This window comes from Corylus avellana, chromosome 10 (assembly GCF_965113065.1).
Source record: "Corylus avellana chromosome 10, dhCorAvel1.hap1.2, whole genome shotgun sequence".
Taxonomy (NCBI): domain Eukaryota; kingdom Viridiplantae; phylum Streptophyta; class Magnoliopsida; order Fagales; family Betulaceae; genus Corylus; species Corylus avellana.
In genome coordinates this window covers 18,338,681-18,410,769 of record NC_142499.1, presented here as the reverse complement: position 1 = coordinate 18,410,769, position 72,089 = coordinate 18,338,681, and the positions used below count along the sequence as shown (strand labels likewise).

General features: G+C 34.5%; 2 protein-coding genes and 2 pseudogenes across 7 annotated transcripts; 2 read left to right on the top strand and 2 right to left on the bottom strand.

Annotated features, from left to right (window-relative positions):
- Positions 1–17,657: 17,657 nt before the first annotated feature.
- LOC148583442 (uncharacterized) lies at positions 17,658–23,450 on the bottom strand (annotated as a pseudogene). The gene is made up of 8 exons (XR_015909346.1): positions 23,278–23,450; positions 23,075–23,161; positions 22,553–22,697; positions 21,956–22,091; positions 20,998–21,819; positions 20,734–20,788; positions 19,692–19,746; positions 17,658–18,276 (listed from the first exon to the last, which is right to left on the bottom strand). The product of XR_015909346.1 is annotated as an uncharacterized LOC148583442 (transcript).
- A 1,844-nt stretch (positions 23,451–25,294) lies between these two features.
- On the top strand, positions 25,295–27,779 carry LOC148583441 (organelle RRM domain-containing protein 2, mitochondrial-like). The gene is made up of 4 exons (XM_088511274.1): positions 25,295–25,440; positions 26,184–26,252; positions 27,267–27,373; positions 27,615–27,779. The coding sequence occupies exons 1-4, from the start codon at positions 25,299–25,301 to the stop codon at positions 27,705–27,707; spliced, it is 411 nt and encodes a 136-aa protein (XP_088367400.1). The 5' UTR covers positions 25,295–25,298; the 3' UTR covers positions 27,708–27,779.
- A 5,714-nt stretch (positions 27,780–33,493) lies between these two features.
- On the bottom strand, positions 33,494–37,827 carry LOC148583440 (uncharacterized; annotated as a pseudogene).
- A 13,118-nt stretch (positions 37,828–50,945) lies between these two features.
- On the top strand, positions 50,946–54,767 carry LOC148583439 (uncharacterized). Of its 5 annotated transcripts, none has more exons than XR_015909316.1 (6): positions 50,946–51,132; positions 51,223–51,277; positions 51,812–51,994; positions 52,375–52,534; positions 53,144–53,310; positions 53,880–54,767. XR_015909316.1 is itself a non-coding variant. In XM_088510955.1 (6 exons), exons 4-6 carry the CDS (start codon positions 52,497–52,499, stop codon positions 54,027–54,029), a joined length of 360 nt encoding a protein of 119 aa, XP_088367081.1. In that variant the 5' UTR covers positions 50,946–51,109; positions 51,223–51,277; positions 51,812–51,994; positions 52,375–52,496; the 3' UTR covers positions 54,030–54,767. The 5 variants fall into 5 exon arrangements, 3 of the variants coding, with proteins under 3 accessions (XP_088367081.1, XP_088367082.1, XP_088367079.1); XR_015909317.1 differs by having other exon boundaries at positions 53,139–53,310; positions 53,885–54,767; XM_088510955.1 differs by having other exon boundaries at positions 50,946–51,109; positions 53,139–53,310.
- The last annotated feature ends 17,322 nt before the right edge of the window (positions 54,768–72,089 follow it).

Sequence of the window (72,089 nt, the reverse complement as noted above, 5' to 3'; positions counted from 1 at the left end):
CTGTCGAGGCCCAGTATGATGGGACCCCTTCGGGTTCGTTTGTTCGCAATGCTCTTCATTCTGGACAGTAGTGTGATGGCTGGTTTGAACCGAACTTGCATCATCTTCGTGATCTTGGTTCTGGTTTTGGACCTGCTTTCCTCTGTGGATCTTATTGCGTATCTCCTTTTCACGCCTATCTTCACTCTTTTTGGCTCTCCTTTCCTCCCGCTCTTGATCCCTTCGGCTATTACGGCCTTCGGCGATCATGAGCGTTGTGACGAGATCTTCATTCTGCTTGTTCAATGCATTCATGGACTCAGTCATTTGTTTCATAAAATCGGCTAGATTGGGAGCCGCTCCCAACGCGCTGGGTGCGCCAGCTTGATTCACCAGTTGAGGATGAGAACGTGTAGTCACCATATCCGATTAATAGATGGTAAAAACTAATGAAAATCGAAGTTCCCACAGACAACGCCAAACTGTTGATGCACAATTTCTGATGAGTGACATGGCACACCTACGGAGTCCGGGTCAGGGGTCAAGAAAGAATTTTGCCTACACAAAAAGAAGAACAAAGGGATCAAAGAGACTGGGGGTGGGCCTGCAGGGACACTCCGATGCCTAAGTTAGTATTTGAAAGAGAAAGTATAAGCAACAAAAAAGCTCAAGATAAAGAGTTGTTATTACCTCAATGTGACGAAGTGACTTGTCTTTTATAGGCATGAAGCAGTAGAAGTCCCCTAACCATTGACTTACTCTTCCCTGAGTTTTTGCTACGCAGTTGCTAACAAGGGATTTGAGTAGTTATCTTTTCCGAGATCTTAGGAGACTAAGATCATAGGATTTAGTAGTTATAGATATCACAGAATTTAAACATTTGTATGTGATCTACGGATACCTTATTTGATTCGTATTTTGAATAGATTTGATAACCCTTTGAATGTATAGATAAGATCACTTATCTATTTGGAATATATTAACATCTGTATTTGCGAAGTGTCCAAGTTGTCCTTGGTACCGAGACCAATGTGTCTCAAGTTATTAGTCTAGGATTTAAAGGTCTCGGATCCATAGGTCTTGGATGTTGAGGGTCTTAGGCCTGACTATTTGAGTCCTCTCTAGGCTTTGATCTTTCCATGCTTAGATTGGACTTGAGGCCTGCCGAGCCTCTTAAGAGGTTGATTCATGACCCAACAGGTGGCATTACCATTGTTGCTACCATTGAAAAGCCCAAGGTACTGGCTTGGGAGAGCTCTTGGGAGCCCTCTTGTGGGAGGCAACCACAAAAGCAATGCCATGGCCACTCAAAGTGGGATATTCAGAAACGATAGCAAATACAAAGGTAATAGAGAAGGAGGAAGCGGTGCCATTCAAGGATTTCTTGAAGCTGACCTGATTGGGGTAGAAAGCATGACCCTCTTGCTGTCTGGTGTCATTGGTGAGCCTCAAAAGGCCATTAGGGGTGATTTCAGCTATGCCGTCTAGGCTTAGATTTCCCGATCTAAACCCATTGAAGAGAAAGCTGGTAACTTCAGAGGCTACAAAGCTCAAGAGGAGAGGCAGCAGGATTGCAAGCTTGGGAAACATGGGATGGCAAATTTTTTTTTGTATAAATTGCTTTTTCTCACGACTTCCAGGTTTCACATTCTTCAAGTCTAGGAATTAGGAAATGCGGCCTTGGTTTACATATATCAAAGAAAATAGGTCCACTTTTGTCAGCATCCCAAATTCGATGCGTTTCTGAGCCCCCACGAAGCCTCCTATAAACTGCGTATAAACTACAAAGAGAGATTGACGTTGGAAGAAAATTAAATTCGATTGGTCAACCACCAAGTCCTCTCAACTTGCCCATTATGCGTTTCTATTAGCCCCACAAAGCCTCCTATAAACTGCGTATAAACTACTAAGAGAGATTAACGTTGGAAGAAAATTAGTTCTCAGTTGTCGAGTGATGGACGACGATTTTTAAGTAGTAGCCACATGGCATGATCATCCCAAAGTCAGCTTTTCCCTTTGGAGACATATAATTAGGTTTAGTAAAAACTATGTTGTCTCGGGTGATAAATATTTTCATCAAAATTATATATATATATATTAAAAAAAGTGAATTTTCAAAATATATTTTTAGTCCGTTCCTTCTTATCATGTCATTTCCGGTGGAGACATAATTATGGTAAAAATTATATTTTCAAATACAAAATTTAAAACCATAAACTATTTTTCAAAACAAAAGAATTATTTTATTTAAACCTAAAATATTTTCGGTCACATCAAAGACTCTGGAAAATACAAAAAAAAAAAAAAAAAAAAACATTTTTCAAAAAACATTTTAAGCAAAAACAAAGTCTAAATTACATTAGTAATACAATTTAGTACACGGTCATATAGATATTGTACAATTTTATGATATAACAGTCAAAATCAACTATTAAACTAACACTTACAAATAAAAATAAAAAATCAATAACTAATTTTTATTATCACATTATTATAATCATATGACAAACATATAATAATATAATTAATAATAGGAGAAACTTTACTTTGCTCCTCCTGAACTACCACCATTTTTGACTTACCCCCCGAACTTCAAACTCTTTCACTTTGTCCCCTGAATTTTCAATTTCTCTCACTTTACCTTCTCTCTGTTAGTATTCATCTTTAAAATCAAATTCGTTTGGCTCCCTAAACTTCCACCCGGTTTTACAAATCCTTTGAACTTTCAAATCTCTCACTTTGGGCTCCTGAACTTTGAATTTCTCTCAATGTGGATCGCTCTGTCAGATTTTAAACTTACATAACGTTTATACCCCTGACTTTTGTATAAAATTTCAACTTCCAAAACGTTTTTTTATTTTAAAAAAAAATGAAAATCAATGATATTTTGGTCTTTTTTTTTTGTAATTTTAACGGCTAAAATTGACGAAAATGTTTTAATTGAGAGCAATTTAAAGTTCAAGGGTCTAAAATGAGAGATTTGAAAGTTCAAGGGAATTTGTAAAATTGGATAAAAGTTCAGGAGGTCAAAGTAAAGTTTCCCCATTTTTATGCCCATTATACCCTCACCCCAAAACTACACCGTTTTGGACTCTAAATACATTCATCTAGCCCAAAACGACGTCATTTTGAGCATTATAATTTTTTTTTAAAAAAAAGACCAAAATCGAGGTGGCTTCATGGCCGGTATGGGGTTGGAGGAACCACCCTTATGGCCAAGGGTTTGGTCCGGCCAACCCAAAAGGCCAAAAAAGAAAAAAAAAAAAATTGGCCACCTCAAAAAGGCCAAGATGTATCCATCAATGGCGGCTTAGTCGCTTCTCTCTTATCTGTCTTTTGCCTCTTTTAGTTCATCTTCAGCATATATATCTCCCAAACCCCACCATCACTATCCTTCCTCACCCTTCTTCTCCAAACACCCAACCTCAGATCTGATCAAGACCCTCAATTCCCTCGCCTCCGCTTCTCTAACCAGAGCCCACCACCTCAAGCGCCCCAAACCCAGGTCTTCTCTCACAGCTATGGAAACTACTCTATCTCCCTCAGCTTCGGCACACCCCACAAACCATACCTTTCCTTTTGGACACTGGCAGTAGCCTCATCTAGTTCCCCTGCACCTCTCGCTCTCTCTGCTCCAATTGCCTCATCTTTTTTTTTTTTGGCCTTTTGGGGGTGGCCGGACCACCCCCTTATCCATGGGGGTGGAGGAACCACCCCATACCGGCCCCCCCTTGGCCAAAAATGGGGTGGCGTGGCCAACCCATTTTGGCCAAACCAATTTTGGTCTTCTTTTTTTCATTTTTCATTTTTTATTTTTAAAAAAATTATAATGCTCAAAACAACGTAATTTTGAACTAGGTGGGTGTTGTAGATTTAGAGTTTAAAACGGTGTAGTTTTGAAGTGAAAGTATAATGGGTATAAAAATCAAACAAATTTGATTTTAACGGTAAAAACTAGCATAGGAGGTAAAGCGAGAGAAATTAAAAGTTCAGTAGAGAAAAGTAAAAGAGTTTGAAATTCGATGGGGGTAAGTAAAAAAAAAAGTAATAATTCATTGGGCAAAATAAAGTTTCTCCCTAATAATATTACTAAAATCATATGATTCTTCATATTATAATTTATAATGATACAAGTTGCAACGTCTATGGTCCATACTCGATAGTGGGCGGATGATGGAATTGGAGGGTAGCTTGCGGCCACAACAGCCGCCATTCGAGAAGAAACGTGGTAGCATGTGCAAAATAAAAAACGAGTTAATTTTTGTTACTGGCCAATGTTGTCATGTCGCTCGTCACAAATCCACGCAGATAATTCGGATCACTCGTGTTCATTTGTCAATCCCCCAAAAAAATCCGGTGATCCGTATTGATTTGTGGCCCAATGACAGTCCACCTAAGATACACCGCTCGTCTGCCTTCTTTTTATTTTTGTTTTTTTCTTTTTCCGTGCACATGATATAAAAATAAATAAAAATAAAAATAATTATATTTTTATTTTTCAAAACGTGGTCGTTTAATGACGTCATTTTAGGCTACCGCAGGGTAGACAGTTTGTCACTACCGCACCTAAGCCTCTCCCATATGCAATGTCGGGTTCCAGAGGGCTCGTGGATTTATATAGCGATAAGGTCTGTGTTTCCTGTCTGAACGCTAGTGGATTTTGTAACCGTTGGATTTATGAGTTATCGACGGTTGAAATGGCGATCAGCGTCATTTGCCGTAGTGTTGTTTAAACTGTCGATAGTGTTTCAATCGACGGCTGAGTGTTGTCAGAGGTTCTTTTTGCGGATTGTTGTTTCTCTCGCATCACTGATGTGGAGCCTGGAGCGTCTTTAATGATTGCTTCTGAAGGGGTTTGGTTGGTTTATGTGTTTCTCGACCTTTAATACGGAAGACTAGAACTGTGAACCGTTGGATTAAGGTGTTATCGACGGCAGAGGGTGTCGATCCATGTGTACTGGTTTAGTTGGCGTTTACCGTCGATAGCGTTGGAATCGAGGGATGAGATTTCCCAGTGTGTGTCTCATGCGTATGTGCTTTTTATTGCATCGCTGATATGGTTAGGACTGTAAATGAGTCAAGCCGAGTCGAGCTTTGCCAATGCTGAGTCGGCTCATTACAGAGGGAAAATAATCAAGCCGGTCTCGAACTCGAGCCGAGCTAGAAAATCATTGCCCGAACTTGGCTCATTGGAAAATACATTGGCTCAGGATCGAGCTTGGGCTCACTAGAATGAGAAATTCGAGCTGAGTCGAGTACTCGAGTGGCTCGACTCGGCTCAAGCTCGAAAATGAGGAGCCAATTTCTTTCCAGCTTTTTGAGTCCGAGCCCGATTAACGGGCCACACGAGCCTTAAAAGATGTGACTCGACCCGTATAAGGCTCGTTTAATGGTTTAAAAGAATTGAAGATTAAAATCACTAAAAAATTCAAATTCAGTGAAGAAAAACACAATTTATCATAAAAATTTAATATAATTGTATGATTGTATCAACCTCAGCAAACAGCCATGTGACAAACTACAAACAAATTGGAAATGAACATATAAACATAATAGAGATTACAAAGTAAATTCTAAAATCTAAATGAACATTTAATAGAGATTACAAGCTGATTGAAAACGAACCTATAAAAGATATTACAAGCAAATTGAAAATAAACCAGAAACAAGGATTACAAGCAAACACAAAATGAACATATAATAGAGATTACAAGCAAACTCAAAATGAACCTACAATAGAGATTACAAGGAAAAAAAAAAAAGAACCTATAATAGAGATTTCAAGCAAACTCAAAATAAACCTATAATAAAGATTACAAGCAAACTCAAAATGAACCTACAATAGAGATTACAAGCAAAAAAAAAAAAAAAAAAAAGAATCTATAATAGAGATTACAAGCAAATTCAAAATGAACCTATAATAGAGATTATAAGCAAACTCAAAATGAACTTATAATAAATATTACAGGCAAATTCAAAGTGAACATAAACATCAAGATTACTAAAACAAAATACATCAATTTTGGTTCCCAGTTGCAGACTTGCAGTTGCCACAAACTGGCTCTCTGAGTCTCTGCATTCAATGATTTAAAGTTAGTTACATGAACAAGTTAATATAATCAAATTCAGAAAGAGATAAAAGATTAGACCAATAAGAAAAATACAACTAAATTACACAGCCCTAATTGCCACAGGCCCACAGAGTCACTGCATTCAATGAAAAAAAAAAATTGTTAGATATTTTTAACTCCCTTGCAAGTTGTCAAGGGAGAATTATCACTTAAGATTATGCAAATGAACATTTTAATGATTGTTCAAAATTCAAAAACCATATCTGCAAAAACAATGGGAGGGCAGAAAAGGTATAACAATTAAAACAGATTGTCCAAATGTCCAATATTCCAAGTTCCAACAAAGCCAGAAAATGTATAACAAATTAAAACAGATTGTCCAAATGTCCAATATTTCAAGTTCTAACAAAGCTAGTAAAGGTATAACAATTAAAACAGGTTATCCAAAATCCAAATGTCCAATATTCCAAGTTCCACCAAAGCTAGCAAAGATATAGCAATTATTACTGAATCATAACCTCACAGAAATGAGAAAATAGCATTCACGGCAAATTTGGCAATTCCACTTCCACCATTTTCGACAAACACAAACAGAAAGTTAATGAGGTGAAATTATAAGTAAAAAAGAGCTTGAAAAATGGAAATAAATAAAATAACAAATCATAAAGTAACTTACAGGTATTTGAGATTTTTTCTAAATACCATGAAGTGCTCTAACCCAATCTGCACCACATAGGAGCATCTGAACAGTATCAATTGATAATTATGCTCTATGGGGTTCAATAACTCTGCCACCCGCACTGAAAGATGATTCTGAAGCAACTGTACTGATTGGAACAGCCAATACATCCCGTGCCATCTTAGATAAGATGTGGTACTTTAAGGCATTGGATTTTCACCATTCCAAAACGTCAAAGTTTGCATCACTATCTTCACCATTCTCACTATCAGAAATGAATACATCTTCTTCAAGATAAACATCCAAATCAGTTTTTATGGGCCGGATAATGTCATTGCTTCTAACATGTTGCCTAAACCGTGATCTGCCACCAGAAACTACCTCCGTAACAGAGGCAATTGTAGTAGTAGCGGCACTGACTTCAGCAGCTGCTTGTTGTTGAATGATAGATGCATTATGGGCAGCACATAAACCTCAAACAACTCTTTCAAAGTACTCAACATAGCCTCTATGTTATCACCACGAATATCAAGTGGATAAATGAAAGGAAAACAGAACCTAATCAACTTCATTTTGTATCTAGGATCCAACACAGCAGCTAAGGCCATCAACATATTAGATTCACCCCAATACCTATCAAATTTATCACTCATCTTAGCTGACATTAATCTCATATATTCATTCCTATCCGTAGCCTTAATATCCACAATTTCTTTCATTCTCCACACCTCTGGTAGAAACAGATTGGATGTAGGGTAGTCACTTCCAGAGACAACATTGGTCACATCATTGAAAACAGCTAAAACTTTGTTCACATTCTCAACCTTATCCTACTGTTCAGGACTTACCACCCACAGAAAAGTCTGATATACTCTATGGTATCTAGGAAACACTTCCTTGAACCTAATTGCAGTCTTTAACATCAAGTAGGTGCTATTCCATCGGGTAGGAACATCTAAAATAAGTTTATTACAACCCAAGTCCAAACGCTTTACTATATCACTAAATGCATTCAACCGCCTCTCAGAAGCCACTATATTCTTAATCCCCTGCCTAACAAAATCTATTATGTCCCCTATTTCTGAAAGCCCTGCTTGCACCAACAAATTGGTAATATGAGCACAGCACCTAACATGAAACATAAGCCCCCCCCAATAGGCAAGCTACCCCTCAACTCAAAATCATCTTTCAAAATGTCAATGGCAGCAGCATTAGCACTTGCATTATCAACAGTTATTGTAAGTACTTTATCCAAAATGTCTCATTCAATAAAACTGTTTCTTAAGGCTTCAACAATAACAACACCCGAATGTGGAGGATGTACATTACAAAAATTTAAAATCCTCTTTTGGAGTATCCAATTAGAATCCACAAAATGGCAAGTAACCTCCATATATGAAACCCTTTGGGAGGAGGTCCACATATCAGTAGTTATGTTTACCCTATCAATCCCACTTAGAAGTGTTTTCAACTTTTTCTTTTCAATGTTATAAGTGGCAATGCAATCACTTTTTACAGTGGCATGGCTAATTTTTTTCCAGTATGGTGTGCAAGCCCTCATGAATTTGTTAAAAAGTTCATGCTCCATCATATTAAAGGAATATTCATGTAGAAGTACCATATGGGCAGCAAGTTCTCTAACTTTCTTCTCATTGAAAGTAAAATTTGTCAAAGTCCCTAAACCATCATTGTCATCACTAAGTTCAAAAGACAAAGTCTTTTGCTTCTTAAGGCTATTCAACTCCACTAACTTCACACAAGCAGTTAGATGCCTACTAAGGGTGGATGTAGTACTAAATTTCCCTACAGAAAACAACCTCTTACACCAATTACACTAGAATTTTTTTACACCATTTATTTCAATAGAAGAAAAGTCATTCCAGACTTTGGAAGTTCTTTGACTTTCCTTCCTTTGGAAGGCAACTGACCCACCTTCACCTGCAGCCCGAGCCCCAGCCCCATCCCTAGATTCAACAACAGCAAGAGAAACCAGATTAACATGTTCATCTGGTGTGCATTCAGTGCTAGCAGACACACCAAATCTAGGAGTAGGGTCGGCAGTGGGTGAATCATCACCCAAATCAACATCATTGAGTTGAAATGTATTGTCTATGATAACTGTTAATAATTTGTAAAATTAAAAAACTCGATAAATAAATAACATAATACATTAATGGAAAATAAAAAATCAATTAACAAAAACTACATTAACAGAATACATTATACATAACAGAATAATTTATGTTTTTGCTTTAACATAGGCAGTGTGCATAACTTAACAGAACTTAATCAAAGGCTCAAAGCATAGCTTAATAGCCTTAATTAGACACATTAATGCATTATACTTGTACATAACAGAATATAACAAACATTTACATCATTAATCAGAGAGCAAAAATCAAAGCATAAATTTTTAAGATCATGAATTAATGAGATGGGCAAAAATTCTTCACATTGAGAATAAATGCATAACTTAACAGAACTTAATCAAAGGCTCAAAGCATAGCTTAATTAGGTACATTAATGCATTATACTTATACATAACAAAATATAACAAACATACATTACTACTCGGGGATAAAAAAACGTAGCATAACTTAATTACGGTTTCCTATTAATTTAGCATAAGTTGTTAAAAACATGAGCCTCCGACAAACAACTGAATATGTTGTAATAGGGTTTGTACTTTGCAAATACAAGTATACAACCCACCAATTCAAGGAGGCAGTGTGCATAACTTCCTCTCTGAAATGATAAAAACACACAACATTATAATTAGAAATTAACTAAACAAGTCACAACCAAATAAGAAAATAATTTAAGAGACCAAATAAGGTATGATTCAGGAAGTTAGGATAAACATAACTTAGAGAGTTAGAGTGACAGAGTCTGCCAGCTTCATTCTTCAAAAGAATGAACAAGTTTGTTTTCTCGAATCAATAATAAAGGAAAGAGCAAACAAAGTTGCAGAGCATGTATAAAAAGGGGATGGGAATGAATAAAAAACAAAGCAAGAGACTGGAACTGGAAGCCCAATACTCAAGTGCCATATCCATCAGGACCATCACTGTCAAATCAATAGCCATCGGAATGGTATATGCTACACCTAGGGGCTAGGGTTTGGAGAAGAGAAACCCGCCACACCACAGCACACAGGGCACACGGCCCACATTAAAACCACATGTTAACAAAAAAAAAAAAAATCAGAAATCAATTAAATAACTCAAATAACTTAAATAAGCAAAAAAAAAAAAAAAAGGGGGGGGGGGGGGGATTTGGCGGCGAGATTGGACTGCATAACCGCATAGGTGATTCGGTGAACAACTGGTACTATGGTATACACAAACTCAAGTCTTCTGGTTTGAAATGGAAGACTGGAAGAGATTCACGCATTACCTCAAGAGTTTCTCTCAAAAATATTCTACGAATGGCTAGAATCCATTAGATGTAGTGGAGAAATGATCGATCAACGGCTGGGTAGGCTTGATTGGGAAACTAGAACAAACGGGTTATTGGGAGGGGGTTGAGAAGGATTGAATGCGTGCATTCAATTCTTCAACCACGATGAGAGAGGGCCGAGACTGGCATTGAATGCTCACTGCAGTGACTTCATATTTCCTACAGTGACCATTGCGAATCTGCGAATGAGATCGCTTTCTCCAGTTCTCCCCCAGCCCTTCTCCCTTTTGTCTCTTGATCTCCCAGCCCCAGGCAAATGAATAGACGATTAGTTTTAGGTTTTTTTTTTTTTTTTCAAAACGATTCCCAGCCGTTGGATCTAATAAATGTTTAAACAAAAATTCTTAATAAACGGTTGGATTTAATCCAAAAATTTTGATTTTGTCCTAGCCTGCAGTGTGTCCTACTTTTAAGTTTTAAATTTTTTGATCCAATACGGCCGTGACTACTGCAATCCCGTGCAACCCTTTAATACAATCCGTAGATTATATAGAATATTTTATTTATATTATTTCAATCGTTCGATCAGGTGATTATAGGTAGCTTACTCTGTCTCGCGGAACACCAAATCACTCTCACGTTGGGTGTGGTTTACAGCTGTCCTCCATTTCATTGATCCAACGGCTGTAGTTTAATCTCCAAACAATGGACGGCTGAGATGTGAGTCAAAATTGAAGGCTCGTTTCCTGTGCGTACGTGAAGAACGAGAAGTGGATAATTTATCCACCGCGTGCGTGAGTTGGTGAATTTGGTGCCATATATGCAAAATATTCCATCTTGACCGTTTAATCTAAGATTGATTTTTTGATTTATTTCAGACGGTTGGATTAGTGAGCTCATCAGGCAAATCGTAACACCAGATAACTACCACGCGTAGGCATGCATGACAGCTGGCTTCCAATTTCTCAATCTAATGGTTGACGTTTAATCTCCAAAAAATGGACGGCTGGAAATAAATGTTGCATAATCGAGGCACGTCAGTCTTGTTTCTTGTGCGTTGCGTGCGAAAAGAGAGTACCAGAAGTAATTCTCTGCGGCGTGACTTAAGTGAATCCAGTTTCATTTGTGAACGTGATTTTTTTTTACCGTTGTTTATGATCTTAAAATTTTCATTTAAGTTATGACCATTCGATTAATAAGCCCATGGTGTCAGGCGGAACACCAGATAAATATCTCTGAGGGGTGTTATACAGCTGTCGTCCACTTTGTAGATCGAACGGCTACGAAATAATGGAAATTAATGGGACGGATAAGATTAATCTAGGTAAAAGTTCAAATTTTTTCAAAATTCAAAAAAAATTGAATTATCCCGTGTGCACAATTATATGTGAGCTCGCCTTTCTGTTTTCCCATAAATGATCTAAACCGTAGATCTTTAATAAAATTTCAATCAATTCAACCACAACCGTTTATTTAAGTTAACAAGTTGTTCGTTTTAGTACCTTAAAAAAACTCTAAACGTCTGTTTGGTTTTTTTTTTTTTTTTTTTTTTCTAAAAAACGTGTGTTGTAACTTGTGTTTGGTAGGATTAGTTTTATTGAATTATAGCATTATATTTATTGGCATTTATTTTGCAATACCATTAGACATTAGTTAACAAATTAAAACAATACTTAAAAGGTAAAAACTTAAATACTACTTAATACATTTTATTGCATTTAAGTAGTACCATATAATTTAATTTTTTAAATAACTTATTAATTGGACATTAAACCTAATACCTATAAATTATTATTATTATTATTGAATCTATAAATAGCTTATTAAATCTTAATTAATTAATTGTACATACATTGAACCTATGAATATGATGATTATTGTTTCAAAAAGAAAAAGAAAAAGAATATGATGATTACTATTATTATTATTTTTAACTAATTAATTGGACATTGGACATTAAACCTAAAAATAATAACGTAGTCTATACTCTATACAATGTTAGTTATACACTTATACTGTACACTTACATCTTAATTAATTAATTGTACACACATTGAACCTATGAATATGATGATTACTATTATTATTATTTTTAACTAATTAATTGGACATTGGACATTAAACCTAAAAATAATAACGTAATCTATACTCTATACAATGTTAGTTATACACTTATATTGTACCCTTACATCTTAATTAATTAATTGTACACACATTGAACCTATAAATATGATGATTACTATTATTATTATTTTTAACTAATTAATTGGACATTGGACATTAAACCTAAAAATAATAACGTAATCTATACTCTATACAATGTTAGTTATACACTTATATTGTACCCTTACATCTTAATTAATTAATTGTACACACAATGAACCTATGAATATGATGATTACCATTATTATTATTTTTAACTAATTAATTGGACATTGGACATTAAACCTAAAAATAATAACGTAGTCTATACTCTATACAATGTTAGTTATACACTTATTTTGTACCCTTACATCTTAATTAATTAATTGTACACACATTGAACCTATGAATATGATGATTACTATTATTATTATTTTTAACTAATTAATTGGACATTGGACATTAAACCTAAAAATAATAACGTAGTTTATGCTGTATATAATGTTAGTTATACACTTATACTGTACCCTTACATCTTAATTAATTAATTGTATATACATTGAACCTATGAATATGATGATTACTATTATTATTATTTTTAACTAATTAATTGGACATTTGACATTAAACCAAAAAATAATAACGTAGTCTATACTCTATACAATGTTAGTTATACACTTATACTGTACCCTTACATCTTAATTAATTAATTGTACACACATTGAACCTATGAATATGATGATTACTATTATTATTATTTTTAACTAATTAATTGGACATTGGACATTAAACCTATAAATAATATCATTGTCTATACTCTATACAATGTTAGTTGTACACTTATAGTATAAGTTATACTATACCCTTATATCTTAATTAATTAATTGTACACACATTGAACCTATGAATATAATGATTACTATTATTATTATTTTCAACTAATTAATTGGACATTAAACCTATAAATAATAACATATTCCATATAATGTTAGTTATACTATAACCTTAGATCTTAATTAGTTAATTATATACATATTGAAACTATCAAGCTATGATTATTATTGATTAATAACATGGTTAATGTTTTTTTTTAGTTACATTGTCGTGTGGGTTGGGTCGGGTCAGATGATAAAACAAGTCGAGTTCACGAGCCCTAAACGAGTCTAGCCAGCCGGGCGATTATCGAGTTAAACGAGTCGAGCTCACGATCCCTAAACGAGCTTGGGCGAGCCTACCGATCTCGAGTTAAACGAGTCAAACTCACGAGCCCCCGTCAAGCTTAATCGAGCGAGTCAGGTATGTGTCACTAGCTAATAGAGCGAGTTTCAATAGTGACGAGTGAGTTTGTACAGTGTCGAGCTCAAGTTCGGGTCGAGCGAGTAGCGAGCGAGCTGTCGAGTGTGTCGGCTCATTTACAGCCCTAGATGTGATGGGGAATGTGAACCTGAGAAGGAAGGAATTGGTTAAGAAAATCTTATGAAACTTCACTTTACCCCCGAACTACTACTATTTTTTACTTATCTCCTTAAACTTCGAACTCTTTCATTTTTCCCTTCCAAACTTTTAATTTCTATTACTTTGAACCCATCTATTCGTTTTAAATGTTAAAATCAAATCCGTTTGATTTTTATGCCTATTTTACCTTCACCCAAAAATTATACCGTTTTGGGCTCCACAACTATAACCCCCACCCAACTCAAAATGACGTCGTTTCGACCCCCATGGCCAGTATGAGGGTGAATGAACCACCCCCATTGCCAAGGGGTGGTCTAGCAACCCCCAAAAGGCCAAAATAATTTGCAAACAAGAATGGGTTTGGACTTTTGGGGGTGGCCGAACCACCCCCAAGGGCCTGGGGGTGGTTTCGGCCACCCCCTACCGACCGTATGGGGTGGCCGAAACCAGCCCCGAAAGCCAAAACCCGTTTTGTTTGCAATGGTTTTTTGACTTTTTGGGGGTGGTCTTGGCCATGAGGGTGGCTGGAGCTACCCTAATTTTCTTCTTTTTTTTTTTTAAAAAAAAAAAAAATTTGCTTTTCTTTTTCTTTTATTTATTTATTTTTAAATAAATAATATTAATGTCTAAAATGACATCGTTTTGGACTGGGTGGTTGTTGTAGGTTTGGAGCCTAAAACGGTATAGTTTTGGGGTGAGGGTATAATGGACATAAAAATCAAACAAATTTTATTTTAACGGTGAAAACTAATGAAGAGGTCCAAAGTTATAGAAATTGAAAGTTCAGGAGGGCAAAGTGAGCGAGTTTGAAGTTCGAAGGGGGTAAGTCAAGAAGGCTGGTAGTTCAGGGGAGCAAAGTGAAGTTTTCCCAAAATCTTACTTTTTTTATTTTTTCCTTTTTTTATTTTTTATTTTATTTTTAGAAGAAAAAAAAAAAACCAAATGTAACTATTTTATTTAAATGACTATAATAGCACGTTTGTTAAAAGCCGCATAGGAAATGCCTAATTACTGAAAATTGTATGCACTCTTTGAAGTCTAAAATCTTACTTAAAGCGCTACAAATTAGTTTTGAAAATAGTATATGATTCTCCTATCAGTTTTCTATTAGTTTTGAAAATAACATGATTCGATGATCCCAATTTTATTTTCTAATTTTTTTTATAGAATTTTTTTTTAAAAAAAAAAATTGGGTTGAAAGAATTTCTTTCAATCCAATCTATAAAATTGTTATATGTCTTTTAAGTATGTGACAAATACATCTTTTTAAATAATTCTATTAAAAAAAAAAAGTGTTTCTCACATGTTAAAAGATACATAAAGATTTTTCTCCAACTTAATTTAAAAGAAATTTAAGAATAAACAGTATTTCCCTTTTGGCATTTCTATTTGTTTTACAATGCCATTTTAGATTTTATTTATTTTTTATTTTTTTAATCATGGAGATATTAAGTTATTAAGCACCAACACTTTCTTAGAAAACAATTCAAAAAATTATTATTTTTTTTTTAAAAAAAAAGGATATTTGTAACAAATTTAATGTCTCTTAAATACCTTGACCCTTAACATTCATTCTTAATGCAACTATTCTTAAGTTGTATATTTGGCTTATCATATCTTTATGTGATGGACATGAATCTACATTCTAAGGATTTTGCAATGTTATTTTGTTTCAAGTTGAAATTTTCTCTTAGCAATTTACCCGCTCAAGGCTCCCCTATTTTTTCAAGTTCTTCACGGACACTTTCCTAAAATTAGCAACTGTTGATTCTAATTCCTTTCCCCTTTTCGCAGCTATAGATTGTGACATCATTTGGAGGGCCAAAAACAAGTTATTGTTGTTAGATTATTTCAATAAAATAAAATTTCCGTTCATTTGAATTATTTCAATTTTCCCTCCACTTTTATTTACCCACGTTACAAAGACAATAGACCATTTGGTGCTTTATAAGTGATTGTGTTTCACAATAATTAAATTGGCTTTTGGATAGATACTAGAGACGAAGCTACATAATGACCAACAGGTCCAACAATGGCCATGGCCCCTCCCCTTCCTCCCTATAGTTATAGTTAATGTGCCAAAAAAATTATGTTTGGCCCCAAGCAAAAAAATAACTTCAGTCTTTAGCCCTATAAATAACTAAAAAAAAATTGAAGAATCTATGTGATCAGTTCCATGTCTCGGCCCAAAGAATGCGATACAATTTTCTTCAGCCTAAATGATCTAAGAGTTTGCTTTTTCGGTGAGGTTGCAATTCTCCATATAAAGCATGATTATGTTGACGATATGTTTATATTTTGTTAACAATGACTAGATAGTAATTTTATTTTCTATTTATTAATTTAATCTCCAATCTTAATATATTTTTAATTTATGTAAGCCTAGCATTCCTCATGATTGAAACTTGAAAGTGACCATACAAAGTGTGCCTAAAGCGCTAATGCAACGTTAAAGCGCTAATGCAACGTGCGCGAGATCGAACGCACTCAGGGACAAAACTAAAAACTTTTATTAAGGTATCAAAGAATGCTAGGCTTACAAACAAATTTTACAAACTGATGTGGCATATGATTGGATATGAGATAATTCAAATTTTGAGAAACTCAATCATGCTGTGTCATACCAATTTGTAAAAAAAAATTTATAAAATTTGTTTATATGCCTAGCATTTTTCTCCAACCATTGTAGTATGCAAATAATACTTAATGAGTTAATTCCAACGATAGTTTCTCTATAATGGCTTGTAATAAATTTCAAGCAAAAAAATCATCCTCCAAAATGTGCCTGCAATCTTAAAGCTTGCTTCATTAGTGCGACTGTGTTGTTGTATATACGAACCAAGAATAAGATGTAATGCACATTTGATAATAGACAGGCCTTCAATAGAATAGATTGCTATACATAGGAGTGAGTCATAATAGGTTGACAATTGACATACAGTGGGTGTCTTGGCTAAATCAACTGCTATGGAGTAGATGCCATGAGGCTCAAATTCCTATCATTTGACAAAAAAAGGAAAATGTTAAACTTAAAAAAGAAAAAGAAAAAAAAGAACAACTGTTTTAGAACAAAGATAAACTGCACTCTTCTTGCATGTTCTGCTTTAACCATCCACGCAATTCTTTGATATTAGCAGTGACTTATGCTAAACACCAAACATGTGTATGTGAATGTCACTTTATATGATGATAATGGTAACCGCCGTAAAAATTGGTGTGTTGTCGTAGGCAACCAAAAATAAAACCTATACTTCTAAAAATATATGTAGTAGTGCGAGTAAGGGTCGTTCCCACGAATAGTATTTATCCTAGTTTTATGCTACATGAACGAGGATGGAGGGTTTTGAGTATAACAAAAACAATTTTAAGAAGAACAACTAAGGAACAATTCAAATTAAAATATCGAAATCAATCAAAAGAACAAACATTGGTCTAAGTCAACATCCACCATCGGAATTTTACAACTGATCATCGATGCAAATATATATCAATTCATACTTTGAATATTCATCGTAGGAACTATTTTCCTTATCTCTCCTTAGTCGCAGTTAATTAGAAAACAAACGATTTAATTAACCTTAACTACTAAACAACCCAAGACAAGCGCTAAAGGTTTAATCTAGTAGTAGCCTTAAGAATTAAAGAGATCGATGAAGCTAAACACAAGCACAAGCGGTTGCATTTAATTTCGTCGAACGTTCTTCCTAAGATCTAATAATTTCTAACGCAGCAAATCATTAAATCTTAGTTGCTTCACAGATTGGAGGGATCAAACAATTACAGATTTGATATCTAACCTAGCAGTAGATTGCAACGAATAATAAACTAGTAGGCCTCCTAGTAATTAAACGAGACAATCATGAAAATAGCCACAGAAAAACATCCAATACTCAAAGCATAAACTGAACAATAAAAACAAATTAGATCTCATAGTTTTATTGATTCTGAGGCTTCCGTTTCCTTCGACCAATTATGAAAGTTTGGCCACGCAATGACATGATTAAAACTCAAAGGAGAAGTTAGAGAAGAGGGGAGAAGATGAGTGTAGTCTGATGATTCCCCCCTTTATACACGTTCATACCCCATATTAGAAGCCTACAAAATCTCCCAAAAAAAATATTCTAAATATTATCCTAAAATAACAATATCCAAATCTGACCAATTAATTAAAATATTTAAAATAAAAATAAAGTCCTAATATAACTAGGAAGGTAGTATTTTCAGCTGGAACTTTCGTGCACCAGATCTGACAACTTTCGCAAATAAACCGCGTCAGATCCGCGTATTAGATTTGCATGCTAAGGAACGTTCCAGAATGTCAACAATGTAGATACAGCAACTTCAAGCCCGATTTCGACCTTGATGCAGTCAGAATCTCTCAAAACTCAACACATGAAAGTTGTAGAGCTTTTTCTTGGTGTTCCATAGCAACTTGAATCATCTCAATCGGAGCTCAGATGAGAGAGTTATGCCCAGATTATGAAGCGATGTCGAAACTGTCCAAAATCGCCCAATTAGCTTTGTTTTGCATTTGGCGCCTCCATTTGCATCCTAAATCAAAATAAAAGAATAATGAGTACATTTAGGCACCAAATAAGTATAAAAGACTAAACATTAAGGGAGAAAAATATAACATTTTGCATTCTCATCAAAAATCTTTCTAGAAGTACATTTGGTACTATGCCTACAGCAGGTAAAGTTTTCTACGGAACCATGCCATGACAAAGAAACAAGTTTTGTAGATATTCTACCCAATTATGCATTTCTCCCCGCAATTAACCTGGTGAAAACCAAAAGCTATCAGAATTTATTTGCATTTTTTTGAATGTATTCTCGGATTCCCAAAAAGACCACAAATTTCGACAATTGTCCAATTTTGTTTTTCTATTCGTATACAGATCGTTGTTTTAGTTGTTTATGGCCATATTTTTATACTATTAAGATTGTAAAAAAAAAAAAAAAAACAAACAAACAAACAAAAAAATCTATGTTTTGTTTTCAAAAAGTGTTTATTGCTTTTGAAAACTGAAACTAGTTTTGTGTTTTTTTTTGTTGAAAAAACTTTTTCGTCATATTCTAACCTAAAACTGTTTTCAGAAACTGAAAAATTGAAAATACAGTTAGATGCATTGCTGAAAAACAATTTTAGGGAAATTGTCCCAAAATTTTATTATAAAAATAAGCTAGTGTATTTAAAAAACAAAAACAAAAAAGGATTGAGGGGGTGGTCGGCCACCCCCGCATCTGTCTTGGGGGTGGCCGTGGCTGACCACCCCCTTGTGGCTTAGGGGTGATCCGGCCACCACATACCTGTGTTTACTCCCCATATCACTGTGCACTATAATGGAAAAGTGTTTTCCCCGTGGTTTCAAGTTTCAGAAACAGCCACACAATTCTTCTTCTCAGTTTTCATAAAACTGTTTTCTAAGAACAGTTGCCAAACACATTTTTAAAGGTGTTGCTAAACAGGGACGTACCTTCTTAATTCCCCTTAAATTCAACAGCAAATGCTAAAGCTTCCAGTAACATTCACTTCTACAGCCTTCGCTTTTTCTTCTGATCTACTCCCTAAAAACACAGTGAGGCAAAACCATCAGCTGCACGTATATGCAGCTTAAACAGCTGAAAATGGCAACTGGCAGAGTAAAGTTATCAAGAGGGTAGAGGAATACTCTATGTATATAGTTATAACTCATTAAGCCAAAACTAGAACCTATGTGTAAATGGGGCTTTAAAAGGAAAATTTCAGGACAGGATGCATATTGCCAAACTAAAATAGGTGGGACAAGAGATTAGGGATACTTGGTGACTATGTATGATCAGAAGCTCATGAACTCCAACAACAGCAAGAGTTTAAGTGTTTTCGCATCAAATAGTATAACTGAAAGTGGGTATCATTTTCAATCTCACCCCACCCCACCCCCCTGCCCAGAAATAAATGTTTAGTAGTTAAATAGGCAACAAACCTCTTGAAGTTCCTATCACAGCCACCTCATCGTTAATTCCAGTGATTTTACGATCCTGAATACACAAATAAAAGAATTAGAAAGAATGAAACACACACACACGTCTCAATGCACGAATATTTACCATCACCCTCGCCTCCAACCCCCCCCCCCCCCCCCCCCCCCAACCCAAATCAAAAAACAAAAGAACAATTGGAAAAAGGAAGACATGCTCATTTTGAAATAAGGATTTTCTCATGATTGGTAAGAATTAAAGTTTCCATAAGGATCTAATGAATGACATGATAAAAGCAACACAATGGAAGCATTTAGAGAGAGAGAGAGAGAGAGAGAGAATACATGTTTCCTTACTTCTATATGAAAAAAATGATACTGCACATTAACATCTATGCTTACAAATATAAATAACATTTAAGGAATGCTATCTATGCTTACACAGCTCATCCCAAGCCAGACTGATATGTAGATTGCCACTGCTAAAATGTCAGACAATGCATAATTCTTAAATATATAAATACTAATAATTTGATTTAATTACTATTTTATTACTCCCTACATGTGGACTCAAACTTTCCCTCAACAAGTTATGAAATATTTTGGCTTAAATGAAAGTTAAATTACAAATTTAGGATAACCATTGTTTCAATATTATGTTAAATCACCACTTATCCTAAAAGTTTAAGTTGACAGGGAACATTGAACTTAATCATTTAATTACTATTCTAACAAAGATAAAGTTAAAAGACAAAGGAAATTGAGTAGTCAAACATGCGCTCGGACAGTGCTTTGTCATGCTAGGTACAGCTAAGAGCCAACCATTGCCCTATAAAAATGTTTTGACAATACTAGGTAGCATAGATATAATTATGTGTTTGAAGTTATGATGTTTTGAGTTTGAAGTTCTGACCATGGAATTCTAGCCATAATATTGTCTACCGATTCTAGCAAATTTGCCAGATATCAACCACTGACTATGTTACAAGAGTACAAGCATGTGCTATTCACGACTAAGACATCACCCATAAGCCAGAAAGGTACAAACCGCATCATAAACTGGCAATTGATTGCACAAGAATTGCAAGGCCGGCAGAAGTATTCTCCCTGCAACATATGCAAAACAATTAAGCAGTAGACAGCACAACCAGGGAAAAATGATGTTTAAACAATTTATAGGGAGTCCAACCATTTCCAAAAAAAGCGATTTTGTGTTTGCCATACATATGACTAGCGAGGTTGACTTCGTGCTAAGATTTGAGTCAGTGCAAGAGAGAGAGAGAGAGAGAGAGAAGCATATTGATTGCCAGACTTGCCTGACCTAGATCGTCCAAAACTCAAAAATTCTGGAGAAACAATAAATATTTTCTTTCTGCTGGTGCTTTGTTCTTTAGCATCGCTTTCACCTTCATCTACTGCATTCTTCAAGTCCTTTGTACGATTTTTATTAACACGCCCAATGGGAGACCTAGCTGAATTATTTTTCCTTGACTGCATACCACCTTGAGTCATAATGTTTCCAGAGTCTAGTGCGTGTTTAGCAGCAGAATTCTGCCCTGGACCATCTCCAACGTGCTCAACATCTTCTTTCTTATGGTGTTCTCATGCAATGGCTCTTGAACTTCATCAGCAGACGGACTGGAGATATCAATGCCCTCAAATTCAGAGCTGTTATTTTGTAAAATATTGCTCACATCATCAGACACCAATGGAACAGAATTCATCTTATTTCTTGCACCTTTCGACCCATTGACTGCCCATTTCTCTTCCTTCTGTTTTCTTTGTACATTCACTGACAATTTTTCCAACATTCGGCCCATAGAATCGTCTGGTAAGTTATCTGATATGTCTATTTTGCCCTTGGATTGATTGGTGGTACCTGATGAACTCTTCAGTTTTGCTCCATCTGGGATTTCAAATGTCTTTGATATGGGACTCAACCTTTTGTTTTTATGCTTCACAGAACATCTAGATTCTGGGTCATTCTTCGGATTGCTTTTCAGATTCCGCAATCTGGCATTATGAGAACAACCTTTTGAAGCTTCAATGTCATGCTTATCTTCATGAATAACCTGCTTGTGATTTTTCGGAGTTTGTTCTGAAGATGGAGTAACAGTTTTCTCACTAGCAACGACTGCATATTCCCAGTAGATGGAGAGACGATAAAAAATGTTTCAAAAGTCAAAGTTAAGAATTTCACAGAATTATCAGGTATTGATCAATTTTAATAACTAAATATGATCAAAACAAACTGGCATGGAATATATTACTTTGTGGATGAGTGGCAAACTCCTCTGAATCAGGTATACTTCCTGAAAGAACATCAGTGGAAGAATCTCCTTCCAAAAACTTTGCAGCACATTCCTCCCAGTCAGGAGGAAAGCCAAACACGAAACGACTAAAAACCTGCTTGGAATGAAAGGATGTAAGCTTCAATTACTTGCAAGGTCAGCTTTATGACAGGAGCATGCTTGTTACTTTAGCAAATGGAATGCCATTTGCAACCCTACAATGGATTGACATGTCTTCAGTCAATGACAATACTAACTTTTAGAGAATGTTAAATGGACAAGCAGAGCTACGACTTGATATGTCAATGCCAGTTTGATGAACTTGGACATAGACAAAATGCCTGCATAGAGTTCACTTTATTCTGTGCTTGAAACAGAAAAAACAAAATCATATACAAACTCCTTCATCATTGCTTGTTTCTTCATTGCATCAATATATTAAAGTGAGAAGAAAAAAGCATAGAGAACAGCATTTCTCTCTTAAGGTCTAGGCCATAATATCAAGAATTTTGCCAAATCCATTTCTTTGAGCTTATTTCAGTTGGGAAATTTTTTTTTTGGAAAAGAACATAGTACCGTGGAGGGAAACCCATTATCGTTAGTGCGCAGCTTGTTAATGAACCCTTTCAGCAATACACATATCCCATCGGCAGTCTCCAGAGTAAAAACATCGTATCTATTGACTATATGTGCCGAGGAAAACACTCGCACAGCTTGTTGCCTGAAACCAAAAATAAAAAATCAAATCAAATCAACCCCAAAAGTAAAAACCCCTCCCACATTCTCTCCGCTCATGAACACTTACTGTGTAATCGATACAATAAAAGTTTGCAAAAACACTGCCTGTTTGAAGAGTGATAATAGGGGAAGATAAACAAAAATATACACTTGATTCTTTTTTAGGACCTCTGAATTGATACACTCCAAATACAACGGTGGCTTACCAGAATAAATGTTTTCAAAACTCTCAAATGTACTTAAAAAATACAACATTTCTATTCATTTTCAGCAACCAAAAAAGGGCAATTATCAAACCAAAATACAAATTCTTGAAAACAAAACCCTAAACCCCAAAAGAGAGAACGAAAGAGAGATTACTCTCTGGATGTAAACCCCGCAACGGCTAGTCGTTTCCCTTCGAAGTCCTTTCCGGCTTTAATCAACCACCAATCGTGCAAGCATACCTTGTAAAACCAATTAAAAAAAAAAAAAAAAGCACAAATTTTGTCAGAACGGAGACAGAACTAGCAAATTATGGATGGAGGGTTTTGTTGTGAGAAAGTAGAGAAAAACACTAAATTGTTTTCTGGAAGTAAGAAGATTAGCCATCATTGGTGTCGGTTTGGTTGAAACCAGAAGTAGAAGCCATGGGAGTAAAACGAGCTCAACCGGTTTTCTATTTCAATTTCCTTTTTCCATAGCGTTCGAATTAGAAGGAAAGAATTTGAAATATTGCTGTTCCAGTAGGCATGGACCGATGGTACATGCCTTAGAACACATAAAATAAAATAAAAACAAATTCGCATAACTTGAATATATCTGCTAGGGGGAAAAACATAACTTACATGTTTTTGTTTAATTTCAATTTGTTTGTTTTATTTTTTAAGATATAATTATACGAGAGAAAATTTAATACAATAATATACCAAAATAACTTATTTGAAATTTGTAGCCTTCTTTCTCATTAAATTTTAGGGTAAATATATTATAAGTCTTTTAGTCAATTTGCAAAAATTAAAAAATCTCTAAATTTTTTTTCTTCGAATTTTTACTTCTTGAATCAATCGAAATGTCAATAAAATTCTTATCGTCAAAATTGTGTAATCGCCGTTAGTGTAAATGAAACGATGTGTTTTACGATATGTCATACCAGTCGAAATTTTTGATCTACGTGTTTACTTCGGGTGAATACATAAGATCAAAACTTACTGTTTTGGCACCATCCAAACGATGAGTTTTGGCTTACTTGGAGTTTTTATTTTGAAACTCCCAAATCGAAAGAGAGGTCTACGATTCAGGTCGTTATGTTTTTGGGCAAAGAAGCAATGGGAGTCCATGACACATCACCCGATGGCAGTGGATTGGGTCAAAAAATTGAGGAGTTCTCATCAGCGGCATCATGCAAGTTCTCACTGGAGGAGTTTGAAGAATTGAAATAAGAGAAAGACAACATGGCTAGTGGATCTAGCGATATTTAAGCAATTAATTGACACTAAATTTCAAGTAAGAAAAAAACAGAGATTGAAACTTGATATGGGTTTTAAAACCAGAGATTGCAGCAATTTTTTGACACTAGATTTCAATTATTTGATCTGGCTTTTCGGTGACCGATAAATATTTTTTCTTTGCCGGTCTGTGTGAGAGAGAAAGGGGCATTGACATCTTGGCTTTGGTTCTCTACTGTCATCGGTGAGAGAGAGAGAGAGAGCACCAGAGAACAAGAGGGGAACTGGCATCTCAGTTGTCGCCGGAGAGAGAGAGAGAGGGAGCACCGAAGAGGTCTGGGCTGGGCTTCGGCGCCTTCTCCGGCAAAATCTAGGCTGGGCCCTAGCGTCTTCAACAACAAGCTCTGGGCTGGGCTGGGCTCCAACAAGGTCTCTGTTGCCGCTGGAGAGAGAGAGAGAGGGAGAGAGGGAGCATCGGAGAGGCCTGGGCTGGGCTCCGGCGTCGTCTCCAGCAAGCTATGGGCTAGGCTTCGGCAGGCTCTTGGGATGTGAATCGTGGACCTCTCTTTCAATTTGGAGGTTTCAAGTCAACCAAAATTCACTGTTTTGAATGGTGCCTAAACGGTGAGTTTTGATCCTACGTGTCTACAGTGGAGACATTGAATCAAAAATTTCGACTGATATAACATATCGTAAAATGCATCATTTTATATAGACTAGCGGCGGTTACACAATTTTGACAGTAGGAATATTATTGGCATTTCGATTGACACAGAGAAAAAAAAATTATGAATTTTTTAGTTTTGACGAGTTGACTCAAGGATTTATAATATATTTACCATAAATTTTATAAGTGAGATTTTTTTTTTTTCTAGAATTAAAATGTATGCAAATTGTTTTTTTTTTTTTTTTTTTTTTTTTCAATGTCACGATTTGTAGACCTACAATATTTTAGAAAATTAAATAAAAAATTTTCCCTTTTTTTTTGTGACATTTATTTCGGTTTAAATAACAACCCTGAAGCCACCCCCGGTAAAGTCATAAAAGGCGAAAACAAGTCAGGGTTTAGGGTTTATGGTTCGTTTTCATTTCCTCCCGTCAGCCACACCCAAAAGCAGGTTTGCTTGCTCCACTGTATCAAAGAAAGCTGACTAGAAATGGCGCTCAGGCCCGAACTTGTGAGGCGGTTTCTATCCACTTCAGTATTCTCTTCTCAATCCTCTGTTTTTGCCTCGGCCTTTGTTGCTAATGCTAGTAATAAGCCTGCTGTTTCTCCTTTGACGACCCTATTTGTCCACAGTAATACTTGCCTCACCAAGAATTGAAATTACGATTAGTTGTCGTTTACCATGAATGGGTTTTGATTGTTAATTTCTTATCTCTATATTTGAGATTTTTAGCAAGCCTAGAGAGCGCTCTATTTATTTCTTGCTGGTGTATATTTTATGGGCCATCTTTTTTATGACTCATGAGGGAGCTTTTGTTTCAGATTTTGATTTAGATTATGGGGTCTTCTAAAAGAATGGGATGGGCTTGTTAAGTAAGTTTGAATTTGGGATTTTTAAATTATTGCAAATTTGTTTATTTTTTTCCCATAAAAGATAATTTAGGTACAAAGAAATAGTTTAGAATAAATATCATACGTATATTGTGGCAAAATAAATGAATAAATATATATAGTCCCATAAAGATTCTCCTTGAACTGTGCTCCATCAAAAAGATAAGCATGCTCCAGTGCTTAGTCGGTTACCTTATTGATGGATCAAGAATAGGCTCCCTGGCGTCTATCTTCTTTTAAGTTAAATTCATAAACATTTCTCATTATTCCTTCCCCTTGATGCAAATGGATTGTTGGAAAGAGGTTGTCTTTTTCTATTACAATTGTTGATAAGGGGATCGACCAAGGTATACTGTTGGGAGTGCCACCAACTATGGTTAGGGTCTTGGCAGCTACTTGTATTAGCAGGAAATTTCCTTGTGTTGTTGGAGTAATATATGCATGATTATGGCCTGATAGAATCATTCAACATTTGTGCTTACAGGGCTTAACAAGAGAACCACATCAGAGAAACTTCAAGAAGCTTTCTCTCAATTTGGTGAAGTTGTTCACGGTAAAGTCATTTTTTTAATGGTTTTGCATTTTTATTTTTCTTTAATTCTTAAAATGTTAATTGGACCCTGTGATGTTCAATTTGTCGAGATTTGCGTTTTGTCTATGTGAAACTGAATCCCAAATAAATACAACTAAGAAAAAATCAATGTTGCTAATCATGAATATTAAAATTGTCATTTGCTTTAGAGGTCGATTATTATTTTGCACTTCTTGTTTTTACATCAGTAAAGTCGGTGTATGGCATATCAAAGTATTTGAGGATTGAATTTGTCAGGGAGGATTGATAATTGGCACACACCAGGAAATTGGATTTCATTGACATTACTTTTTGTCATGTTATCCTTGGATGGGTGGAGAGTATTTCACCTTTCGTTTTGCATTCATTATTTTGGCATATGCTACCATTGGATCAGTTATTTTGGCATGAAGGCATTATAATGAACTGGGAAAGGACAAGTGGGCCTGGATAATTGAGTTCCATGAAGTGGGCCTGGATATGCGGGAGCTTGAGCAGTGAACCCAAAATATTTGAGATAGGTTAGATTGGGTCCAGTTGATTGCCACTCAGCTCATATAATATTGAATTTATGATTGTTGTTGAAAATTTTCACCTAAGAAGGATAACTGTCGGTTTTATAATCTTATGCCAATGATTTATAGTTCAAATGACACTTCCTTCCCCTCTTAAGAATGGTGTGGAGGGTGTGGTTGCAGGTTCAAGTTCCAGCTGGGGCAATTTACCAATTACCAATTAAAAGAATACTGTTAAGTTCATAATCTTATGTTTTAACTGTGTTGTGTGCATCACATAGTGGGTATAGGCTATATAATGAAATGTACAAATTTCTGGGATGATTTATAAATTTGGAATAGATAAATGGTAGTAAGGATTTAGTATTGAAATATCATCTTGCATTGGGTTAGATAATGGCCTTTTTGTGTTCACTGATCTTTGCCCTAGGTAGAGATTATTCGGTTATGCCATTGATAGCTTTTTTTGCCTATGTTTCAGCCAGGGTGGTGACAGACCGTGCTACTGGATACTCAAAAGGCTATGGATTTGTGAACTATGCCACCTTAGAAGATTCAGAGAACGGAGTGAAAGGGATGGATGGAGAGGTCTGTCTACCTTGAATTTCCTGTCAATTTGTGTGCTGGATAAAAAGCTAAGAAGATGATACTAGTGTGTGAACCGTTATGGTTTGAATGATGGAAACCATGTAGTTCATTGACTATTGTTCTTTGATTTTGTCAATGGTAGAGGACTAAACTTTTTGTTTTATTGATGCCTCCGCTCAATTTCTTCTAGGCTGTTACGAAATAGCCTACTTAATGTTTATTGTTGTGTGTGGTGTTGCAGACTCTTGAAGGATGGGTAATTTTTGCTGAATACGCGAGACCAAGAATTCCTCCAGGACAGTCGGCATCTCCAGAAACTTACCCACCTTACTAGCTGATGATCAATTAAACCAATTGATTGGATTGTGAGGTGTACCAGCTTTACTGTTTGAGGAGCTCGGGTCAGGTCGCCGTCGTTTCTTCTTCTTGTCGTCCATTTGAGGTCAGAGAGAGGGAGGCTGAGAAATGTGGATCGGTTGAAGAGTGGAAAGGCGGGAAATGAGAGGGAGAGCCTTTTGGGGGTGATCTATCTCTTCTCTCTAGGGTTAGTGAGCCTGTGAGGGGCCGTCTTTATACGACGCCGTATTTCTTGGTTATATTATTCAACATGTGTACCTCAGGTTTTTAAGGTCTTTTCGGTCCGATTTCTAAAATAAAATAACAAGGGTTAAATACTTAATACCCCCTGGGGTTTGTCAACTTTATTTTTCACCCTTGGGGTTTCATTTTTATCACAGAACCCCCCTAGGATTTTGATAAAGGATCAAGTTAGTCCATCCGTTAGTTGACCGTTAGGATTGACACGTGGACCAATCAGATGTTGACACGGGGCACATATTTAATTTTTTTTTAAATTTTTTTTTTAAAAAAAAGTAAAAAAAAATTGGGGGTGGCCGAGCCACCCACTAGGCAGGCCACCCCCAAATGGCCAAGAGCCACCCCCAATTTTTTTGCTTTTTTTTTTTTTTAAAAAAAAAAAATACATTTTTTAATTAAAAAAAAATTAAATATGTGCCACGTGTCAACATCTTATTGGTCCATGTGTCAATCCTAACGGTCAACTAACGGATAGACTAACTTGGTTCTTTATCAAAACTTCAGGGGGGTCCTGTGATAACAATGAAACCTTAGGAGAAAAAAAATAAAGTTGACAAACCCTAAGGGGGTCTGAAGTATTTAACCCAAATAACAATTAAGAGTCGTTTTATTTTAAAATTTAGGTAACAACGGTTTTATATAAAACTCCACAAAGAAAACTATGACATTTGAGTCCATAAAATTGCTATTTGTTGCAGTTAAGCTAGTTGTTACACATGGCCATTTTTAATTGGCATTTCTATGAATTTTTTTTTTTTTTTTAAAAAAAAAAATCAAAATATTAAAGTAACAAATACAACTTTAAAAAAATGTAAAAACAAATGGTGGCCAAACGGTGGTTTGGCCACCAAAACTTAGGGCTAGGGGTTGTAACAAACCTTTCCAATGGCAGCCCCCAACCCACTAGGGGTGGCTGGCAGTGGCTTAGCCCTTCCTATTTCATTTTTTTTTATTTTTTAAATAATCTTTTTTATTGATTAATAATTATAATAGGTAAATTTGGTTTGTTAAGTGAGTGTTAAACTAAGAGTATTTTCATAAAAATTTGGCTAAGTATGACTTTTACGTCCAAAGATATGGTCAACACTTATGGAAATACGTAATTACAACAAAATAATATAGTTTGTTGGGTTTGGATATCTTGAACGTATATATTCTTGTGATCTAGATATTAATCTTGTGGCAAATATGTCAATACAAATATGACACCAACACCATGCGTACAACATGTCACATGTGTCACACATGGTAGGCAAATAAACCTTAATTGTAACGGTAAAGTGACGGAAACATTAATTTGAAACTCACGTGAGCATTTTAGAGACAATCGAATTCAAACCAAAACGTAAGAGCTAAATATGATTTCTCCCTTTCTAAATTTCAGGCACATTACGCAATTGATGACGGCTGGCTAGAAACCTCCCAAAATGATGCACTTTGATTAGCGTACTATAATGCCGAGTTGGCAGTAATATATGCAACCTAATATCTTTTACAGTAATATCATTTGCCCAACTCCTTGGATGGGCTTCCAACACGTCCCATATACATCAAGTCACTGGTGAAGGTTTGGAAGCACCAGTGACTTGCATTCATAGATATGCCCAACTCCTTTGTATTTGCATTCATATAATGCAAATACAAAGTGAAAGGATGCAAATACAAAATATCTTCCAATTCACAGAAGTACAAACTCATTCAAACTAGATTCACCAAGTTCTCAAATTCCTTTGGGATTTCCACCTTCAAAATTGTTAAAATCTAAGTGAATGTCTATCAAGTTAGTGAGATTGTCCAACTCGTAGTGGATTTTTCCACCCCCAATGACCAAAATGGGGTGGGTGGCCACCCCATGAATTTTTTTCATTTTTTTAAGGTTTATTTATTTAATTATTTGGGGTAACTTTACTTTAAACCCCTTAATTACCACTCGATTTGACAAGGAGTAATGCTTAGCACAAGAAAACTATCCGGGGGAAATCCGGACTTACTGCTAGGGTTTCTTGTCTTTTCTCCAACCGCTTCTCTCCCTTTAGGGGTGTTAAGAGATCAAGCCGCTTGCGAGCGAGCTCTGGCTCGGCTCGTACTCTACTCGAATATTAAATGAAGCGTTTCGTAAACACAAATTCCGGCTTAAATATTAAACGAAGCAAGCTCGGCTCGGCTAAACTCGTGAGCAAACTCGTATATTTTTTTTATTAAGTGACAAATAACATTATATAGTTAACATTACTCAATAATAACAAATATATTATATACCTTTGTTAATTTTTTTTTTTTTTGTTATTTATACATATGTGTGTATATATATTATATAGGGAGAGGCTTACATACAGTCTTTCTAAACTACCGCAATCTGCGGTAGTTTAAAAGGACCGCTGAGATCTTCCTAAAGGTAACTTTAACCCTTTAACCCAAAGCTACGGTGCTTCTCTTAAAAAAAAAAAAAAAAAAAATTGACGGCAAGGAAGATCCCGTTAAGTACTCCCATCCAAACGTTATCTCTCTTCTCTAAAGGTAGAAAACCCAAAAATTTTTTAATCAACGCCGGCCCTACTGAAGACTCCAAAAGCCATGACCTTGGACTCTTTCTTTCCAACTACAGAGGTAGTCAATCACTCTCCTGACAGGTTAGTTCCAATGCACCATCATCATTCATAATGGCAAGACATGCCAAAATCAACCAAAACAGTGTGGCCCATCTCCCATTGTGCTCTTCACTGTGCACCTTATTGGCTTATTGCACGACTGGCCAACATTGCAGACTTCTGGGCAGAGGCGAGGACTCCATTTTTGGGTAGAGTTGTTGCGCCACAACCCCTAAGAAATCCTAGGTCTATCAATATTGGGGTTTTCTACCCATAGCGACAACAGGATTGGAAGCATAAGAAAGGTCACCGTCGTTTAAGGGCTACCGGCGTCGACAAGCATCAAGAGGCTGAAGATTTCATCGATTTTGGGTTTTTCTACCCATAGCACACCAGAGAACAGAAAGAGAGAGAATTCAGAGAAGTTTTGGAGACGAGAGAGATGCGAGTTAACGGGCATCTTCGTCAACAAGTACCGAGAGGCTGGAGATTTTGTCGATTTTGGGCTTTTCTACCCATAGCACACCAGAGAACAAAGAGAACTCACAGAAGTTTTGGGGAAGAGGGAGATAACATTTGGCTGGGGAGTACTTAACGGGCATCTTCCTTGCCGTCAATTTTTTTTTTATATAAAAAAAAGCACTGCAGTTTTGGGTTAAAATTTCCTTTAAAAGATCTCAGCGGTCCTTTTAAACTACCGCAGATTGCAGTAGTTTAGAAGGACTGTATGTAAGCCTCTCCCAATTATATATATGTATAATAATAAATATATTTGATATTATCATTAATCATTTTATCATATGATACAAGTTATTGTGTCATTTAATAAAAGTATTATTTATACTTTGAAAATTGGAATCATATATCACATAATCATTAATCATTATATAATCATATTGTATATATGCATAAGTTATTGTGTTATTTAATTAATGCATTATAATTAGATAATTTATTCTTAGAAAACGTATACGGTATATCACATGATCTTAAATCTAATATAATATTAATATGAATTGTGAGATAATATGATCATATAATTTAAGTATGAGTGTATGATCATTAGATTATGATAAATTTAGGACTTAGAGTTTGAGCATCACCATTAAATTAAATGATTCACAATTAAGTAACTAATGAGTTTGTTGTAATTTATACATTATAATTACAATTTGCAGTTAGTAAAAATTTATCAATTTGAATTTAAATCATATGCCGTGAATCGTGATTATGAGATCATATAATATAATTATATAACAATTAACATTGACCCATATAATGATACAATCATATAAGTATATAAATGTTTACATATAAGTTACAATATATATTAATATTGACATTATATACTTGACCCGTGTTGAGCATTAACATTTTAACATATTAACTAAATAATACTATATGTAATATGATAATAGTGATTAATATGTGTGACATAAAACGTTTGACATTGTGATTTAAAGAACATTTAATCTTAAATAAGAAAAATATTGTGAGATAATATGATCTTATAATTTAAGTATGAGTCACTCATGAGGAATCTAGTACTTAGAGTTTGAGCATTACCATTAGATTAAATGATTAATAATTAAGTAACGAATGTGTTTCCTATAATTTATACATTATAAAGTTATAATCACAATTTGCGGTAAGTAAAAACTTAACAATTTGAATTTAAATCATATCTAGTGAATCGTGATGATAAGATCATATAATATAAGTATATAACAATTAACATTGACCCGATACAATCATATAATAATTAAATTAACATTAAATTGAAATAACAAACTGACCCTAAATAATATTAAATAACACAATTTTTATTTATAATTCTTAAATTTTGAATTTTGAATTTAATTTAATCGTATCCGTCCAATTTTTTATTGAATTTAATCTTGATTGTTGGACTTGATCAATGGAACAGACGGATCAAGATCCCCGGCTATTCCTTAAAAATTGCCAGTGGATTTTTTTAACAAATCTGAGCCATTGAATGCATCTAATGACTCAGAATAAAACACCCATTTTTTAGTAGATGGCATATTCCCAGGCATCTTAATTTCAAAATTTCAAATCTAAGTTTATTCTCTCTCAATATTCCAGCCTATCTTTACCTTTCTCTCTCTTTCTACCACTCTCGTTCAGCCCGGTTATGCGAAGTAGGCCCTCATCAACTCTCTCTCACCATCTTCTCAGGCAACATATCCAGTCAAAATGGTAGCCGAACCCTGTAGCTTAGGTCTCACCCTCTTCCCTAAGACCTTCAAGGTCGCACTTGACCCGTCGAGGCCGTACGATCTAGACGCCGACCTCAACACCATCGACAACCACCTTAAGTCGTCGGTAGTCTCTCTCTCTGATTAATTTCTTCTAATCGAACTTTCCTTCAGTAAATCTCCGTTCAAAATGGTAGCCGAACCTCGGATCTCGGGTTTCACCTTTTTACCCATGACATTCAGGGCCGCACCCGACCCATCTAGGCCGTACGACGCGGATTATCAAAAGTGAGATTCAAAATGTTGTGGATGAATGAAAAACAGAGAAAATGAAGAACAGAGTATGTGAGCACAGAAAGTATTCTTTGGTTGAATCACTAGGATTTCTGTATTAATGAATAAAAAATGTACAGAAGAGTATTTATACAACAGACTTTGCTGTAAAAAATACACTAAACTAATAATAAACTTCTCCACTAAGTTTTAGCTAATCAAACACATGTTTAATCCTAATCCAGCATATGTTTCATGTCTGTTCCAATACAGCTCATGCCAGCTAATTTAACACATGTTTCATGTGTATTCCAATACCCCCCTCAAGATGAACAACGTATATTAATAATGTTCATCTTGGATAGAAGTGTTTGAAAAACATCAAAACCAAGAGCCTTAGTGAACAAATCAGCTAGTTGATTAGTAGAAGAAACATGAAGTGTTCAAACTAGGCCAAGTTGGATCTTTTCTCGCACAACAAGGCGGTCAATTTCAATATGTTTAGTCCTCTCGTGGTAAACAGGATTAGCAGCTATATGAAGAGCTGCTTTACTATCACAGAATAAAAGAGCAGCTTGAGGATGAGGAATCTGAAAATCCTTGAGCAAATGAAGCAGCCAAGTTAACTCACAACAAGCAGCTACCATAGAACGATATTCGGCTTCAGCTAATGATCAGGAAATTGTGGTTTGCTTCTTAGACTTCCAAGAGATTAATGAATCTCCTAAGAAAACACAAAAACCAGATACTGATCTTCTGGTGTCTGGACAACCAGCCCAATCAGAGTCACAAAAAGCCTTTAAATGAAGAGCTGAAGATGCTGGAAAGAAAATCCCTTAGCTAGGAGCTGCTTTGATGTATCTGAGAATTCTATATGCAGCATCAAGGTGAGGCTGCCGAGGATCTTGCATAAACTAACTCAAAGTGTGGACTGAATATGTTAAATCGGGCCTAGTGATTGTGAGATAGAGCAACCTTCCAATCAACCTTCGATACATTGTGGGATCATCAAGTAAGGCTCCATCCATAGCAGAAAACTTGGTATTAGATTCCATAGGAAATTTGGAAGGCTTTGCAGCTAAATGACCAGCATCACTGAGAATATCTAGAGCAAATTTTCTTTGACATAGTGAAATCCCTTGAGAATTTCGAGCAATCTCCAACCCAAGAAAAAACTTCAAAGGACCCAAGTCTTTCAACTTAAACTGAGTGTTCAAAAACACAATCAAATCTACTATAGCTTGACCATCATTGCTAACTAGAACTATGTCATCAACATAAACTAAAAGGGCCATAAAAGAAGAACCTTTGGACTTAGTAAACAATGAATAATCGGCTTTGGATTGAATGAACCTGTGAGCAAGCAGAGTTGAGGAAAATTTGCTGAACCATTGTTGAGAGGCCTGTTTTAGACCATATAAAGACTTGTTCAAACAACAAACCCTATTGTCTCCCTTGGTGCCAAAGCCAAGAGGTGGTTTCATATACACTTCTTCATCTAGATCTCCATGCAAAAATGCATTGTTTACATCTAGTTGATGAAGCTCCCAATTATTGATTGCTGCCAATGCAAGTAAACACCAGACTATGGTGAGTTTAGCCACTAGAGAGAAGGTTTCAAAATAGTCCAAGCCTTCACATTGAGTGAATCCTTTGGCTATAAGTCTGACTTTGTACCTTTCAACTGACCCATCTGCTTTGTGCTTCACCTTGTAAACCCATTTACACCCAATAGCAACTTTGTTAGGAGGTACAGACACAAGAGTCCATGTATTATTATCTTCAAGAGTTTGATTTCAACTTGCATTGCTTCACGCCAACATGCATGCTGAACAGCTTGGTGATAATATTGTGGCTCAACATGTGTTGAAACCGAAAGAAGATAATGTTTATAAGAAGGGGACAGTTTATCATATGAAATGACAGATGAGAGATTATAAGGAATACCTTAATCCATTGGATGAATGCTTTGAGGTGATAAGGATGAAGTAGTTGGCATTTGACAATGAAAATGTTGTAAGTAACTAGGCTTATGTTTAATCCTAGATGATTTTCTAATGGGAATACTAGGAACATGTGTACTACAAACAGAATCCAAATGAGTTTCATGATTATTAAGTTCAGAAACATCATTAGAAATAGAAAGAATAGGATTATTAACAATATCAGTAAAATGATTTGGAATAGAAATGGAATTATCATCATAATCTGGAATAGGAGTTGGAAGAACAATGTTATGATGTATAATATGAGAGAGTTTAAAGTTTGGATGATAGGGAAAAACACTTTCATGGAATATAACATCACGAGAAATAAAAATTGTTTTAGTGGACAAATCAAACAATTTATTTCCTTTGATGTTATATGGATATCCAATGAAAACACATGGCTTTGCTCTTGAATCAAACTTAGATCGATTTCTAGTGAGAGTTGAAGCAAAACACAAACAACCAAATATTCGAAGATGAGAATAATTTGGAGGAGTTGAAATCAGACACTCATAGGGTGTTTTGTTAGACAAAATAGGAGTAGGAATTCTGTTGATTATATGAACAGCAAAAATAATACATTCACCCCAAAAAATAAGTGGCAGATTAGCTTGAAATCTTAGAGCTCGTGCTACATTTAACAAGTGTTGATGTTTTCTTTCAACTATTGAGTTTTGTTAAGGTGTCTCAACACAACTCAATTGATGAATGATGCCTTTGGATTGGTAAAAATCAAATAGATGGAATTCAAGACCATTGTCACTTCGAATGCATTTGACTTTAGATTCAAATTGGGTTTCAATCATATGAACAAAGGATTTAATCAAATTTCTGGTTTGAGACTTAGCAACCATTAGATGAACCCAAGTGAATCTAGAATAATCACCTACTATGGTGAGAAAATATTTAACACCATTGAAAGAATTAGTAGAAAAGGGACCCCAAATGTCACAATTCAGCAAATCAAAAGCTTTATTAGAAACAGAATGGCTTACAGGAAAAGGTAATCTTTGTTGCTTAGCCAAAGGGCAAATAGTACAACACTTATTGGAGTCAACAGATATGCTAGAATCTAATTGACTTAGAAGATTAAGGCGTGAATAAGACAAATGACCTAAATGGTAATGCCATACATCTGAAGAAACATTCTTAACAGAAAGACTAACAACAGGAATTGAATTGCTTGATGCAGGCTTTACTGGTTTATTGACCAAATAGAACAAGCCTTCATGTTCCTTACCCACTCCAATCATTCTCCAAGTCAACAGGTGATGAATAAAACAGAAATCAACAAGAAAAATGAGACAACAAGAGAGCTTTTTAGTTAGTTTACTTGCTGAAATGAGATTGAAAGTGAAAGATGGAACACAAAGCACATTGGTTAAAATGAATGAAGTAGAAATTTGAACTGTGCCAACATGTGTAACTAAAACAAATTGACCATTAGGTAGTTTTACAAATTTAGAAACAATTGATGTAATTGTAGTAAGAAAAGAAAGTGAACAGACCATATGGTCAGAAGCACATGTATCTATAATCCATGGATTGTTTTCAAGTTGAGAGGCAACTTGAAAAGATGAAATGGATGAGAAAACAGAGTGCGGAGATTGAATTGGAAAGAAGGTACCTGACATCTGAGACACTAGGTGACTCTGATGTTCACTTGCTTGGATGACTAGTGGAGCCATATCAGACTTTGGTTGCAGCAAAGCAAGCAATTGCTGAATTTGCTCCTGGATGATTGGCAAATTTGCAGGCAGATTAGTTGACAAGTTGCGGGATGACTCAAGATCAGAAACTTGATGAACAGAGTGATTGGCAGCAGGTCTCCCTTTGGTAAACTTGAAACCAGGTGGGAAACCATGTAGTCTGTAACACTTTTCAACAGTATGTCCGTATACACCACAGTGAATGCATGTAGGTCTATCCTTGCGGATGACATTCGATTTACCAAATCGAGTACTCGCATAAGCAGGAGAAGAATTGGGAGATGAAGAAGCAACCTTGACATTATTAACCGTCATGGCAGTAGTATTATGAAACATAGAATCAATCGAACCAGAAATCATCCTCTGGCGTTCATCTTGAACAACCAAGGAGAACACCTTATTAATAGGTGGAAGTGGATCCATTAACAATATTTGGCCTCTCACATGAGAGAAGGAGTCATTCAATCCCATGAGGAATTGAAGAATATACTCCTAGTGATGATACTCAGAGAGAGTTTTCACACCACCACAAGTACATTTACCACACAAACAGATTGGTATTGGACGATACATGAGTAATTCATCCCACAATCCTTTGAGAGCTGTGTAATAAGTGCTTACCGATTGATTCTCCTGAGTAATTGCAAAAATTGCCTTCTGAATTTGGAAGATCCTCGGGCCATTTTGTTGAGAAAAGCGATCACAAAGATCATTCCACATAGTTTCTGCTGAATCAACAGAAATGACACTGGTTGCAATTTCCTTCGTCACAGAATTGATGAGCCAAGAAAGAACCATATTATTGCAACGTGTCCATGCGAAGTAATCTGGATCAGAAGGCAGTGGTTTTGGAAGTTTACCATTGATGAACTGGAGCTTGTTTTTCGCTGTCAAGGTCATGGTCATGGATCTAGCCCATGTGTAGTAGTTTTCTCCATTGAGTGGAGAGGAAACAACCACTGAACCAGGACTGTCACCATGGTGAAGAAATAATGGATTTGAATCCATTGCAGAGTTAACAGAAGTTGAAGAAGTTGAAGAATTCGAAAGATTTGACTCCATGGAACAAGATGAAGCCATGATTGCAAAAAAAAAAAATCAAGAAGAAATCTGAATAGAAAGGAATGAACACGAAAGAAAATTGAGCTAAAAATGCTCTGATACCATATCAAAAGTGAGATTCAATATGTTGTGGATGAATGAAAAACAGAGAAAATGAAGAACAGAGTATGCGAGCACATAAAGTATTCTTTGGTTGAATCACCAGGATTTCTGTATTAATGAATAAAAAATGTACATAAGAGTATTTATACAACAGAATTTGCTGTAAAAAATACACTCAACTAATAATAAACTTCTCCACTAAGTTTCAGCTAATCAAACACATGTTTATTCCTATCCAGCACATGTTTCATGTGTGTTCCAATATAGCTCATGCCAGCTAATTTAACACATGTTTCATGTGTATTCCAATACGGATGTCGACCTTGACGCCAACGACAATCACCTCAATTCCTTGGGACACTCTCTTTGTGGTTAATTTCTTATAATCGAACATAATCTTAAGGTTTTGTTCAGTTCGTGAGTTTAAACTTTAATCATTGAATTTATTCTCTGTTTCGTTGTTCATAAAATTTATGGTGAGAAAATATGTTGGCAGTTTGGGATTTAGTTTTGATTTTGTGTGACTAGTTTTTTCTTTGGGATTTTTTTTTTTGGGTACATTTTATTATTGGTTTGAGTGTGTTGCAGATTTTTTCAATGCTTTTAGGTCGATTAGTAATTCCAAATGCGTTGAATCTAGATTTTTTTAATTTTAATTTTTTTTTTTTTTTTTTAATTCTGGAGCTCAATCAAGTACAGTTGTTGCCTCTTGGTTGGTTTATTTTTCATTAAGAAGTAAAGCTTCAATTTAGTACATTTGCTACTTCTTAGTTGATTTCTTTATCATCAATGAGAAATAAAGCTTGAAGCTTTCATTGTGTAACATGAATTTGCTGCTTGTCTGACGACAAGAGTAGTTACAGAAATTGGCATGTTGAATAGATGTTGTGGCCGAAATTGTGCCCAATTCTACCCTCTTCCATTTCTGTCATCATTATTAGTGTTATATTTACTACAGTTCTCTACCGGTAGATGAGTATGATTGTCCCCATTGTAACTTTGAACAAAATGAGTGGTTTCTTGCAGCATATAGATTTTGGAATATGTTGGTTATTGGCTGAGAGCCACCATTGAAGGTGAAGGGGTTATGGGTTATTAACACCGGTCCAAGATTCCCAATTGTATTTGTACATAGTAGTTCAATTGGTGTTATTCCTAGAGTTATTCTCCATATGTAATGCGCATCAAGAGTCTTAGTGTAAAGTTGATTTATTTGTAAACTTCTATATATACATCAATGCAAACCGGTAATTATACATTCCAAAGAATCCAAACCATAGAATTACTTGTTCTTATAGGCAGTGTTTGGGAATGGCCTGGGCTGGTACTGTACCAGGCCTCCTTCAATCCCAAAAAAAAAATATTTTTACCTCAAAATTAAGCCCAACATCTCTACTTTTTATACAACATCAATTATTATTTTTTATTATTATTCAAATAAAAAAATCACTACAAAACAAATTTTTTACATTTTTCCATATAAAATATATATTTTCACTTTTTCCCACAAAACATTTTCACTAAAACCAATCAAACACATATTCCTAAAAAAGTGTTACAGTACCGGCCCTGGTATAGCGCCAGCCAGGCCGTTCCCAAACACTGCCATACTTAATAGTGTAGTTTTACTGGCCTCTCTTTATGATGAGCCTAAATTTTTGATTCATTACCTTTTTTTTTTAGGTTTCAAACAAATTGGTCAATAAATGTAACTTGTGGATGTAAAATTGCTAACTCATGGATGTAATGAATGTAATCCATGGACGTAAATTATAATAAATGAATATACATCTTAATTTCATCTTCATCTCCTGCCAATAGAAATAGATATAATCTACAAATTGTCATATTGACTAAAAGGTTTTATACAATAGTAACATAATTTCCAAAATTAAATTGATTCTATTAATCACAAAAGTATCATCTAAACAACGCCAATCCACAATCAACGCCACCATTTAAACTTGCACCAAGATAGCAATCCTTTGAAATGTTTCTTAGTGAATGTTTCATAGTGATGATCGAAAAATTAATGTCCTGAACATGTTTTCAAAATCAAAGTTAATTTTCAAATCAATAAGAACGTGTTAAAACGTTTATTTCCATTTGTAAGTTTGGTACTTACCAAGGAGATTCCTGAGATTCATATTTGTATTTCCACTATCAGCAAGAGATGTTGGTGTAATATTGAATCCATCAGTTGCCTAAAAAACAAGATAACATTTAACTTGTTAGCTCAATATGAGATAGATGTATTATTCTATACAAGTATGAACAAATGTATAATAAAACTATAGGGAAACTTCATTTACCTCCCAAACTTTTGCGCCTTTTGCAGACAACCCTCATTGTTCAAAAACTCTCACTTTAATGTATCAAATTTTTATTTTCTTTCACTTTGCCCCTTCCTTTAGGATTTTGCAATTAAATTAGACGATCAAATGAGTAAAAGTCCTTTATACCCCTAAATTTTTTTAAAATTCCAATTTTACCCTTATTTATAAATAAAAAATTATTATTATAATTATTAGGGAAAACTTCAGTTTGGCCCCTTGACTTTCCAACCGATTTTACAAACCCTCTCAACTTTCAAATCTCTCACTTTGGACTCCTAAACTTTGAATTACTCTCACTTTTCGACGTTAAACTCAAACTGTTTGACTTTTTATGCCCATTATATCCTCACACAGTCCACTTAAAATTCTGAAAACCTTCAAAACTACAGCACCCACCCCAGCCCAAAACGACACCGTTTTTGGAATCTATTTTTTTTAAAAAAAAAAAAGAAAAAAAAAATTGGATCGGGGTGGCTCTAGCCACCCCTTTGTGCAAAAGGGGGTGGCCGGACCACCCAATTTTTTGCCAAGGGGGTGGTCCGGCCACCCCCCAAAGGCCAAAACCCATTCCTTTTTTTTCTTTTTTTTTTGGCCTTTTAGGGGTGGCCGGCCCACCCCCTTGGCAAAAAATTGGGTGGTCCGGCCACGCCTTTTTGCACAAAGGGGTGGCTGGAGTCACCCCGATCCATTTTTTTTTTTTTTTTGGCCTTTTGGGGGTGGCCAGACCACCCCTAAGGGCCTGGGGGTGGTTTCAGCTACCCCCATAGTGGCCGTAGGGGGTGGTCCGGCCACCCCCAAAAGTCCAATACCCATTCCCCTTTTTTTTTTCTTTTTTTTTTTTTGTGGCCCTTTGGGGGTGGCCGGACCACCCCCTTGGCCAGGGGGGGTGGGTTCGACCACCCGCTAGACTGGCCATGGGGGTGGCTGGAGCCACCCCCTTGTCCAAAAATGGGGTGGTTCAGCCCACCCCTTTTGGTCAAGGAGGTGGTTGGACCCACCCCGATCCGATTTTTTTTTTTTTTCTTTAAAAAATATTTAATGCCCAAAACGCTTTCGTTTTGGGCTGGGATGGGTGCTGTAGTTTGGAGCCAAAACGATGTAGTTTTCAGGTGAGGGTATAATGGGCATAAAAAGTCAAACCGTTTGACTTTAACGTTGAAAACTAACAAATGAGTCCTAAATGAGAATAATTCAAAGTTTAGGGATCCAAAGTGAGAGATTTGAAAGTTGAGAGGGGTTTGTAAAATCGGCTAGAAGTTTAGGGAGGTACACTGAAGTTTCCCCAAAAAATTATTTTTTACTAAAAAATAAGGGATTTTAGGTATTTTACACCCCTTCGTTAGGTTTCATAGAAAATCGTAACGGAATGGAGAAAGTGGAAGGAAATCAAAGTTAGATATACCAAAGTAAGAAATTTTGAACAATGGAGGAGTGTTTGTAAAAAGTGCGTAAGTTCGTGGGAGTAAATAAAGTTTCCCCTAAAATTATTCTATTATGTCATCAACAAACAAAAAATAAAATTATACAAGTCAATAAAAGACATTACTTTATACAAGGATATATATATATATATATATATATATATATATATATAGACACACACACACACATACGTTAACACTTTACCGGCTCTTAGGTTTAGGTTTAGTTTAGGTATTTTTTTTTAATTGGCTCTTACACTTAGGTTTAGATTAAAGTGTGCTCTTTTTTAAGAAAAAGGGACAAAATATAAAAAAGTCCTTCAAACTACTAGTTATTTGCAATATAGCCCCTTAATGTTCCAAAGATACTAAAGTAGCCCTCAAACTATCAAAATGTATCAAAAAGCCACTTATTTTTTTTATATTCCTATAATACCCCTATTCTTTTTAGTGACTAATTATTTATTTATTCCAAAAAACTTTTGTTTTTTGGTATTTATTCGCCCATTGGATTTTTTGTATTTTTCACTAATTTTTAGGTTTTTATTTTTATTTTTATTTTTTACAATTATTTTATTATTTTATTTGTTAAAAGAATAGGGGTATTATAGGAATATAAAAAAGTGGTCTTTTTGATACATTATGGTAGTTTGGGGGATACTTTAGTACTTTTTGAACATTGGGGAGCTATATTGCAAACATCTGGTAGTTTGTGGGGCTTTTTTATATTTTTCCAAAAAAAAAAAAAAAACATAAACAAAACAAAAAGAAAGGATCTAAACACAGATAATAAATAACAAATAGCAGTAAAACAACCTGAAACCCATATACAGCAAACTCATTAAAAGATCAAAATAAACAGTAAAAATGGACAAAGTGTAAGAAATTTCATTTAAAGTATGTCCCTTATGCTACATATATTATTGTAATTATAAAATATATATAATTACGGTGTTCTGTGATTTATTCCAATTAAAGCTTATTCTAAGAAATCAAATATTCTGAATTAAATTGTTGATTTAATTCTTGTGGAAACAAATATTTGAATTCATTACTGATTTTAGTTTGTTGAATCAAATAAGCTGTATTGATTATTTATTTGATTTTTATTCCTTAATGGGAGGAATAATTAATTTAACAGTTCTAATTGAGGGTTCATGACCTACCTATAAATAGGATACGTGTATTTCATCAATTGACACTGGTAGGCATAGGTCTAATTTTTTAGTTTTCTAGATTTTATTGCTGTGAAGCTGTTCTTCAATTGGCTTAAACAAAACATGGCTAAAGGTATTTATATAATTATTCATTTCATTACTAATTTTATTGTCAATTAACATTTAATTATATATTGAATTCTTACATGTGGTATCAGAGCTTCTCTAAGCCATATTTGCCCAGTCTAATTTTTGGGATATGCGTATGCCTACTGTAAAATTTTATTTTTGTTTCAATAATATTTATTTTGTTATTTGATTATTGAAACAAAAAAGTTGAGATTTCCGGCTGCCTCAAGCGTCAAACAATTCTTTTTTTTTTTTTTTTTAATTTGTTTTTTAAATTGAAGAAGAGATATATTAAAGAGAAATTTAGATTTGAAGTATTAGCACTAAATTTAGGATGATAAAATTCTTTTTAAGTGATACTGTTCCTAAAGGGTTAACCTTTCACCCCTAGGTTTTAATTTTAAATCCAAAAATAAATTTTGAGGCATTAGAAACTAAATATTAACTCATAAAGATTTAATAAAAAAAAAAAAAAAAAAACCAAAATCTAGCAGGATTAAGAAGAAATAGATTTTTCTACAACTTTTTATTTTTCTAATAAAGACACATCAGACTTTGGTAGACACTTGTCTGACTCTTGACAGCCTGATAGCAGGACTCGAAACACAATATGGTGAAGAGCATGAAACCTATTACACGGCTATGTGCCGATTAAGTGTTCGAATAACACAGCAACTTAGCAAGGGTCTCTTTCAGCATTGCGTTTACAGATGGTTCAAGACCTAATGCAGTGTGCATCTGGTTTGCCCATGACGGTTTGTTGATGCCCATGACGGTTCAGTGTGCATCTGGTTCACCCGGCTCAGAAACCACCGCGCCGTTTAGCAATTCCGGTGGGTGGCTGGCCGTATAAGGATTGTCGCTTGTCGGCATCGATCACGGAAAAAGGCCCCGCATGAGGCTGAGCGGCAACCCGCTGCCACGCATAAGGTTGAGCGAAGGCAGCTGCTGCCGCTGCCACTGCTAGCGGCATTTTTGGCCGCATGTAGAGAGCAGCGGCCATCACTGCCGCCTGTGAGGACAGCAGTGGCAGCCCGTATGGGGCTGCCTATGAGCTAGTTGGGTGGTGGCCCCTTGCCATTAACAGTGGTCGTTTGGCAGTTTGAGCGTCGGCTCTTGGTGGCCGGCGCATGAGGAAGGCAGCGGTGGCGGGGCATTACGAAGAAGAATAAAGGGGTGGCAGCTAGGTTTGGGGTATTTCCAGGTTGGGGAGTTAAGGATCCGGGTAGGGTTTCTAACCCATAAGGAATCGGGTCAAGTGCTTTTGGGCCACTGGGTATGGGTTCATTTTAACCCAAGCCCAATTCAGTTAAAAAAAAAAAGGGAGAAAACAGTTTTGGGCTTATATGGAATTAGAACCTGGGCTCTCAAGGTTAAAGGGGCCTAAAACATTTTGCCATTAGGCCATGCATTTTCATATACTTCTATATTGCAATTTAATATATGTTATCATTTAAATTGTTTAGCATTAAAATTATTATTTCTTTAATGCATGGACTTAAGATTAAATTTGTTCTTTTATTGTTTAAATAAATTGTTTGGTACCTAGACTTGAGAATAATTAACTAAGCCAAATATGTTGGTGAATAATTATGGTATTATCTAAAATTGCAATCCAAAAGCTCTGGCAAGGCAAGTCCTGGGATTTAAGTGTGCCATTGTGCGCCCCCTCACTTACCTGGGACACTATCCAATTGTACTTTGGAAAAATACTGTTTACCCACTGACATGTTGGTTTTATCTTTTATTCTTGGGAACTTTATTTTGGCATCTATATAGTTATTGGATGTTAACAAAGTCATGATTATCATAATAATTTTGGGAGAGTCACAACATCCCGATTTTATAATGATAATTGCATCAAGATTATATATGTGAACTTCATAAAAAAAAAATAACATCATGTTATAATTAATTCATAAATTTAATTATTAATCCCCACGGGGACGTTATTCTTTTTATCACATAATTAGAATAAGATAGTAAATTTAACTTTAAAAATAAAATTTCTCTTGGGCCCACAGGTACGGAGAATTTTATTTATTAATGTTAAATTTATTAGTCCTATTAATAAAGAGTAAATTTCATGCGTGTTGCAACATTTGTCCACAGGTAGGTTGAAATTTACTATTAAATTAGTATTGGTTAATTTAAATAAATTAGATGTTAATAAAATTGTAATTATCATAATAATTTTGGGAGAGCCATAGCATCCCGATTTTATAATGATAATTACATCAAGATTATATATGAGAACTTCATAAAAAAAATTAACATTGTGATGTAATTAATTCATAAATTTAATTTGCCAATCCCCACAGGGACGTTTTTATTTTTATGACTTAATTAAAATAAGATAGTAAATTTAACGTTGAAAATAAAATTTTTCTTAGGCCGACAAGTACAGAAAATTTTAATTATTAATGCTAAATTTATTAGTCTTATTAATAAAGAGTAAAGTTCATGCGTGATGCACCTTTGCCTACAGGTAGGTTGAAATTTACTATTAAATTAACATTCGTTAATTTAAATAATGTTATTTCATAGCATTAAAGTATACTATTTTTTTGATTATTGGATGTATTCCTACTACTTTAATTATTAGAATTTTATGTTTCAATAATTCCTAGTGGTAATTTTTCCTGACTGAAAAGAAAATGTGCTTTTCAATTTGGGGTATTTGGAGACTAAATTGGCGTTTCATGTGGACGAAATCAAGTACGCCACATGAGATTATTAAACATGAACGATTATAGTAATTCAAATCGCTTAAGTTTCAACGTTCATGAAATCTCATATCAATGAAAACATTAGAGTTTTATTCATTAATGTTTTAGGGCCAAAGAAAGGTCGTTGAGGAACATTTAGTGAGTTCCAATAAGGCTTTGGCCTGCACCCTAATAGAAAAGCTTTAAAGTAAAACCTTTTACAGTTTCAAAATGTGCTATAGAAATGAAGGACATAACATCGCGTTATAAAATCCCTAAAGGTTGAGTTTTTGAGTCATTGTGGTCAATTTTATTTTAAATTCTCTCATCTAAATATGGTATTTTTCAAATATCTTGTGGCACACATAAGAATAACTGATCAATAAAGAAACTTCTGATTATGTGTGTTCAAGAATATGAGATATTACAACATGAGAATACATAAGTTACTCATGTTACAAAAACTACCTTGATAGTCAATCATGTCCAATAGTTGTTGAATGAGAACAAGGTGCCAACAAAGTGTTATGGCAATTAAGATACTTGTTTCTCTTATACTAAGGAAAATTATGGGCATATAAAGAATGATTGCATATAGTATCATAAATGACTTGAAATAAAGGTAATCTCATACATTTACTGTGTCATGAATCTCTTTTATTGACTCTCCTAAGAGTGCGTCTTCTGTGTGGACGTTGCACAAAAGTCACATTTTGTGCAACCCACACAATGAATGACAACTCAGCATGTAGCAAATTAGAAAATAGGTATGCCTACATCTGATTATACTCTCATCAATTCATCATAAATTAAAACCAACAGAGAACAATCCTTCACGCCCAACCCAGTTCACCGTCCTTCACGCCTAACCGTTACCATGCCTAGCCCACCGCCAGCACCACGCCCTGCCCACCGGTACCCTTCCCAGCCTACGCCCAGCTCGCCCAACCTGCCCAGCAACCGGCACCACGCCCAATCCACCGGTAAGTTCCTGGCGAAGAGAGAAGGAGAGAGATCTGGCGGTGTTCTGGGGTGGCGCGCAACCAACTCGGCCAGATTTGGATGTCGCTGTCTAGGGTGGACAGCGACATTTAAGGATTTTATCACCCTAAAGGCTGAAAAAAGGAACTCCGGTGTCGGAGAAACAGCCAGACCCGTGGGTTTAGCTGTGACCTGCCACCCCCATGGGCTGATGCTCCTCCAAGGCTGCAACTTCTAATTTTTATTTTTTTTTAACTGTAAGAATAGGAATTATTATGGTATTTTGTTCTCATTTTAAGTTTATGTAATAGGCTGATGTGTCAACTGCTGAATGGTGTGCACAAAACAGGGGTTTTGTGCATCGACCACATTGAAGATATTCTCCTCTCCTAAATACTATGTGGATTGAATTTGGTTTAGTGGTCCACGTTGTCAACATAATGCAGGGTTTTCTAAATAATACTGGTTTACAATTGGAGGTTGTTGTGATCTATAGATTAATTTTAAAAATTCAGTTATGTTATTTTGACCTTAATAATGTTTTTATATATTCCACAATTCTTTTATAAATTTAATTTCTATTTTAGTTTGTTAAAATTTTTGGTGGAATATTAAATTAATGGTCTATTTAAAATTGATCTAGATCCCAATTTTTTGAAAATTAATCTCTGCATATAAATGTTGACATAAAGCAGAGTCCTATGAATGATGAAATCCTCTACGTTATGGCATTGGAGATTGGAATATATCTCTATAAAGAATAAAAGGTCGATAAATGATAGAGTCTTTTACGACTCTTGAAATTTACTATATTTGGTATTTATGTGCACTGTATTAAGGAAAGACAGACCAACTATACCACTAAATATGCTAACAAAAGGATTTTCGAGATTCTTGAGATCATGTACAAGTGTAGACATTTTCCATAGTTTTTGCCTAAATGGTTAGAGATATCCTATCTCTTTCGGTAATAACCATATAAGATTTATGTAGCTCTATATTCTAAATCATAATGTTTGGGCATTAAATGCTTTCAATACCTATAAGATAAAAGTAGAGAAACAAAACAAAAGAAAGTCAAGATCGTAAGATCTGATTGAGGCAGATAGTATTATGATAGGTACATGAAAGGTAATACTAATATTCTAGTATCTTAATAGAGTGAAGCCTTGAAAACCGCTGTGTATACATTTAACTGGGTTTCATTCTGAGTTGTCCATAAGACATATAAATTAAGGAATGAATGGAACCAAGTTCAAATTGTTTACACATATGGGGTTGTCCTACTATAGTGAGGATTTATAATCCACACCTAAGGTAATTAGATTCAAGGACAACTAGCGGAATTTTATAGGTTATACAGTAAACTCCAAGGGGTTTAGGCTTTATTGTTTTTCATTTAGTCTTAGAATTGTTGAGTCTAAATATTCAAAATTTATAGAGAATGTTGAACTTAGTGGGAGTGCTTATCCTCAAAAGATTGAATTAGAGGAAGCACGAGAGTTTATTGAAACCCCTTCATATGAAGGGTGTTTGATTGTGCTTAAGGAAAATCAAATTGATTATCTTGAACCACAATCGATTTTCGAACAGTCAACTCATAAGGAACAAGTTCAGAATGAACCTACTCAGACTTTGTCAAAAGTAAATGAAGTAGTATTAAGAAGATTCTCTAAAATAAGGTGACCAACATTCCCTAGTGATTATGTTGTATACTTCTAGGAGTTTGATTTTTATGTCAGACCTAAGGATGATCCAAAATTGTTTTCACATCATTTTGGGTGGAGATAACTTCACATTGTGTTTTCAATGCCATGAAGGAGGAGATGAAATCCTTGGCTAAAATTCAAGTTTGCAATCTTGTTGACTTACCAAAGGGAGTTGTAGCCATAGACTGCAAATGGGTTTACAAAACCTAAAAGGATGCTTACGGGTAATGTTGAAAGATATAAAGCTAGACTTGTAGCCAATGATCTTACTCAAAAGGAAGGCATTGATTATCATGGTATGAGTAGCTCATTTTGGTTTAGAGTTACATCTAAAGGGTGTGAAAAACAATTTTCCTAAATGAGGATCTTAAGGAGGAGGTGTACATAAGACAACTTAAAGGTTTTATTGATAACAGTCAGAAAGCTTGCAAATTAAGGATATCTATTAATGGACTAAGATATGCCTCTCACTAGTGGTATATAATATTTTACAAGGTTATTGCCTTACATGGTTTTATTGAGAACCTTGTTAATCATTGTATATACCTTAAGGTCAGTGGGAGTGAAGTTACTTTTAGTCTTGTATATAGATAATATTTTGCTTGCAAGCAGCAATTTAGGTTTACTACATAAAATTCCTCTCACTAAAGTTTTGGGAGAGATTCATAATGAAGAACTATGAATCTTCAGTAGCACCTATTATTAAAGGGGATAATGTCCCAAAATGTATTAGAATAAGAGCAGATGAAAAATATTCCATATGTATGCACAAGCCTACATTAGATCTGACATTAAAATAGCAGTTGGACTATTGGGTCTATATAGTATTGTGGAATATGCAATGAACCAAGAATTACTGTTTAACCTAAAGATACACTTACCATTTGGTGGTGTTTATTTAGGTTTGATTTTTGCTAAATGTGTAGATAGTAGAGAATCAACTTCAGTATATATGTACTAACGATGCAGTAAACAGACTACAGTTACTACATCCACCATGAAAGCAAAAACCATTACATGCTGTGAATTAATTACACATGCATTATGGTTGAGACATTTTTGTTAAAGGTCTCAAGATTGTCAACTTTATAGTTAGACCCATAAAGATCTTATGAGTTAATTCTACTACAATTATCTTTTTTTTTTTAAGAATAAACTGAATAGAAGCAGAAGTATGTATATCGACATAAATTATTACTATGAAAGAGAACATTAAGTGACAATAAGTGTCTATTGACCATATAAGTATTGAATTAATGATTGCAGATCTCATGATTAAAGGTTTACCGGTAAAAAAAATATAAAGTCATGTGGAATATATGAGATTCATTAATTTTTGTTTAGTTTATCTTTAATTGGTCTATAAACATAAATATAATGTTATAAAGATTTTTGTGCGCATAAAGATTTTTGTGCGCATATATATATATATTATTCTTATCCGTGGGGATAAAAGTAAAGTTGGACCCAAATGACTTATAAGAAGTTCATTCATAAATACATTATCCATAAATTACTAATTTAGGGAAGTATTGCACATTGTGATACATGGAAGGGACAGTTTATCATATAAAAGCTTTACTGTCATGATTCGTGAGTAGTATTCCTTGAGTGAATGGGAAGATTCTATGAATGATTGAAGTAAATAAGGTAATGGCCATATCATAGAACTGAACACCATAAGGAATTTATGTGTCATAAGGGTCAAGTGGGAGAATGTAAGAAATTTCATTTAAAGTATGTCCCTTATGTCACATATATTATTGTAATTATAAAATATATATAATTACAATATTCTTTGATTTATTTCAATTAAAGCTTATTCTATGAAATCAAATATTCTGAATTAAATTGTTGATTTAATTATTGTGGAAACAAATATTTGAATTTATTACTGATTTTATTTTTTGGAATCAAATAAGCTGTATTGATTATTTATTTGATTTTTATTTCTTGATGGGAGAAATAATTAAGGTAATAGCTCTAATTGAGGGTCCTTGACCTACCTATAAATAGGGCATGTGTATTTCATCAATTGACACTCACTGGTAGGTCAGAAGAACCTCTCAATAATTTTTTAGTTTCCAAATTTTATTGCTGTGAAGTTGTTTTTCAATTGGCTTGAGCAAAGCATGACTAGAAGTATTTATATAATTATTCATTCCGTTGCTAATTTTATTCTCAATTAGCATTTAATTATATATTGAATTCTTACCCATAGTACTCAAAAGAGAAATACCAGCTTAATAATGTTATTTTCTAAGATTCTTCCTTACAAATATCAGTTGCGGTCCGAAACATTTGCAAAATGTCAAAGCTTTATTGGTGGTGTTTTTTTTTTTCGTTTTTTCCTAGAGTAGGAGATGAAAAATAAGAAGAAGCAAGGGATCTCATTTTCCCCTTTCCCACTTACGAGGGAAATTTTTTTTTAGAGTGAAAAAGCAAATCCTTTGGAGGGAAATTCTAAAAAAGTGGGTGTTTTATTCTGAGCCATTAGATGTATCCAATGGCTCAGATTTGTAAAAAAATACCCCGGCAACGACCTATAAATAAAACCCTAACCCTAACCTAAATTTCATTGTTCCGGAGACTATCACCTGCCGCCCCTCTCTCTCAGACGCTCACAGATTATCGTCTGATGATGCGACGTCTCACTTTCTCATCATCAGACTCACGATTATCTGTGCTCTCGGCGTCTCGCGCCTCGCGGCCTCGCCTCTGTGGCTTTGACGCTCCGTGCTCTCCTCCCCTCTCACGGTCTGTCTCGCCTCTCAGTGAATGTATGTTTGGTTTTCTTTGGTTTTGTTTAGATTCAGAGGTTCTCACGGTTTTCTCGCCTCACGGTTTCTTTTGTTTTGTTTGGTTTTCAGCCCATCTTGTTTAGATTCAGAGTCTGCCCTCGACGCTCTCAACCAGTGTGTAACGGTAATGTGTGTTTTTCAGTCTGGTTTTTTTGATTTAGATCGGAATGTGATTTGAAGGCTTTTTGGTTGATGGGTAAGCCGTATTTAGGGTTTATGGGTATCGTTCTTTTTGCCCATGTGATCACTTTTGGTTTTGTAGGTTCACTTGGTAGAATGAGTTTGATATCTTGAACTGTGTTTGTTTGCTTTCATTTGGGTGTGCGATTATGTGTCATTTACAAGTCCTGATGTAACTTATTGTGAATTATTTTGTGTGTAATATGTGTAGTCTTTACCCTTTTTTCTTTGTTTTTTCTTGTTTTTTTCGTTTTGATTTCTCCTCCTCTGGTAGTGGCACATAGATCCCGTTTTTTTAGTTGTTTTTGGATTTCTAATATGAGTTTGATTGTTCTGTGGGTTGAATCTAGGTTTTCTCATTTTTAGGGAAATATATGGGCCTTTCGTGTGAAGTGTTGTCAATTTTAGTGATATTTTAGGGAAATATATTTTGATTGTTTTTGCTAATCTGAGATTTTTTCATCTTCCAACTCTGTAGAGATTTCTCAAATGAGAAGGTGCTTACGCAAGTCGTAGGCCTTTTGTAATTCACGTGTCCGATGATTTTGATGGTTTTGATGATGAGTCGGATCTTGAATTCCAATCCTACTTGATGGGTGAAGTGGGATCAGTAGAAGGTGTTTTGTGTGAGCTAACCCATGACCATGAACTTGATTTTAAGGTATGTTTCTATTTAGATTCAGATATTGTTTGTTATGTTTTCAACTCGATAGAGCTTTAACATATTTACACAATCTTTATAGATATGTGACTTGAAAATTAGGATCCTTTCATCTTCACATCCATAGGGTTATTTTTAAAATCTACTACTGCTGCTGCTTCTAGTACTTATTATTACCAAATATTTACGGAGGTAGGTTATCTGGGTTTTTCCTTTAATTTTTTTTTTCATATATAATTCCTTGTTAAACCTGGATGTATAATGATTTATGTGTTTATCTTTTGTTCTTTACTTTTCTTTTTGAATTTTGAGTTATAGTTTTGATTTTGTCTGGTTTTCTCATTAATCATTTTTTCTTGGTGCATAAAAATACTGTTTAGTTTGACTAACAGGAGGAAATTAGAAACAAAATTTCTGCATAGAGACAGATTTGATGGGTCGAAGTGAAAAGTCCAGTTCTGTACTCACTCGAGTTGAGAGATATAGATAAGCAAGATGGGAAATGGATAGGAAACTTGATACTCACTACCAACGCAAGATGTAAGACCATTTGCTATTTCTTTATATTTCATTCATTATTCTGAAGACGTATTTGTTATTTTGGAATATCCTAGTTTCTATGGTCGTTTCTTTTTGCTACCTTTGCCTGCTACGTCTAAATTCCTAGACTTTGTAATAGACCTATAAAGTAGCATGACCTTTCTAGTTGCTGATGTTTCATCCTTCTATATGAATTTTCTTTTCTCATAGACGTGATATTGTTTCTCTGTAGAATATAGTAAAGAATAACATATGAGGGCAGGAGGTAAACTTGTAATTAATAGGAATTAAAAATGAATAGCCGACTGAATATGCTTTTTATGATGATTTTGGTTTATCTATTTTGGTATATAAATTGAACAAAGTCATTTGTCTTACCACCATCATAGTATGACATTTAAGGATGCAAACTTTGTTTTGGCATCCATTGCTGCCTCTTGCTGGAGCATGATTGAATTTGTTTTAATGTTCAATGTTCACTAATCTTGAAATCTAAATTGCATTGTGAATTTATTTTATCGTTCTCTGGGTAGTGTAATGGATGCTATTTTCTCCTTTCGTATTCACAGAAACAATTTTTGACATTTTCTTACAACCATTGTAGTGCAGAAGCACTTGATAATCACTTGACTGCTGTCCAGCGGGACCATGAATTGAGATCACAGATAGAAGAAAGAAAAATGAGAAGTGATGCAGCTTATGAAGAGGCCAAAAGAAAGGAAAAGGCTCTTCAAGAAGAAAAATTACGCCAAGAAAAAGCTAAAGTGGAATCTGAGGTATGTTGACTCAACCTTTTAATTATTTGCTGTTTTCCTGGTAAAATTTTTGTTAATAGTTTTGCAAGCTTCCTTTGTTCACGATATTCTGATAGATATCATTTGATATGCTCTGTAGAGTTATCTTGTCGGTTCTTGGATTGTGACCAAACTGGAACTCCATTGGCTTTTGAAACGTCACTTTTGTTCTTTGGGGTTTTCATTTTTCAATTTTCCACTGAACTTTACAAGACAGTTGCATCAAATTTTTTAACCAACTTAACTTGCTTACTCTGCCTTTCAAGTTTTCTTTTATTCATTGCTACATTGTTTCAGAGTCCTGTATTTCTGTGAGAAAAATACTCCTCTCGCTTGTGTTTGTGTTATGTCTTCGTTTGAAATAAATATCCATTTCTTCATCAGATGCATTCTGTTTTCCACTACCTCTAACTGGTTTCTGCTCACTTGTCCCCCCCCCCCATCTGGTGAATCCGATATATTGTCAAAGTACTTCAGATACATTAGCTACTAGAGTTTCAGGGAAGGTACTACTGAATTTTATCAATAATTAAAAAATGTTTTGAATTCAGTCCAGACTTAGAGCTGAGGAAGCAAAAAGAGGTGCTTTGGAAGCTGAGAGAAGAGAAGCAAAGAAGGTGCAGGAAGGGAAGCTATTTAAACCTCAACTAGAGCTGCTGCTTGGGTGGCACAAATGGATGCCAATTCTCGACTTCAAATGAATCCAAAGGGTTTGCATATGATGCAGCAAAAAAATCACAATCTGCAAGTAATATTTTTTTTCTTTTTTTTTTTGTGCTTGATGGATTTGTTGTTATAACATGCTTTGCCAGTGTGTTTTAACATTTTTTCCCTCATCTGAGATATTAATTGCAATGTGACAATAGGTAATTGCAGCAGAAAGTGCTCTAAATTTAGAACACGAGATACTAAAGAAATTTAAAGAGATAAACAAAAGAAACAATCTTAAATCTGTAGTGTATCTCTTTAAATTTCTGTAGTCTCTCCTGTTCTAAATTTAGAGCACTTCCTACTGCCATTACCTATTGTCACATTGCAATTAATATCTCAGATGAGGGAAAAAATCTTAAATGAACCAAGTCACTAACTAAACACACTGGCAAAACATGTTATAACAAATCCATCAAGCACAAAAAAAAAAAGAAAAAAAATATTACTTGCAGATTGTGATTTTTTTGACAATTACCTATTGTCACATTGCACTTTCTGACCCGTTAATTCAATACAAAGTTAGATGGTTAAAGTTAAGATTTTTGACCTGTTTAATTAAATGAGTCAAGTTAGAGTTGATTTATATGCTTTTTTTTTTTTTTGAAAGGATTATACTCATGCTTTGATATGGCAATGAAACACAAATTGCCGACTCTACATGTGAGGCACAAGCTTTCTTGGGCCAAAAATAAGAAACTTGTGTGAATAAAGTTGATTTTTTTCGTTCATTTTATTAGACCGATATATGTTCAAAATATGTAATTTTTACATGGAAAACTTGTGATTCTCATGAATATTTTAAACACATATTAATTAAATAAAGCAAATTCTTCAAACTCAATTTTTTTTTTTTTTTAAAAAGTTTGTCCAACTACTTTTTAACAAAAGAAAAGTAATACATGAGCATGTTGAGTTGGGCTCCTTCTTGCCCGGTTGGACTGGAGTTTTGAATGTTGTGCGTGAGCTTGGACCTAGTCTACTATCTTAATACGCTCACCAGACTTGATCCAATAGGGGCCAGCCCCAACTTATTGTTGGTTGCAGCCGAACAGCACAGTTCTAATTAAAGATAACAAATTGTCTTTATTTGGAATTATTTCACGCTCAATATTTTTATTTTATTATATTTAGGTATTATTTAAAAAATTTACATGATATATAGCAATGTAATCCTTACATTACATTTTGAATAACATTAAATTAACACAATGCCTTTCATGCACACGATTTCTGGTCTAAGGATTTGCTAGTTGGCGCTTTTTTTTCATGGTTGAGCTATGAGAGGACTTCAATGGTGTTTTTGCAAAACAAGGGCAAGGTCAAAGGGTCTCCAAATGGGGCCAAAGATTTTTTGATGATTAAGTTAATATCTTATACGTGAATAAAAAATTTAATGGTAATTTGCCTCTAATACTCATGAATCAGTGTATGTTGAGTAAGATATACAAGGGAGAGAGAAGGGTTATAGCGAGATGGGAGTCTCTGGGAGAGAGAGAGATGTGAATGATGTCTAGAGAGGAAGACATGAATCTTCTTGAGTCTTTTGGAGAAGGACCCGTAAGAAAGGAAGACGAATCCCCTAAAAAGGTTCATCTTTCTCCTTTTATTTATAGGTGCAAAAATGGTATGCACACATATCATATAGTGAGTGAGTAATGACATATTGTAAATAAGTGTATATAGTGAGTGAGTAATGACATATTGATAGTGAGTGAGTAATAACATATTGTAAATAAGTGTAAATAGGTAAGGCACATGGTTATATATTTTCTTCCCAACACAGTAACACATCATTAATTGATGCCATGCAATTTCTTGGCATCTCTCTTTCTGTTTACCTTTTATTTTTCTTTCCAAAAAATAAAAATAAAAACCATGTCAGACCAGCTTTCCCATTGGTTGTTCTCTAAATTCTATAAATTTATAGTCTAAATAATTAGACACTATATATATATATATAAAGCGCCAATAAACATGATTACATTAGTTCCAATAAACATGGTACCCGCCAGCAAATACACTTCCTAATACCTTATGATCCAACTGAAAGTCCCTTATCCCCCTAAACCGCCTCCGCGCCCCCCCCCCCCCCCCCCCCCCCTCACAAACCAAAAAAATGACCAGCCCCACAACTTTTCCCCCACTGTAAATGTAATATATATTGTACTGAGACAATGGAATAACATTTCCATAAATGCAAGTGAACTAAACCCAAGATCAACCAGCAAAGTATCAAGCTTAGTGCACTCTAATGATTTCTGCTAGGCCGGCCCTTGGGGGGTGGCCGAAGCCACCTCCATGGCCTTAGGGGGTGGCCGAGCCACCCCCTAGGGCCAAACCCAAAAACAAATTTTTTTTGGGTTTGGCCCTGGGGGTGGTTCAACCACCCCTTAGGGCCATGGGGGTGGCGTCGGCCACCTCCAACCGGCCCTTGGGGGTGGCTCGGCCACCCCCATGGCTGGGCTGGGGTGGCTGGCCACCCCCTATGGGGGAAAATGGGGTGGCTAGCCACCCCATATTATTAAATTAATTTTTAATATTTTATTTTATATTTATTTTTTAAAAAATATATAATATTTTATTATATTTTTTGAAATGGGACACATGGTGAGATTTAGACCGTTGGATGAAATCCAACGGTCCAGATTAACAAAAAAACTCATCAACAATTTTCCAGCCATTGTTAGGGATCTTGATCCGGATTTGAAGTACGTGGACGTAGGGGCTTACATCAAACTTGATGTACGTCACTGCGTGGGTGCTTACATCACCAAAAAAAACACACTCTTTCTCCCTTTGTCTATTTCCTTTTAATTTTTCTTCTCCATTGTTTTGAAACGGTAAGTCGAATCTATCCCTCATACTTTTCTGAGTGATGATAAACATCACGCATGCTGATTTAATATTTTAAAATAATAAAATATATTATTTTAATATTTTAATCATAAAAAAAAAATTAGCCGAACGTGCATAATTACACGCAAGCGTATTGTGTATCATCACTCTCCTTTTTTACACCATCTTCCCCCTTTACCCTCCAACCGTGCACATTTGTTGTTCTGCATTAAATCCCAACCTCTCCAAACTGTGCATCTAAATCTTTATACGTGGTATACCTTTGGTATTTAGAAGTTTCTATATCATTTTTAAAATTATTGGTAATGATTTTAAAAGATAAATCAATTTTAAACTGTAAATCAAACCTGTTTTATATTGGTGGTCTAGTTCTGTTTTTCTAGTTCGTGGTCTGAACACTTGATTGGTTGTATAATTTTTATTTATTAAAAAGAAAAGAAAAGAAAGACTCCTTTTCTCAACTTGGAATTCATGATGTAGTCAATTTACTTCTTATATTTGAATGAAATTCTATCTTTTTGAAGCTACTAAAGTGGAGACCAACCCGACATGCGACAAGTGTCCCCCATTCCGCGTAACTTGTGCAAAGGAGTGTCCCCCATTCCCCTCTTCCTTTTTTGTCTTTTTTTTTTTTTTTTTAATTTTTAATTTCTTCTTCGTTTAGGACCAAAATGAAATCCCCTTGCGTGGTGATCAAGCATTTGTGAATTAATGAGATTAGGAGATTGAATTCTTAACGGTAGTTGAATAAAACTAAATTCAAAATTGAAAATAGTGTCTTGAGTTTGCTTAGCTGACCAGTCTCTACACGAAAACTTGTTTGAACTCGATCCCTCCCACATCTGTTTTCTTTCTTTCTCTCTCTAAAAAAGATGTCATGATGATGGACTAATATACAATGTATAATGACGAGAGAAAAAGGTGTGTTCAAACAATAAAATACAATTAGATGTGTTAATGCGGAGGGAGAAGGAGAAATAGAAATTTGGGATGGTTTAGCTTTAGAGATTGAGAAGTGCTAGGGAGCCAAATAAATCAACCCAAATTTTTTTTCAAACTGACGTGGAAAACCTTGAGTAGCAGACAAGAAAGAGAGAATTGCATTTTTTTTTTTTAATTTAAAAACCATTGCCACGTTAGTTTGAAAATTTTTCAAGGTTCATTTGTTTGGCTCTCTAGCACTTTTCTTAGAGATTTATGTTCGCCACTAAAAAATGCCATATAGGATATATAGGACTATATTTTTATTAGATGACTTTATATATATATTGTTTTATTGCATTGTCTATTTATAGGTAAAATGTGGTAGAAAATGAATGTAATCAAATCCATATGATATATACATCAAGGCTAATATGGAAAATATCCTTTATGTTCTAACGTACCCTCAAACACAATGTGGAAGCTTGAGTTTGAAGAAAATAATTAGCAATTTTTTAGCATAATAGTTTGTTTTTTCTCCGACTGAGACAACTTATACCTAGCTGGCACAATGAGTCGTCTTTCCTTTTATTTGTATTTGTATTTTATTTTTTTGTATTGACTCGATGGATTGACTTAGACTTGGACAGTGGTCAGTAATGGTAGGCTGAATGGTGGCCAGAGATAGATTCGAGTGATGGTCGCGAGCTAGGTCATGTATGGCCGGAGACTAGGCCAAATAATGTTCGGCAATGGGTTGAGCCGAATGGTGGCAAGGTTGGGTGGGGATTTGCAAGTTAGGTTGAGAACAACTATAGACTAGGCTAAACGGTAGTTGACGATGGGTCGTGTCAAACGGTGGGTTGGGTTGAGAGGTGGTTGATGGTGGACGGGTTGGCCATTGGTGGAATACTAGAGGTGACCATAACCGATGGCTGGATGTGCAAATAGTAACCTCACACATCCAACCTAGGCAAGTTGGTTGGCGGCGAGTGAAGTGCGTGGGAAAAGCGAACAACCCTAATTTTTTGAGAAAAATTGTATGGCATTTTCCTAACTTGTTAGACAAGGCCAAAGAAAAGTGACTTTTATACCATGTTAAAATAATAAAATTAAATGAAATTTAAGAGAGAAGTGGAAGCAGAGAAAAAAAAAGAAGAGCACAAAGATTTGGGACGGTTTAGTCTTAATTAGAGGCCTATGACTGTCCACTACTATGAAGAGATCTATAGGACTACATTATCTATATTTATAGAAAAAAAATATGGTAAATGAGTTAGGCTAAAAAAGATAATCAAATCTTGTCATTTAGAAAATTATGTTAAACTACTAATACGGTCAAAACCCTAATTCTTGGTTTCTTAGCAAAATTAAAGCTTTCATATAGTATTCAAAAATGAAGTCAACCTGTACAACTACTTTCCTTCAATTATATTAAACCAAAATAGAACATATCATTTTATTTTCCTTCATATTTTCAATAACCAATCCCCCCAAAATCAAACACAGCAAACACGTATCTTCCTTGTATTACATCAAAACAAAGCAAAAACAAGAGATTGAGGCTCAACATCCACTTTTTTTTAATTTCTTGCAATTCTCAAGAACCAAACCGCCAAAATCAACGATAGCAAAGGCGATTAGTTGGCCAAAACCCTAATTTTCGTATAGGACAAATATGAAACATACGATATTTATAACTTCTCAATTGTATATTCTTCTTCTTTTTCTTAGTTGGCCAAAACCCCAATTGTCATATAACCTCTCAAGCTAAACAGAAATAAGATATTCAGATTCAAGTTTCCCTTTCTAATATTTTCATGCATATATTCTCAACAACCGAACAACCCAAAATCAAATGTAGCCGACGGATTTAGTTGATCGAAACCCTAATTCTCGTTTCGGACAAATTTCTTTCTGCTCTTATATTTTTCTAATATTTTCTCTTGGGTGGGTAATTATGGCCCAAAAATATCATCTTTTCATCGACTGATACTCCTCAAGCGATCAAACTTATTATATCTAAAGCCAAGAGAGATATCTTACTGCTGTGATGTTAGTCTCCGGGGGCTCATCGAGGAACTTGTTGATTTTGCTCTCGTCGTCATTGATGGTCAAGGCCTCGACCTTGAGCTCCGAGGCGGCTTTCTCCTCCGGATTCGAAGAAGACATGCTCGGCTCCTCCACAGTATCATCCAGTCTCCCCACTGCTTCGGTGGTGCGTTCTCGGGCGGTGCTTGGGTCGTATCTTCTCAGGCGTCTGCCATTTAAGCTAAAAAGCAAATAAAGTTGCTATTAGGGGTGGGCAGATTAACTGGTTACCGATTACCAGCCGTGTACCGATTTCGACCGAACCAATATTAACCATAACCGATATACCAATATCCTTATCGGTTAAATTTTTTATACCAGTCTGCTTATTGGTCTGGTTAGAAATTTCATATCGGTTAATCGTTTAACCGATATAAACCGTTAAGTAGGGATGCCAAAATGACGTAGTTTTGGAATTATATACATACCTATGTAACCTTATCTTAATTTGGGTTTGGGTAGGTTTGATGTTTTTTTTTTTTTAGTGATGGCATTGGATGAGATTTCTTTGCCTTTGGTGAAAGTATTTTTCATTAACTAGTTTTGTTAGTCTAATTAGCATTCATTATGTTAATTATCCATTTGCTTTTCAAAAATGTATTTTATAATATAAAAAAAAGTTGTGGTGGATAAAAAAAAGCTATTTTATAATATAAAAAAGCTTCAATTTTTAGCCTAAAAAACAAATATTTGGGTTCCAACAAAAAGTATTTGCGCTCTAAAACAACTCATTTGTAATAAGTTATTTTAGCCAAACAAAAAAGTATTTAGGCTCTCAAAAGTAAAAAAAAAAAACTCATTTTTGGCCCAACGAAATAAATCAATAGCTCATAGCGGTTTAATTGAACCATTTAACCGTGTACCGTTATAATCGATAATTTTGGTTAAAATTTTTATTGGTCCGGTATCGGTTAATAAACCATTTAACCAAAAATTATCGGTTAATAACCGATAAGAGCCAAAACCGGACGGTTTTGACCGATACCCAGGCCTAGCTGCTATATGTAATTTACATAGCGTGTGATTCAAGTCGGGTTTTACTTTCTTTTTTTTTTCTTTTTTTTTGAATTTTAAGTTCTCATTAAGACTTTTCCGGTTTGATTACCATATAACTCTATTCATCCATTCTTTGGGGCAGTGGAACAAACATAAATTGCAAGGCCAAGCAAGGTGAATGAATGAAAAAGTTGGCCCACTAAATTTACTCTATCAATATCAAAATTTTTTGGGTATTTTAAGTTCTCATTAAGACTTTTCCGGTTTGATTCCCATATAACTCTATTCATCCATTCTCTTGGGCAGTGGAACAAAGACAAATTGCAAGGTCAATCAGTGAAAAAATTGGCCCACAAAATTTACTCTATCAATATCAAACATAATGATTCAGCAAAAATTGCAAAAACAATGGTTGGGCAGTGGAACAAACCAAACAGACAAATCGATAACAAATTGCAACCTAAACTACGGCGGCAACATTGGGCAGTGGCTGGCGTGTGATGGGTTGTTTACGGTAGATACCTTGTGGTTAGGATTTACTATAAATGAATAGGAGAAAACGATTTTGTTATTTTGGGCTTAGAGATCTGATGTCGTTTTAATTATTATTTTTATTTGGTGATTTTTTCTATCGTGGGACAGACTATAGAAGCCAAAACATAGTGTAAAAGCATAAACATGAAAAATGAAGAGGGAGTACAAATTACCTCTGTGACTTTGGAGCCAAACGGGTTTTCATTAACTAATCAATGTCTTTTCAAACTACACGTTGTTGATATATATATTGTGTCTTAAAGTGTGAATATTTTGTTGGCATTTATAAGGCCTAACAAACTCAAGCTATTAAATGAGCAATACTAGGGTACACTCTAATGCATGCTATAGTACGGTGCGAAGCACCGGACGCACACATGCACGCGTGGCGTGGGCTGTAGGGCACTAGTGGCACCTTGATGGTGCACTTGGCACTTAGCACGAAGCATCCCAGATAGTTGATCTACCGATTGAGATCTTAAATTAAATAACGATTGAGATCTACTAGATAATTATTTAATATAACGGTTAGATTTAAGTGCGAGTTGGATTGTCAGAATATATATATATATATATATATATTATTTTGTGTCTTGAGAATGTTTTAAATGAAAAGTTTTTTTAATAGTAGGAACAAAGTTGGAATAAATTTTATTAAAAACTCATGTGCATCTCACATGTTATTAAAAAAAATGGAAACATGTCATTTTTATAGACTAGGTTGAATGAAATTCCTGTAACCTAGTTTGGAGGAAAACTTTGTCCCTCTAGGACAATATAGAATTCTCTTTATATCCTTATCTGATATTTGAAATTTGAATTATTATTTCTTTTAGTCTCTGATTGGAATAGAAAATTTGAGGTATTTTCGGGTTTTAATTTCGTTTGTACAGAACTTAGTTAAAACACAGAGGTTTCTGAGCTCCATTGTAGGGCATAAAACCCCTTGTTTTTACAACCTCTGTGCAGAAGTTATGCTCTATAGATTAATATGTGCATCTAATTATTTATGGTCGAAGGATTTACTTGTTAAGATAACACGGGGTTGTGAAGGCGGTATCCTTTGACCAATTGAATCTCATGGTGACGGCTTGGCTTGTTGTGTGTCACGAAATACTTGTTGTGGCACATGTACGTGCTTGTTTTAAGGCGGAAGAAACTAAATAAATAACACTCTATTGGTTGTCCATTTGAAGAATTTTTTTTATTTTTATTTTAAATCTAAAATATAATCTTATAAAGTAACTAATTTAGACAATAATCATTATTATCTCTAGGCAATAAAATAAATTTACGAGGGTCCCTTGTATATATATTTCTTAAGAACATCCCAGAAATTATGCCTGCTAGAATCTAATAAAACTTGATATGTATAATAAGTCAGTAGTAGGGGAAAAAAGCCATAATCAGTGATTCTCCAATGACTAATTTTTGACTATATATTAAAAAGCATGGGTTAGTTTTAGTGACATAGGTTTGAAAGAAATTTTTTTGATAAATTAATGGAAACATTAGTTTTATTGACATTATTGGAAAGGTGATTGGGTCATTTTCATTGAAAGCATTTTTGACAAGCAAGACAGTTGGTTTTTAAGATTTTTTTAATATATTTTTTGATTTTTCAACTTTCTTTTTAAACGATGGACCAGGGTCCTTTCCATATTTAGTTTCTTTAGAATAAAATATGCAGGTTATGAGGCTGCTCATGTAATTTGATTTCCCCATAAAAACATATTTTATTTGTTGAAAAAACAAATTAGGTGTCGCACAAAAGAAAAATGTTTTTGGTATTACATATTTTTATTATAGTCCCTTTCAGGGAAATAAATTTTTGGCACGACCCAAAAATTTGACATAAACTCAAAACGAAATTAAAAAGGTTTAGGTTGAGGAGTCTAACTTATTTAATTAAATGGGTCGGGTTATGGTTGGCCTATATAGTCTATATCTATGCTTTCACATGACCCAAACACAATACCCAACATAATGACTAACAATTTTTGACATAACTTGCAAGCCTAAAACAAAATTAGAGAGTTAGGGTTGATAGGTTTAACCTATATAGTCTTTTACCCATATATTGACACGACCCAAATCCGACATGCGAATACAAATTGCAACTCTTAAATCCTTTTACAAATTCATGTGATAAGTGTATCAAAGTAAATTGAGAGTTGGTCATGAAGGCATTGTATTTCTTACGTGTTATGTTGGGCTAGCTAGAATTGTCAATTTGGTAGGTTAGGCTTGGCCAATCAGGATCATATAGAAAGGATCATCTATAGTTGAATTCAATTAGAAAGGAGCTGATTTATTCAAAATGAATGGTCGAATTGTCAAAATAATTATAAAATAACAATTCTACAATTCTAAATGAAGGCTCGATTCCTCTCCAATTAAATTCAACGGGAGAGAATCCCTTCCCGGATTGTATTGGGCTCGTGGCTAGGGGTGGGCAGATTAACTGGTTACCGATTACCGGCCGTGTACCGGTTTCGACCGAACCGATATTAACCGTAACCGATATACCAATATCCTTATCGGTTAAATTTTTTATGCTGGTATGCTTATCGGTCCGGTTAGAAATTTCATATCGGTTAACCGTTTAACCGATATAAACCGTTAAGTAGGGATGCTAAAACGACGTAGTTTTGGGATTATATACTTACCTATGTAACCTTATCCTAATTTGGCTTTGGGTAGGTTTGATTTTTTTTAGTGATGGCATTGGATTGGATTTCTTTGTCTTTGGTGGAAGCATTTTTCAATAACTAGTTTTGTTAGTCTAATTAGCGTTCATTATGTTTATTAGTCCATTTACTTTGGAAAAATGTATTTTATAATATAAAAAAAAAGTTTTGGTAGATCAATATATAAAAGCTTCAATTTTTAGCCCCAAAAACAAATATTTGGGTGTCAACAAAAAGTATTTGGGTCCTAAAACAACTCATTTTTAATAAGTTATTTTAGCCCAACAAAAAAGTATTTGGGCTCCCAAAGTCAAAAAAACTCATTTTTGGCCCAACAAAATAAATCAATATAAAGCCCACGGTGGTTTAACCGAACCATTTAACCGTGTATCGTTATAACCAATAATTTCGGTTAAAATTCTTATTAGTCCGGTATCGGTTAGTAAACCATTTAAGTGAAAATTATCGGTTAATAACCCATAAGAGCTAAAACCGGACCCTTTTTACCGATACCCAGGCCTATATATATATATATGAGAAATGCTATAATGCAATAAAATGATCATTTTTGGCCCATAAAGTGTTAGAGATCATAGGCCTCATCTATAATTGTTGTGGCCCCACCCACTGATAAGCCTATGACCTCTTACCACCTAGGACTTTTATGGGCCAAAAATGGCTATTTTATTGCATTATAGCATATATATATATATATATAAAGAACATCCAAGAAATTATGCCTGCTAGAATCTAATAAAAGTCGATCTGTATAATAAGTTAGTAGTAGGCGAAAAAAGCCATAATTAGTGATTCTCCAATGACTAATTTTTGACTATATATTAAAAAGCATGGGTTAATTTTTGTGACATAGGTTTGAAAGAAATTTTTTTGATAAATTAATGGAAACATTAGTTTTATTGACATTATTGGAAAGGTGATTAGGTCATTTTCATTAAAAGCGTTTTTAACGAGCCAGATAATTTGTTTTTAATGTTTTTTTAATCTATTTTTTGATTTTTCAACTTTCTTTTTAAACATGGGCCAGGATCCTTTCCATATTTAGTTTCTTTAGAATAGAATATGAAGGTTATGAGGTTGCTGATGTAATTTGATTTCCCCATAAAAAACATATTTTATTTGTTGAAAAAACAAATTAGGTGTCGCCCAAAAGAAAAATGTTTTTGATATTACATATTTTTATTCAAGTCCCATTTAGGACAATAAATTTTTGGCACAACCCGCAAATTTGACATAAACTCAAAATGAAATTTAAAGGTTTAGGTTGAGGAGTTTAACCTATATAATTAATTGGGTCGGGTTATGGTTGGCCTATATAGACTATATCTATGCTTTAACACGACTCAAAAACAATGTCCAACATAATGACTAACAATTTTTGACATAACTTGCATACATAATACAAAATTAGAGAGTTAGGGTTGATAGGTTTAACATATATAGTCTTTTACCCATATATTGACACGACTAAAATCCAGCACGCGAATACAAATTGCTACTCTTAAATCCTTTAACAAACTCATGTGATAAGTGTATCAAAGTAAATTGAGAGTTGGTCATGAAGGCAATGTATTTCTTACGTGTTATATTGTGCAAGCTAGAATTGTCAATTTGGTAGGTTAGGCTCGGCCATTTAGGATCATATAGAAAGGATCATCTGTAGTTGAATTCAATTAGAAAGGAGCAGATTTATTCTAAATGAATGGTAGAATTGTCAAAATAATTATAAAATAACAATTCTACCATTCTAAATGAAGGTTCGATTCCTCCCCCATAAAATTCAACGGGAGAGAATCCCGTCCCGGATTGTATTGGGCTCGTGGGCCTATATATAAATTTCTTAAGAACATCCAAGAAATTATGCCGGCTAGAATCTAAAAAAACTCGATCTGTATCATAAGTCAGTAGTAGGAGAAAAAATTCACAATCAGTGATTCTCCAATGACTAATTTTTGACTATATATTAAAAAGCATGGGTTAGTTTCAGTGACATAGGTTTGAAAGAATTTTTTTTGATAAATTAATGAAAACTTTAGTTTTATTGACATTATTGGAAAGGTGATTGGGTCATTTTCATTGAAAGCGTTTCTTACAAGCAAGATAATTGGTTTTTAAGATTTTTTTAATCTATTTTTTGATTTTTCAACTTTCTTTTTAAACAATGGACCAGGGTCCTTTCCATATTTAGTTTCTTAAGAATAGAATATGCAGGTTATGAGGTTGCTGATGTAATTTTATTACCCCATAAAAACATATTTTATTTGTTGAAAAAACAAATTAGGTGTCGCACAAAAGAAAAATGTTTTTGGTATTACATATTTTTATTCTAGTCCCTTTTAGGGCAATAAAGTTTTGGCATGACCCGCAAATTTGACATAAATTCAGAACGAAATTAAAAGGTTTAGGTTGAGGAGTCTAACCTATTTTATTAAATGGGTCGGGTTATGGTGGCCTATATAGTCTATATCTATGCTTTAACACGACCGAAACACAATACCCAACATAATGACTAACAATTTTTGTCATCACTTGCAAACTTAATACAAAATTAAAGAGTTAGGGTTGATAGGTTTAACCTATATAGTCTTTTACCCATATATTGACACGACCCAAATCCGACATGCAAATACAAATTGCTACTCTTAAATCCTTTTACAAACTCTTGTGATAAGTGTATCAAAGTAAATTGAGAGTTGGTCATGAAGGCATTGTATTTCTTACGTGTTATGTTGGGCTAGCTAGAATTGTCAATTTGGTAGGTTAGGCTCGGCCAATCAGGATGATATAGAAAGGATCATCTATAGTTGAATTCAATTATAAAGGAGCTGATTTATTCTAAATGAATGGTAGAATTGTCAAAATAATTATAAAATAACATTTCTACCATTCTAAATGAAGGTTCGATTCCTCTCCAATTAAATTCAACGGGAACGAATCCCTTCCCAGATTGTATTGGGCTCGTGGGCCTATATATATATATATTTCTTAAGAACATCCAAGAAATTATGCCTACTAGGATCAAATAAAACTTGATCTGTATAATAAGTCAGTAGTAGGAGAAAAAACCCATAATCAGTGATTCTCCAATGACTAATTTTTGACTATATATTAAAAAGCATGGGTTAGTTTCACTGACATAGGTTTGAAAGAAATTTTTTTGATAAATTAATGAAAACATTAGTTTTATTGACATTATTGGAAAGGCGATTGGGTCGTTTTCATTGAAAGTGTTTCTTACAAGTAAGATAATTGGTTTTAAAGATTTTTTTAATCTATTTTTTGATTTTTCAACTTTCTTTTTAAACGATGGACCAGGGTCCTTTCCGTATTTAGTTTCTTTAGAATAGAATATGCAGGAGGCTGCTGATGTAATTTGATTTCCCCATAAAAACATATTTTATTTGTGAAAAAACAAATTAGGTGTCGCGCAAAAGAAAAATGTTTTTGGCATTACATATTTTTATTTTAGTCCCTTTTAGGGCAATAAATTTTGGCACGACCCGCAAATTTGACATAAACTCAAAACGAAATTAAAAGGTTTACGTTGAGGAGTCTAACCTATTTAATTGAATGGGTCGGGTTATGGTTGGCTTATATAGTCTATATCTATGCTTTAACACGACCTAAAAACAATACCCAACATAATGACTAACAATTTTTGACATAACTTGCAAACCTAATACAAAATTAGAGAGTTAAGGTTGATAGGTTTAACCTATATTGTCTTTTACCCATATATTGACACGACCAAAATCCAACATGCGAATACAAATTGCTACTCTGAAATACTTTTACAAACTCATGTGATAACTTTATCAAAGCAAATTGAGAGTTGGTCATGAAGGCATTGTATTTCTTACATGTTATGTTGGGCTAGCTAGAATTGTCAATTTGGTAGGTTAGGCTCGGCCAATCCGGATGATATAGAAAGGATCATTTATAGTTGAATTCAATTAGACAGGAGCTGATTTATTCTAAATGAATGCTAGAATTGTCAAAATAATTATAAAATAACAATTCTACCATTCAAAATGAAGGTTCAATTCCTCTCCAATTAAATTCAACGGGAGAAAATCCTTTCCCAGATTGTATTGGGCTTGTGGGCCTATATATATATATTTTTCTTAAGAACATCCAAGAAATTATGCCTACTAGGATCTAATAAAACTCGATCTGTATAATAAGTCAGTAGTAGGAGAGAAAAGCCAGAATGAGTGATTTTCCAATGACTAATTTTTGACTATATATTAAAAAGCATGGGTTAGTTTCAGTGACATAGGTTTGAAAGAAATTTTTTTTGATAAATTAATGGAAACATTAGTTTTATTGACATTATTGAAAGGTGATTAGATCATTTTCATTGAAAGCGTTTCTTACAAGCCAGATAATTGGTTTTTAAGATTTTTTTAATCTATTTTTTGATTTTTCAACTTTCATTTTAAACGATGGACCAAGGTCCTTTCCATATTTAGTTTCTTTAGAATAGAATATACGGGTTATGAGGCTGCTGATGTAATTCGATTTCCCCATAAAAACATATTTTATTTGTTGAAAAATCAAATTAGGTGTCGCGCAAAAGAAAAATGTTTTTGGTATTACATATTTTTATTCTAATCCCTTTTTGGGCAATAAATTTTTGGCACGACCCGCAAATTTGACATAAACTCAAAACGAAATTAAAAGGTTTTGGTTGAGGAGTCTAACCTAGTTAATTAAATGGATCGGGTTATGGTTGACCTATATAGTCTATATCTGCGCTTTAACACGACCCAAAAACAATACCCAACATAATGACTAACAATTTTTGACATAACTTGCAAACCTAATACAAAATTAGAGTGTTAGGGTTGATAGGTTTAACCTATATAGTCTTTTATATTAACACGACCCAAATCCGACATGCGAGTACAAATTTCTACTCTTAAATCCGTTTACAAACTCATGTGATAAGTGTATCAAAGTAAATTGAGGGTTGGTCATGAAGACATTGTATTTCTTACGTGTTATGTTGAGCGAGCAAGAATTGTCAATTTGGTAGATTAGGCTCAGCCAATCAGGATGATATAGAAAGGATCATCTATAGTTGAATACAATTAGAAAGGAGCTGATATATTCTAAATGAATGGTAGAATTGTCAAAATAATTATAAAATAACAATTCTATCATTCTAAATGAACGTTTGATTCCTCTCCAATTAAATTCAATGGGAGAGAATCCCTTCTCGGATTGTATTGGGCTCGTGGCTAGAGGTGGGCAGATTAACCGGTTACCGATTACCGGCCGTGTATCGGTTTTGACCGAACCGATATTAATCGTAACCGATATACCAATATCCATATCGGTTAAATTTTTTATACCAGTATGCTTATCGGTCCGGATAGAAATTTTATATCGGTTAACTGTTTAACCGATATAAACCGTTAAGTATGGATGTCAAAACGACGTAGTTTTGGGATTATATACATACTTATGTAACCTTATCTTAATTTGGGTTTGGGTAGGTTTGATTTTTTTTTTTTAGTGATGGCATTTGATGAGATTTCTTTGCCTTTGGTGAAAACATTTTTCATTAACTAGTTTTGTTAGTCTAATTAACATTCATTATGTTAATTAGTCCATTTGCTTTGGAAAAATGTATTTTATAATATAAAAAAAAGTTGTGGTGGATCAATATAAAAAAGCTTCAATTTTTAGCCCAAAAAACAAATATTTGGGTCCCAACAAAAAATATTTGTGCCCTAAAACAACTCATTTTTAATAAGTTATTTTAGCGCAATAAAAAAGTATTTGGGCTCTCAAAAGTAAAAAAAAAAAAAACTCATTTTTGGCCCAACAAAATAAATCAATATAAAGCCCACGGTGGTTTAACCAAACCGTTTAACCTTGTACCGTTATAACCGATAATTTCCTTTAAAGTTCTTATTGGTCCGGTATCGATTAATAAATTGTTTATCCGAAAATTATCGGTTAATAATCGATAAGAGCCAAAACCGGACCGTTTTGGCCGATACCCTGGCCTATATATATATATATTAAGAACATCCAAGAAATTATGCCTGCTAGAATCTAATAAAACTCGATCTGTATAATAAGTCAGTAGTAGGGGAAAAAAAGCCATAATCAGTGATGCTCTAATGACTAATTTTTGACTATATATTAAAAAGCAAGGGTTAGTTTTAGTGACATAGTTTTGAAAGAATTTTTTTTTGATAAATTCATGGAAACATTAGTTTTATTGACATTATTGGAAAGGTGATTAGATCATTTTCATTGAAAGCGTTTCTTACAAGCAAGATAATTGGTTTTTAAGATTTTTTTAATCTATTTTTTGATTTTTCAACTATCTTTTTAAACGATGGACAAGGGTCCTTTCCATATTTAGTTTATTTAGAATAGATTATGTAGGTTATGAGGCTGCTGATGTAATTTGATTTCCTCATAAAAACCTATTTTATTTGGAGAAAAAACAAATTAGGTGTCGCGCAAAAGAAAAATGTTTTTGGTATTACATATTTTTATTCTAGTCGCTTTTAGGGCAATAAATTTTTGGCACGACCCGCAAATTTGACATAAACTCAAAATGAAATTAAAATGTTTCAGTTGAGGAGTCTAACCTGTTTAATTAAATGGGTCGGGCTATGGTTGGCTTATATAGTCTATATCTATGCTTTAACACGACCCAAACACAATACCTAACATAATGACTAACAATTTTTGACATAACTTGCAATCCTAATACAAAATTAGAGGGTTAGGGTTGATAGGTTTGACCTATATAGGTCGCTAGTGGCACCTTGATGGTGCACTTGGAACTTAGCACGAAGCATCCCAGACAGTTGATCTACCGATTGAGATCTTAAATTAAGATTGAGATCTTAAATTAATTAATGATTGAGATCTACTAGATAATTATTTAATATAACGGTCAGCAACTCTGGTGACAGGTTTAAATCCTCAAAACTACTAGCAGATTTATACGGTATATCAGTAACCTGGATCAAAATTGATCTCAACAACAAGATACTAAAGCATCCCTAAGGAGCAAATAGGGGTGGGTAGATTAACCGGTTACCGATTACCGGCCGTGTACTGATTTCGACTAAACCGATATTAACTGTAACCGATATACTGATATCCTTATCGGTTAAATTTTTTATACCGGTATGCTTATCGGTCCAGTTAGAAATTTCATATCGGTTAACTGTTTAAATGATATAAACCATTAAGTAGCGATGCCAAAACGACGTAGTTTTGTGATTATATATATACCTATGTAACCTTATCTTAATTTGGGTTTGGGTAGATTTGATTTATTTTTTTTTTAGTGATGGCATTGGATGAGATTTCTGTGCCTTTGGTGAAATTATTTTTCATTAACTAGTTTTGTTAGTCTAATTAGCATTCATTATGTTAATTAGTCAATTTGCTTTGGAAAAATGTATTTTATAATATATAAAAAATTAAAAATAATAATAAAAAAAATAGTTGTGGTGGATCAATATAAAAAAAGCTTCAATTTTTAGCCCAAAAAACAAATATTTGTATCCCAACAAAAAGTATTTGGGCTCTCAAAAGTCAAAAAAACATATTTTTTGCCCAACAAAATAAATCAATATAAAGCCCACGATTAAACCCGTTAACCGGTTTAACCGTGTACTGTTATAACCGATAATTTCGGTTAAAATTTTATTGATCCGGTATCGGTTAATAAACCGTTTAACCGAAAATTATCGGTCAATAACCGATAAGAGCAAAAATCGGACCATTTTGACCGATACCCAGGCGTAGGAGCAAACTACTAAAATGGTCAAAACCCTAATTCTTGGTTTCTCAGCAAAATTAAAGCTTTCATTTAATATTCAAAAATGAAGTCAACCTGTACAACTATTTTCCTTCACTTATATTAAACCAAAACATAAACAAGAGATTCATATCATTTTATTT

What these genes read in the sequence shown, in the direction of transcription:
- LOC148583439 (XM_088510955.1), top strand. Translation starts at nt 52,497, where the DNA reads ATGGATAGGAAACTTGATACTCACTACCAACGCAAGAT. An exon ending in ACTCACTACCAACGCAAGAT is followed by an intron (nt 52,535 to 53,138) that starts GTAAGACCATTT and finishes CAACCATTGTAG; the next exon opens with TGCAGAAGCACTTGATAATC. An exon ending in AAGCTAAAGTGGAATCTGAG is followed by an intron (nt 53,311 to 53,879) that starts GTATGTTGACTC and finishes TTTTGAATTCAG; the next exon opens with TCCAGACTTAGAGCTGAGGA.
- LOC148583441 (XM_088511274.1), top strand. Translation starts at nt 25,299, where the DNA reads ATGGCGCTCAGGCCCGAACTTGTGAGGCGGTTTCTATCCACTTCAGTA. An exon ending in GACGACCCTATTTGTCCACA is followed by an intron (nt 25,441 to 26,183) that starts GTAATACTTGCC and finishes TTGTGCTTACAG; the next exon opens with GGCTTAACAAGAGAACCACA. An exon ending in TGAAAGGGATGGATGGAGAG is followed by an intron (nt 27,374 to 27,614) that starts GTCTGTCTACCT and finishes GTGGTGTTGCAG; the next exon opens with ACTCTTGAAGGATGGGTAAT.